The sequence below is a fragment of the Colletotrichum orchidophilum genome (genome assembly GCF_001831195.1).
Source record: "Colletotrichum orchidophilum strain IMI 309357 chromosome Unknown Scaffold_62.1, whole genome shotgun sequence".
Lineage (NCBI taxonomy): Eukaryota > Fungi > Ascomycota > Sordariomycetes > Glomerellales > Glomerellaceae > Colletotrichum > Colletotrichum orchidophilum.
Genome location: NW_019173018.1, coordinates 29,363 through 96,738, shown reverse-complemented (window position 1 = coordinate 96,738; position 67,376 = coordinate 29,363). Strand labels below are relative to the sequence as shown.

General features: G+C 52.8%; 19 protein-coding genes across 19 annotated transcripts in view; 7 read left to right on the top strand and 12 right to left on the bottom strand.

Moving 5' to 3' along the window:
- CORC01_07641 (CFEM domain-containing protein) overlaps window positions 1-451 on the top strand; it is a gene marked incomplete at both ends in the record, with an annotated part of 1,752 nt that extends 1,301 nt beyond the window's left edge. Inside the window, one exon of the mRNA XM_022619276.1 lies at window positions 1-451. This exon is cut by the window's left edge and continues 509 nt beyond it. Coding sequence (XP_022474188.1) covers window positions 1-451 — 451 coding nt within the window.
- A 1,793-nt stretch (window positions 452-2,244) lies between these two features.
- Window positions 2,245-3,383, bottom strand: CORC01_07640 (uncharacterized protein; the record flags this gene model as incomplete). The annotated part of the gene is made up of 4 exons (XM_022619275.1): window positions 2,245-2,336; window positions 2,819-2,905; window positions 2,958-3,192; window positions 3,369-3,383. The coding sequence occupies 4 exons, from the start codon at window positions 3,381-3,383 to the stop codon at window positions 2,245-2,247; spliced, it is 429 nt and encodes a 142-aa protein (XP_022474187.1).
- Window positions 3,384-5,067: 1,684 nt separating this feature from the next.
- On the top strand, window positions 5,068-5,802 carry CORC01_07639 (uncharacterized protein; the record flags this gene model as incomplete). The annotated part of the gene is made up of 1 exon (XM_022619274.1): window positions 5,068-5,802. The coding sequence occupies one exon, from the start codon at window positions 5,068-5,070 to the stop codon at window positions 5,800-5,802; it is 735 nt and encodes a 244-aa protein (XP_022474186.1).
- Window positions 5,803-9,600: 3,798 nt separating this feature from the next.
- Window positions 9,601-11,501, top strand: CORC01_07638 (carboxylesterase; the record flags this gene model as incomplete). Its single annotated transcript, XM_022619273.1, has 6 exons — window positions 9,601-9,750; window positions 9,814-9,921; window positions 10,008-10,224; window positions 10,288-10,360; window positions 10,426-11,158; window positions 11,226-11,501. The coding sequence occupies 6 exons, from the start codon at window positions 9,601-9,603 to the stop codon at window positions 11,499-11,501; spliced, it is 1,557 nt and encodes a 518-aa protein (XP_022474185.1).
- Window positions 11,502-12,402: 901 nt separating this feature from the next.
- Window positions 12,403-12,838, bottom strand: CORC01_07637 (uncharacterized protein; the record flags this gene model as incomplete). The annotated part of the gene is made up of 3 exons (XM_022619272.1): window positions 12,403-12,481; window positions 12,597-12,738; window positions 12,793-12,838. 3 exons carry the CDS (start codon window positions 12,836-12,838, stop codon window positions 12,403-12,405), a joined length of 267 nt encoding a protein of 88 aa, XP_022474184.1.
- Window positions 12,839-13,524: 686 nt separating this feature from the next.
- Window positions 13,525-16,976, top strand: CORC01_07636 (uncharacterized protein; the record flags this gene model as incomplete). The annotated part of the gene is made up of 7 exons (XM_022619271.1): window positions 13,525-13,767; window positions 13,827-13,906; window positions 13,959-14,480; window positions 14,540-14,820; window positions 14,897-15,398; window positions 16,541-16,688; window positions 16,746-16,976. The coding sequence occupies 7 exons, from the start codon at window positions 13,525-13,527 to the stop codon at window positions 16,974-16,976; spliced, it is 2,007 nt and encodes a 668-aa protein (XP_022474183.1).
- Window positions 16,977-20,951: 3,975 nt separating this feature from the next.
- On the bottom strand, window positions 20,952-22,693 carry CORC01_07635 (uncharacterized protein; the record flags this gene model as incomplete). Its single annotated transcript, XM_022619270.1, has 6 exons — window positions 20,952-21,231; window positions 21,290-21,796; window positions 21,872-21,896; window positions 21,959-22,029; window positions 22,098-22,215; window positions 22,306-22,693. 6 exons carry the CDS (start codon window positions 22,691-22,693, stop codon window positions 20,952-20,954), a joined length of 1,389 nt encoding a protein of 462 aa, XP_022474182.1.
- Window positions 22,694-28,516: 5,823 nt separating this feature from the next.
- CORC01_07634 (uncharacterized protein) lies at window positions 28,517-30,964 on the bottom strand (the record flags this gene model as incomplete). Its single annotated transcript, XM_022619269.1, has 1 exon — window positions 28,517-30,964. One exon carries the CDS (start codon window positions 30,962-30,964, stop codon window positions 28,517-28,519), a length of 2,448 nt encoding a protein of 815 aa, XP_022474181.1.
- A 2,445-nt stretch (window positions 30,965-33,409) lies between these two features.
- CORC01_07633 (glycosyl hydrolase family 61) lies at window positions 33,410-34,177 on the bottom strand (the record flags this gene model as incomplete). Its single annotated transcript, XM_022619268.1, has 1 exon — window positions 33,410-34,177. The coding sequence occupies one exon, from the start codon at window positions 34,175-34,177 to the stop codon at window positions 33,410-33,412; it is 768 nt and encodes a 255-aa protein (XP_022474180.1).
- A 2,974-nt stretch (window positions 34,178-37,151) lies between these two features.
- On the bottom strand, window positions 37,152-38,659 carry CORC01_07632 (deuterolysin metalloprotease; the record flags this gene model as incomplete). Its single annotated transcript, XM_022619267.1, has 6 exons — window positions 37,152-37,186; window positions 37,259-37,380; window positions 37,430-37,493; window positions 37,574-37,838; window positions 37,938-38,278; window positions 38,335-38,659. Coding segments are annotated over 6 exons (1,152 nt in total), but the record flags the coding sequence as incomplete, so codon positions are not given.
- A 3,199-nt stretch (window positions 38,660-41,858) lies between these two features.
- Window positions 41,859-43,757, bottom strand: CORC01_07631 (glycosyl hydrolase family 47; the record flags this gene model as incomplete). Its single annotated transcript, XM_022619266.1, has 2 exons — window positions 41,859-42,038; window positions 42,126-43,757. 2 exons carry the CDS (start codon window positions 43,755-43,757, stop codon window positions 41,859-41,861), a joined length of 1,812 nt encoding a protein of 603 aa, XP_022474178.1.
- A 1,189-nt stretch (window positions 43,758-44,946) lies between these two features.
- Window positions 44,947-48,303, bottom strand: CORC01_07630 (uncharacterized protein; the record flags this gene model as incomplete). Its single annotated transcript, XM_022619265.1, has 2 exons — window positions 44,947-47,697; window positions 48,046-48,303. 2 exons carry the CDS (start codon window positions 48,301-48,303, stop codon window positions 44,947-44,949), a joined length of 3,009 nt encoding a protein of 1,002 aa, XP_022474177.1.
- Window positions 48,304-48,658: 355 nt separating this feature from the next.
- On the bottom strand, window positions 48,659-50,501 carry CORC01_07629 (uncharacterized protein; the record flags this gene model as incomplete). The annotated part of the gene is made up of 2 exons (XM_022619264.1): window positions 48,659-49,928; window positions 49,984-50,501. The coding sequence occupies 2 exons, from the start codon at window positions 50,499-50,501 to the stop codon at window positions 48,659-48,661; spliced, it is 1,788 nt and encodes a 595-aa protein (XP_022474176.1).
- Window positions 50,502-50,976: 475 nt separating this feature from the next.
- Window positions 50,977-51,279, bottom strand: CORC01_07628 (uncharacterized protein; the record flags this gene model as incomplete). The annotated part of the gene is made up of 1 exon (XM_022619263.1): window positions 50,977-51,279. The coding sequence occupies one exon, from the start codon at window positions 51,277-51,279 to the stop codon at window positions 50,977-50,979; it is 303 nt and encodes a 100-aa protein (XP_022474175.1).
- A 970-nt stretch (window positions 51,280-52,249) lies between these two features.
- Window positions 52,250-53,268, bottom strand: CORC01_07627 (uncharacterized protein; the record flags this gene model as incomplete). The annotated part of the gene is made up of 2 exons (XM_022619262.1): window positions 52,250-52,833; window positions 52,917-53,268. 2 exons carry the CDS (start codon window positions 53,266-53,268, stop codon window positions 52,250-52,252), a joined length of 936 nt encoding a protein of 311 aa, XP_022474174.1.
- Window positions 53,269-53,664: 396 nt separating this feature from the next.
- On the top strand, window positions 53,665-55,011 carry CORC01_07626 (aminotransferase class I and II; the record flags this gene model as incomplete). Its single annotated transcript, XM_022619261.1, has 3 exons — window positions 53,665-53,964; window positions 54,018-54,828; window positions 54,896-55,011. The coding sequence occupies 3 exons, from the start codon at window positions 53,665-53,667 to the stop codon at window positions 55,009-55,011; spliced, it is 1,227 nt and encodes a 408-aa protein (XP_022474173.1).
- Window positions 55,012-55,749: 738 nt separating this feature from the next.
- On the top strand, window positions 55,750-60,198 carry CORC01_07625 (hydantoinase B/oxoprolinase; the record flags this gene model as incomplete). The annotated part of the gene is made up of 10 exons (XM_022619260.1): window positions 55,750-55,818; window positions 55,875-56,037; window positions 56,096-56,187; window positions 56,247-56,463; window positions 56,530-57,001; window positions 57,070-57,447; window positions 57,510-58,521; window positions 58,582-58,672; window positions 58,737-59,126; window positions 59,189-60,198. 10 exons carry the CDS (start codon window positions 55,750-55,752, stop codon window positions 60,196-60,198), a joined length of 3,894 nt encoding a protein of 1,297 aa, XP_022474172.1.
- A 1,273-nt stretch (window positions 60,199-61,471) lies between these two features.
- On the bottom strand, window positions 61,472-64,497 carry CORC01_07624 (myb-like DNA-binding domain-containing protein; the record flags this gene model as incomplete). The annotated part of the gene is made up of 4 exons (XM_022619259.1): window positions 61,472-63,159; window positions 63,214-63,796; window positions 63,853-64,307; window positions 64,425-64,497. The coding sequence occupies 4 exons, from the start codon at window positions 64,495-64,497 to the stop codon at window positions 61,472-61,474; spliced, it is 2,799 nt and encodes a 932-aa protein (XP_022474171.1).
- Window positions 64,498-66,577: 2,080 nt separating this feature from the next.
- On the top strand, window positions 66,578-66,928 carry CORC01_07623 (uncharacterized protein; the record flags this gene model as incomplete). Its single annotated transcript, XM_022619258.1, has 1 exon — window positions 66,578-66,928. The coding sequence occupies one exon, from the start codon at window positions 66,578-66,580 to the stop codon at window positions 66,926-66,928; it is 351 nt and encodes a 116-aa protein (XP_022474170.1).
- Between the last annotated feature and the right edge of the window lie 448 nt (window positions 66,929-67,376).

Sequence of the window (67,376 nt, the reverse complement as noted above, 5' to 3'; positions counted from 1 at the left end):
TGTCGTGTGCCTCCCTGCGCTCCGGGTTCTCTTGAAGCGCGGCTGGCCCAACATGTTCAGCACAATTGGCACCGCGGAGGTGAACTCGGTGCCGAAGAAGGCTTCAAACACATCGTCCCGTGGGGTATACGACGTGAAACCGACCGATTACGACGACAACATACTGAACGAGAGGCAAGAAGAGATTGCCGACAGGAAGTTTGCCGCCAGAGAGGCTAGAGCCGCGAAATTGGCGGAGAAGAGGAGGAAGTTCTTCTCGTTTAGGTCGACGACCGTGGAACCGAACGAGAGCGAGTTGGAGCTGGAGCTGGGCGATAAGATCCGGGGCGAAGTCCGGACGCAGATCCGGTACCAAAACGGCGAGTCGGCGACGAGGAGGAGATCGATGGAATCTGGGATTCACGTGCGGACGACGACGATTTTCCACGACGCGAATAGAAAACCGTTTTGAAACACCCGGCTGGCATGACGAAGCACACACACGAGCAGGACTGATGGGTCTTGTTTTCACATTTTTACTTCACAAACAGGCGCATTGCGACAACATCTCGGACTCATGACCCTGAGACAATTTGGAAACCCCGGCATTGGCGCTGGGGTATTGGTGGAGAGCCTTTAGGAGGTTGATTATACCATTGCATCGCGAGGCGTTGGGTGAACTAAAGGGCAACTGTCTACAAGAAAAAAGTTCTAGTCAAAAGTAATATTATTTCTAATCAGCATTGAACTGCTTACCAAGCTATGCCCATGTTGAGATTACGTCGAGCAATGGGAAATTTCTGATTGCTTAAGGTGTGGATAGTCAAGATGTCTGGCAGGTGTGAAGGAAAGGTTTATCGAGGAGAAGACCGACTCAGGTCCGGTGATTGGACGACGTTTCCATCCACAGTGCTCCAAGCGTTCAAAACTAAGCCTGGGAGGATATATCAAAGGCGCTTAATTGGACGTAGCGCGATCTCCTTGCCAAGAAAACCGTTCGTTCCCCCAGGATCTCCCAGAGTCTACCGCCTGGGGCACGCGGGGGACCTGTCTCATCGCTCAACGTCTCTCGCAAGACCCCGCGAGTGCGTTGCAAGGATCAATCCGGCTTAGAGTGGATAAGTAGCTCACATTTCATCCCATGAATGACCTGATTTCTCAACTTTCTGTGAAAGAAGGGGATTGACCGTAGGGTAAAAGGTTGATCCAGCACCGAGTGAGAATCACACGGCTCAGAGCGCTTGTGTGACCTGCAATCGGGGGGGGCTGACGTGGGCGAAGGGAGAGTAACGAACCGAGGGGGAGCTGAGGCTGGAGAACCATGCAGAGAAGAAGTTTGATTAATAGTGTCTAGCCATTGAACAAGCTTGTTTTCTGCGCCGCATCCGACGGGGTATGTGCGACGCCGGAGATACTTATCTTGGAGAGGGGGGTGTAGGAGCTCGGTTGGGAGGAACGTGGTAGCGTTTGGTTGGTTGGCTTATCAGCTATTGAAATCTCCCGGCATTTGATTCAGGCTTTTTCCAGATTCATGAAAGAGATGCAGTGGCTCGCAAGTTTGAACACCGCATGCTTCTTCAAGCGAAGCTACGGCTGTGCATGAAATCACTCTGGCCAACGGCGCAGGCTCCCCTGACCGTTCATGTTGAGAATTGGATGCGGGAACTAATGCTGCACTGGTTCACATAGACGGGCCGCATGTTTCAGGTCAAAAATTGAGGTATAACGGCGTCAAGGTATCGCGTGGCCGGGAGGGGTTGGGCACATGTGTCACCTCGGGGGCCGATGATTGGACGAACTGGACACGCGCTCTGCGTCCGGAGAGAAGTGAACGACTGCTTTCTTTATAATGTGCCTATTTCAAAATGTTTTCATTAAGTGAAAGAGTGGAGCGATGACATGTTGCTTCACTCTGCATTACGATAAGTGAAGAGGTCGACCGTTGTTGTGCGTGACCTTCAGTCGGCTTCGTGACCTAGAAGCAACGAAGAATGCCTCCTGTTACCGCTACAGGCATGTGAATATTCTTTGCTGAAGTTGATCCCAGTGTGATGCTACCACAAAGTCAGATATTCTCGTGGATCAGGGATCCGTGTCGCGAGATAGTGACTGAAGATGTCAAGGAAGCTCAGAGAGCGTGGGCCAATACTTTCCACACTATTTCCAGGCTTGTGAAGATTCCACTCCCAAAACATCGCTAGATTTTTGAGAATCACTCAGGGAAGAACGACATGTCAATTTCTTCGAAGCCTCACACTTTGATAGCTACTCGAGGAGGGCAACTTCAATGTGGGCACGGCTTCGGCATATTAAGCTCCCAAAGGTCCTGTTGCCAAAGTAGATAATCGTCTCAAATGCTATCAGCAGCGTGAAGTCCTGACCATTTTGAAATCAAACCGATACATGGAACCTTTCATGCTCGGTAAAATGTGGAAGGTAGCATGAAAATGAGCCGACTGATGGTTTCAATATCATGTCTCGTACATTCAAGAGTGTGATTGCTTCAGAGAAAAGTCTTTTTGAGCCATTTTTTGCGGTATTGAAGCACATGAGCATCGCTGCAATTCTTCTCGAAAGATTGAGGCAGCTTCCATTGTTGTTCGAGTCACTTGTTTCTCATACTAAGCCGCGACTCTTCTTGAATCTCCACTGATGCGCACAGCAGAGCTCATAGAGGACCCCCAAGAGGGATGTCGTCATCGATAGCTTCTATGCTTCTCGACAGACTTCACCAAAGATTTTTTGGTGTTCCATGAGGTTTCTATGTAGTATGTGAATGAATATCTTAGCTGTACCGAAAAGGTGGGTTGTGAATCATGATCGAAGTCGCCTTGCATACTGGGCTTGATATTCTCAACGGTGGGGTTCAGCTGGATGTTCTCTTCAATGACGTCGGGCGAGATATCATGACCCGCAGCTGCGGCGGCTTGAAGGAAATCCCTCATAGACGGGATGACACGTTCTATTCATCGTCCTACCCGTCAGCAGTAGCTCGCTGGCGTTCAGCCCCGTCAGAGCACAGATGGGATTGAACGAAGCGTTGAAGACGAACTTATACCACCAGTCGAATCCAACGTCTTGTGCGTAGAGACATATAGTCTTTCCGCCGGCGCTGTAGACTTCGACAAAGCGCTTGGCGGCTTGCTGTTGCTCCTCCGGGTCCAGGTTGGGGTGCGCGGAAGCGCTGATGTGGAGGAGATTGGGCTGCTTCTGCTACACGACAACCGGAGAATGTTTGTGGGTGTCAATGCGACTTATTACGGACAATACAATGTTTGAGGGCAAGCGTTTGAATAATGGGAGCTGGATTTTGGAGCTGTTTTGAATGAGTACGATGACGGTTTGGCCTAGGGATATGGCTGGGGTGATAATGTCTGGTAGACTCGGACCGGTATCTGGAACATTTTTTGGTGCAGCAAACGACGTAATCGACTCCTTTATCAGGGTCTTCTGAAGATGTAGAAGTAGGGATGGAGTTCAAAATACAGAAATCACGGCGGTGGTGAGTAACATGACGACAACACAACGGGCTTAACGTGACTGGTCCTCGGCAGGCCGCCAGTCTTCCTTATCTCCACGTTCGCAAGAGTCTATTGAAAAATCATTGCGACTCATAGCCTTGAAATTAGAACGGATGACGGTAGTGGCTTGGGATAACCCTCCGGCATGGAGGATAATAGCGGCGATTGTGCCGATGCCTCCACGTCCAACGAGGAGGGCGCGAGCTTTGTCAAAAACCATGTCGCGGGCTTACGTCTCGCATGATGGAACACAAATCAGTATGAAGGTAGTCTCAATTAATCGACGTAAGTTTATTTGAGCTCACCCAGAGATGCAGGCTCGATGAATTCATGTGAGCAGAAGGAAATTGAGATGCCTAGCTCTGGCTGTGCCTACGCTCAGCTTGGCTTTGAGCCGCGGCGCAACAGAAGCATTGGTTGTGTCATTGCGCTGTGTCAACCAGTAAAAGTAAAAATGGACGAATAAGTGTTCCGACATTGAAGCAACTGGGCAAGATCGCTCCCGGCGGCAACGGCGCATGAGAACGGCGCAAGATCCGGAACCGGACCGGCTTTTGTCTCACTGCTACCCCGCACCCCGCCATCGGGACCCACAATAAGACATGGACTGGTTTCCAGCCTCAATCAAAAGGGTAGAGTTTCCTCACAAATCAGTTCCCTCGCGGCCGCAATGTAGTAATAGCAATCTGGACCATGTCCCGCTCCCTTGCCCACTTTTGACAGATCAACCTGAGCACAATAGCCAACGTCAACCGCGCGGTACGACATCGCATCAGTGGGCGGCAAGGGCTGGCTTGGGTTGACTTTGTTACTCTGGTGCAATTACAGACGTTTGCCTCTCAATCTTTGCCCAAGGAATGCCTTTTCGAGCAGCAAAGCCGATCAGGTGGCCCACAGATAGGGGACACAAAGTTTGGTTAAGTTCCAGACACAAAAACGGAGTTCACGTCTGAGAGCAACCTTGAAACTTGTGAACGTGTTCAGTCCATTTGAGCGCCCACCGTGTTGACCATCCCACTAGACCAGATGTTTGACAGCTGTCAGGACAATGGCATCGCTTTCTTTTCTTTCGGGTCCGACTTGCTGGCTCACCCTTGACGTTGTATTGGTCATCGCTGCTATGTCAAAAGAAGAAAGTCCTCAGCCGTCCGTGGGGGGCCATGCGCATTTGCAGCTGACACAAGGCAAAGGCCAACGGCGCCGGACAGACGGTGGAGAAATGAAGACCGAACCACCTCTGACAAGGATCGCACAGACCATTTCTCGCAATTTTGTTGGTTCCTGGTGTTGGTTTCAATGTTTCTCTTTCCAACCAACTCGATGGCCAACCTCACAGGCCCCCTTTCCTAACACCTACTTCCCCCCGTGTCTCCCGCCCTCGCTCCATTTCCCACGACCGAAGCTTTTCGATCCTCTTTTTTAAGCTTCGTTGCAAACCTAGCGGGTGATCTAGATTCCAGGAAATCGAGAAGGAACAAAGCCTTGGTCCGTCGGAGCAACACTCATCGGAACTCTCGTACCACACCCAGTCGCCTACTTACCGGTACCCAATCAGAAATCCGAAACGATGGCACGCCAGGGCGAAGTATCGTCCTCCTCAGCCGCGGCGACAGGATCATCCGCCTCGGCTCCTTCGTCCGCGCCCTCCCCGCGCGACCGTATCACGACGCACATGAATCGCGACCACCAGCGCGAGCTCTCCCTCTACCTGCGTCACTACGCCGGCCTCAGCCGCTCCGCCGCGACCTCGCCGTGGCTCAAGGACTGCACCTTTGAGGGCATGACCATCGCGGCCGGCGGGCTCGGCGGCAAGGAGTTCATTGTCGAGTTCAAGCCGGCCCTAACGTCATGGGAGGACGTGCGGCCCGCCGTCGTCGAGATGGCGCGCACGTCGCAGCAGGCGCTGGGGTACAGCGACATCACCGTTGGGCACTTTGCGCCGCCGCAGGGCTTTGACGTGGTGGTGTTTGGGGCCGTTGCATTCTACTTTGTCTGTTGGCTCACGCTCGGGTTCGTGCTGCCCGGCACGCCGATCTGGTCCTTCCTCCAGACTGCTTTCCCCGGTGGACCCAGATTCTATCGATGGTTGGTCAAGGCCATCTTCCTGCCCGTGTTGGGAATCCACTTGAGCGAGTGCTACTGGTTCCACCGCACGAGGCTCCAGAGGCACGGTATCGAGTTCGGGACGAGCCTGTGGTGGACGTGGATTGGAAGTCTGTTCTTTGAGGGCCTGCCTGGCTTCTGGAGGTTCGATGGCATTGTCGCTGCCAAGAGACAGGAGAAGGAGAGCAAGACCCACTAAGTCTTGTTTGAGGAGAAGCAACCGGCAAAGGCTCTTCGGGAAGAGTATGAATCCTGTGTTCGGGACCGACTTGGTGCGTCATACTGTTATCAACTTGCAAGACAACGAGGAGGGGAACTGTGCTGAAAGAGAATGAACGCGAGGAGTGTTTCAAGGTTCAAATCTTCTTCCCTCAACATGACGGTCATGGTAGGGTAAGCTGTATGGAGATGGCCAGGCTGAGTGGCGTCATGGCCTTGAGGTGTTGCTGCTGCAGTCCTCAAACAGCAAGAATAAGGATGTGAGGCTAGTGTGGGCGATGTGAGACTGCTTGGGGGCAGACCAGAGTCAGCTGCCTCTATGGACTAGTGTCATGTTGATGGACGAGATAGGCCATCAGAGAAACGCCTGCTTATTATGAAGTAAGGACACATCAGAGAAGCACCCATTTCAAGATACAATTCATTCATTGTGATATCGTCCCGTTTGCAGGAACGTCAAGGTGATGAGAGTGAGCGGGAGGTGAGCGAGTTAGCCTGCGGGCCTGAACCCCCAAGACATCGACGCTGAAAACGAGATTCGTTGTGATCGATCCAATGACACTGACGTATTGAATTGGTCAGGTCCCGCGAGAAAGATATGTACCTTATGCGTAGTACCTGAATTCATGATGCATGCTGCAATTCCGTGATCGGGTGTAATGAAGTTGATAAGCCGAGGTGGGAAGGACCGCAACCGCGAGTGAACTGTTTGCTCCCACACCATCTCACCCTCGCCTCGGTACCTTAAAATGGCAGACCCACTCCGGCCGGCGCCAAGACACCTTGGCCTTCCAGGTTTCCTACCTTCTCCCGCGATTCCATCGTGGATCTGCCTTTCGTGACTACCTTATACGTCACCATTGCCGATATCCTGCCACTTCATCACCACCATCCTCAACCATGCCACCTGTCTACTATGCAAACACAATGCCGATCACCGCTAGCCGATACTACATCGCTTGTACCCTTAAGTGCTCAATTTTGGGTCTCCGGAGAAATGGCAGACGCCTCATTGAACACCTCAGAAATGCCATAACTTTCCGTCGAAGCGTCCGATGCTAGATCCGGCGGGCATTTCCGAATGTAAACTGCGCCATCTCTGGGCGATGAAAAGATTCCCATAGCCAACATCTTGCTTTCCTACGCGGACGTTTGTTGCGAGTTCTGACGGCGGTTGTAGCAAATTAGTCTGCAAGATTAGCGACTTTCACCGGTGCCATGGATCCGAACCGTCACCTTATTTGTTCCAAGCAACAAAGCTTCCCGAGATCTGTATTCGCACCCTAGCAGCAAACATCACCCATATATCGGCCAATCGCAATCCATCGTCAGCTATCTTGGCACTGCTCAATGTCTTCTCCACGATCGCCTGCAGACCGCGGACCGGGACCGGGGCCTACGAGATCGACACGGTCGACGTTCCGTGAGCAGGGGTGCAACAGATGAGCTATTGCCAACCGCTTTTGTTGCCAACGCCATCATCGCCGGGAACCTGTGCGCAAATAAGTTCTCGCCATCTCATTCATGGTCGGCAGTTAAGCAACTAGGCCTAGGCCATGTTCGGCAAAACATCTCGAGATAGCATGGGAGGGCCGAACATGGCATCGCGTTGAAAGAGAGACAACCTAGATAGTCCGAAGTTAATTTGCGTTCGGAGTCCCGACCAATTACACCATCATCAACATCCTCGGCGATTTAGAATACGGTTCCTAGAGAAGTAAGAGGCATGTCCCTAAGCGCATGAACCCGAAAAGCAAACAGGATTAGGGGTTGCGATGGCACAAGACCGTTCTCAAAGTCAGGCTTCGCAGCTGGCCAAGTGTTGCCACTCGGTGCGATACGCCTCGCAAACATCATGTTAACTTCATTTTACACGTGTACGGGCAAGGTCTTCTTGTCTCGGATACACCAAGGTACGGGGACTTCCCGCGCCGCGTATGGCATCCGAGCTTTGCAATCCACTGCAGAGATGCCCGATCTCAAGAACCACCCTGGCCGCAACGATAATGAGGCGAAACCCGCATTAGCTTTAGAAGCCATCATAATTTGCAGGCGGAACCTGAGAATTTGCCTTGGGCCGTTCCCTACCGCTACCGGGGCGCGCTAACGCTGTAACGTCGAGACTGCTGCTCCTACCACCGGACGATCTAGGCGTCATCAGACCTAACAAACCCACCTATCTGGATCATCTCGACTACCGTACCCTCACAGACTCTCCTACTACTATGGATCGAGGGTGTCACAAAGGCTTACGCCGCACCTGCGCTGTTTTTTTTCGCACTCATCAGGGTTTGGAGACGAATGCGTGGCCATCGTGTGGGACGTGCGGCAATCTTTCCTAACGGCACTCTCAGTCTGGTCTCCAAGTAGAACCAGTTTTTACTGGCTCTTAGCCGTCTTATTTGTCTTGTACAGTCTTGTACAGCCTCTCGTCTGTTCTCAAGTCGAACTCAATTCAAGGCTGTAATGCGATATCATAACCCCAACGACCCCAAGACCATGTCTGGATTTGAAGCAACATCGCTATTCGCTCGATTACGGCACTCACGCTTTGTCCACGACCGCTTTCGCTTCTCGTGCGCGGGACGCTCCGTGGCTCCTTTATCTGGCTTTTGCTACGCCTTTACTCGCTGCATTGACGTCGGTAAAGTCTAATGGCATTGAAGCTGGCCTAGATTTGCCAACTACAACAACCCGACCGGCGTCGGCATGTTTGTCTGGCTGTATACGCCTAGCTCGGCAGCAGTTCGAGGCACTAGTCTCAAATGAAACCATCTCCCGCTTGCTGCAGTATTGCTCCATCGGCAAACCTACTCTTCGCGACGGAATCTCTCTTGGGAATGGTATGCAAGTTGATCATACGGGCTACGAGAGGATGTCCAATCGACTCTAGCATCGATCAACCATTGCTGACAACTCACCGACTCATGGGAGGGCCCTAAAAGGACGCATGGCAAGTCACGGCAAGTCATGGCACTGCCGCGCCGACCTAGCGACCCCGCTCAAAACTAGCTTTCGATTACGTTGCGCTTATCAGGTTCACCGTAGCCAAGGACCTTCCATGCAGTTGTCTCACTGTCCCGCAGCCTGCAGTCGGGCGACTGGGTTTTTAGATGGATTCCAAGATGCATACGCGGCAGTCAAAGTGCATTTGATAGCTGGGAAAGACGAAAATTTCTCCATTGTGGGCTTCAACGTGGGATTTAGGAGTTGCTAAGAATATTGAGAGGGGCAGGCAAGGCTCCCTAATTCGGGTAGTGTTGCGAAGTTATCCACAACCCGACTAACCCCGGCCGCCTAGCCGACTCAATACTGAGGCTCTATCGAAGGAATCCCACGAACTGGCCTGTCATCCGCACCTCTGCCCGCCGACGTCGTCCGTACGGACAGGGTTCCCTGCAGCACACAGGTGAGTGGGCGGCGCGAGTCCCGCCCGTCTTTCAGGGCGTCCACCTGCAAGCGGGCTAGTTATCCGGGGTACCCTTCTTGATTATGGGCCGATGGAGGAAGACATCGAGCATTCTTGGGAGCGGCCCAAGGCGATCGGGGAGCTGGGAATCGTCCGCTCGGCAAGCATGGTCCACAATAGCTTCAGCAAACTTCCTTGACATAAGGACGAGGTCAAGGTTCTCTCCTATTGAGAGCCCGGCAGGGCGGTCCCTTTAATAGCGCCTATCCGCAGCCATTGACCCAACTTTTCGGACTCGTCACGCCCACCTTACCTCACCTCAGGTCTCCAGTCTATCGTTAGTTGAGCTCTCTCAACCTCAACATCACCATGAGAGCCCAAAGCATCGTCAATAATGTCCTGAAGGCCGTGGTCACCACCTCCATTCTTGCTGCTGCCAACCCGGTCTTCCCTCGCTGGACTATCGGGCAATCAGTGACAACTTCGAGCGGTCCTGTCGCCGGACACGCTGCCTCTGGCGTCGAACAGGCAAGTCCAGGTACTTCACACTTAGGGTAGTTTACTAACAAGAAGACCTTCAAGGTATCCGAATATCTGGGTATTCCGTACGCTAAGCCGCCGGTTGGGTCCTTGCGCTTTCAGCCTCCTGTCAAGTTCACCGGCGCTTCTCCTATCAATGGCTCCGACTTTGTAAGTGTCCCCGAAACCATTGAAGCCATGCTGGAAAGGCTCTTTTTTGATGTCTTCCACAACCATATACTGAGACATTCCAATAGGGATACCAGTGCATGCAGCCGGGGAACGCCCCAACCAGCCTGGAAGTTGTCATGAAGCTTGGAATTCCCGCATCAGCCGCCGAGGTGACCAAAGCGCTTGGGGACACGGGCTCTCAGAGCGAAGACTGCTTGACCTTGAATGTATGGACCAAGCCACAGGCCGGCGATTCAAAAAAGGCTGTGCTGGTCTGGGTACATGGGGGTGCTTTCACCACCGGTAAGAATGCTTCCGTCTGAACAAAGTTGGAAAGCATATGCGGCGTACTGACCCGGGTAATAGGAAGTTCCCGTATCCCAGCGTACAATGGAAAGTTCATCGCAGACCAGAATGACGTGGTGGTGGTGTCCATGAAGTGAGTAGCCAACGGAACTTCGGGGACTTGATAAAAATCAACGCTAACGCGGATCAACCATGTAGCTACCGCCTCAACCTTTTCGGCTTTCCTGGCAACCCGATCTCCGCCCCCAATCTTGGATTCCTCGACATCCGCCTGGCCATGGAATGGGTCCGCGACAATGTGGAGAAATTTGGCGGCGACGTTAACAGAATCACCATTTTTGGTCAATCTGCCGGGGGCTCCTTGGTCGACTACTATTCTTACGCATACGCGTCCGACCCCATCGCCAGCGGTTTCATCCCCATGAGTGGCACAGCTACTGGATTCGGTATCTTCACCAACCAGACTGTGAATGAGAAGTGGTTCAACGTCACGTCAGAAGTCGGCTGCGGCAACAACTTGACAGATCCCAAGGTAGTCACTGACTGCATGCTTAACAAAACCGCTACGGATCTTCTCTCTGGCCTTTCTTCCCGGGATGCCGGTATCGCCTCCGTGTCAGGGCTCTCGTTCGCTCCCGTGGTAGACGATCGCCTCATCTTCGCCGACTACAGTATTCGTGACTCGGCCAAGGCAGGATACCTCATCGGCAACACCGAAAACGAGGCCGGTCTGTTCAAGATCGGTGCCCCTGATTTCAACGAGACGTACTGGTTTGGATACAACCTTGTCGCCTTCAGCTGTCCCGCCGCCAGAAGAGCCGCGCGGGCCGTTTCTGCAGGCCATCCGACATGGCGATACCGTTATTTCGGCAACTTCCCCAATCTTGCCCTTACGACGACGCCGCCCAGTGGAGCATGGCACGCATCCGAGGTTCGTAACGCTTTCTTTTCCCATCAAAAAAAATCTTGGCTTGAGACAGATGACTGACATCGCTTAGCTCCCTGTACTCTTTGACACTGTACCCCAGGCCGCAAGTAAGAGCACAGCGCAGGAAACTGCCGTTGGCACGTACATGCGTGGTGCGTGGGCGGCCTTCGCAAAGGACCCAACGTCTGGTCTCCTGAACTACAACCGCAAAGGCTCGTGGCCGAACTACAGGGCCGACGGCAACACTCTCAACCGTATCTCTTTCCAGAACCAAACGGGCGCTGACTTGGCTCTGGGCAATGCGTATGACGAATACTGTGCCAAAGTAGGAATCCCCATTGCTTGAGGCCTCGGCATATGGCGCTCAAGAAGAGGCGAGGAAAAGAAAGAAAAACACCATAACGAAGCGTCTGTGGCATCGTAACATTTAAGAAATAGTGTTTTAATATACCCGAAAGCTTTTTCTTCTCTCCCTGATCACATCTAGTGGCCCGATCTGAATCTAGCTGCGCGTCTCGTAAAATTTTTGCCGGCAGGCCACACCGGTAGCGGAGCGAGTCCCCTGCGCTCTTCAAGCGCTTCCATTGAATAGATTTGTTAGAAAATGGATTGCCATATAGTTTAGTCTAGTTTCAGATTCCTCCAGCGATCTACCAGGGGCCGATAACCAGTCGCCAGGAACGAGAATACAATTTGGATGTGCAGGGCAAGGTGTGACGAATCAGTGAAACCCTGCCCGCCGAAATGGAAGCAGGTGGTACCTGTAGAGACCAGGTAGAGGCGGGGGTTAGGGGCAGCTAACGCTGAAGGAGTACGTACTTGCCCTGATTCCTGAGGACAAGACGCCCGAAAAGAATGACCGCGCACGCTCCAAACTCTAATCGGACTTCTTGTACGACTCCGTCCCAAGCATCGTCTCTTTCCCTCGCCATCTCATCTGTCCTCCATCGCTCCTACAACCATCATCCCGGGTTTCCAACGCCCATGATTCCAATTAAATAGAATACAAAAACCATTGAATCGAGGCATTTCAAATCAACGAAAAAGAATGATCCGAATAAGAGAATAAGAGACCGAAGCGCCGGATAGCCTTCTCGTCATCGGCAGAATCGGCAACGAACCTGTGGTCCTCGCTACAGGTTCCTCTGCTCAGCCTGCCTGAGTTGCTGCAAGAATGTGACCACCGGCAGCGTCTAGTCATGCGGGCGCTCTCTAGCTGTCAAGTCGCTGCCGCTAGCCACCGCCGTTCACGTCTCCATCACGCTCGGATCCCTGCCGACGAGGTACTGTACCAACCTGACGCCGTCCGTCTGCTCCATTGACGGTCTGCAATGCAGTCAGCCCCTTCGTCCGCAATCCGTATCGCCCCGATGATCGCTGGCTTCTACATTGACGCTATCCACCCCCTCATGGACCTGACGTGGCATGATCTGGACCATACCTTTCACCGGAAATGTTCATCGACGGACGATCCGGTTGAGGGGACGCGGAGACAGTCGCATTGGTCTGTGACGTCCGACTGATGGCGTCTTGATTGGCCTTGCCCGATCGAGCACCATCCGAGGTGGTTCTGGTCTCAAGAACTGGTCACAATTGGGTCAATTGGGGCCATCGCCAGGGTAATGGCAAGCACTTACGACGTCTTCTGTACACCCCGTTGGTTCCTGCTCTTCTCGTGCGCATTGTGTTAATTGGGTTGGATGAGCACTAAAGTCACAGCAATTCCCACGACTAAGGAGCAATACCCTCGACAATACGGATATCTCATCGATAAATATCGTCCAACTTGGGCTTCGAGTGGAGCCCTTCATCGCGCGCAATTGAGTGGTCTCGAGCGCCTGGGAACCATCAGCGAGATTGCGTGCAGACGCACATGCGCGACACTGCGTACTCCGCCGTTTGGAATGGTATGACGGACAGCTTCCGGATTCCGCCCCAGATGATCAGATCTTGCGTCTCTCGTGGTTTTCTGGGGCATCCAATGGGCTTATCAAGCCACCAGCGTCCGCTCTGCAGTCGCCATTGGACTCTCCAGCGTGAGGCGGCATCTCTCGAGGCATGTGCCCCCTCCTTGACTGCTCTCAAAGACGTTGTACGCAAATGCGCGCACGATTACGAGCGTAGGAATTTGGGAGTGGGGGGCGCGTAAGCAGCGGATTCCGAGGGAGATATAACGACACCGAGTTGCCTCGAAGCCTTGATCTGTTCCCGCTTCAGCATCATCGAACAGCGCCAATTCGCAACTCAGAACTCCAACCATCACTTTCCAATTTGCCTTTTTGTCCCAGGCAGCACAGTTCCAACTTTGAGAAAAGAGCAGGATGTTCCGACCCCATTGTTAGCGTGCACTCTCTTACCCGTACGAGGAAATGCTCGCCGTCCTCTACACTAGACAGTCCTACCTGAATCCTACTCCTCAATACCCCCGCAGATCATCGAAGAAGTCCTTCGATTTCTCCAACGTGATTTCCCGGTTCAAGGCTTCGCACAGTCACCTTTCGGGCAACTGTTCACCGGACATGCCTAAGAAAGACGAGACCCCTCCCCCCAAACCACGCAAGAAGTCCTCCAGCACTCGAGCCAACTCAGACCTTGTAGTGAGACAAGTATCAGTGAGTATATCCTTCTCTATTCGTCTAGTTCGATCAGCAGTTGCTAATATAACTATTAGGGAACACACAGCAACGGACCCTCGTCATCCCCAACTGTGGACAGTGGGGGAGGAAGTGAGGCCCAGAGCGCCTCTCAGAGGTAGTCCATCTAATACGTTGGAAATTTCGGCATGTTGACGTGTGACGGATAGATCATCGCCTTCGCCAATCTCTTCGTCTCGCAAATCCAATCTAGCAGATCGGCCTGCCCGCACCACCGATTCAGGAACCGGTCGAAATCGGACGAGTCCCGTGCCAGCCGCATACATCGACAATTATCTGGCATACCGCAAGAAAGCATTCATCAAGGTCTTTATGGAGAAGGTCTGCGAATGGCTTGACGACAACGTCTGTCCCGGCGAGGAGGCGTACGAGCACGACGGGGACAGCCAGCCTGGCTCAAAGTCTTCTGGATCTGGAGGCATCAAGATACGTGCTGTAGAAGGGCGCCCTGTCGCTGGTCAGAAGCGGCAACTTAAGGGGCGCGACCAAGATGATGAAGGCTCGGAGAACGACGAGAGCAATGACCAGAATCGCAATAAGAAGCGCACAAAGACGGACGAAGACGACAACCGTCAAAAGTTTGCGTGTCCCTTCTATAAACACGATCCTGTCAGGTACAAGAGCCATCGAACGTGCGTCGGACCTGGTTGGCACGAGATTCATCGGATGAAGTGAGTTCGATCATATGATCCTAGGCCAGCTTTCGGTCTCATTGCTAACGCAACCAAAGGGAGCACATCTACCGCAAACATAAATTGTTTGCCTGCACTAGGTGTTTCGAAGCCTTCAAGAGTGACAAGCTACTTCTAGACCACCAAAGAGCAGATGTTGCTTGCCCTGTGCGAGACAAGAAAACGCACAAGCCAGACCCGGGCGCAGGTATAGACCAGGAGACGGAGAAACACCTCAGAGCGCGCACCGTCAGCAAGAAGGACGATGTCGGCAAGTGGTACGAAGTATATTACATCCTATTCCCAGGAATGCAAGACGTGGATAACGCTCCTAGTCCTTGTAAGTGTAAACCTCCTACTTAGAATAAAAACCCGAGATGTAAAGAAAAGCTCAAGTTGTTGACCTTGGGTATCAGGGTACGACGATACGGCAGGCGACTCCGACTCTCAAGGTCTGAAGCGACAGTATGTTAAGTTCTTGCGACGTGAGATGCCCAACATGATCCAGCGCGAGCTCGAGAGCGAGCTCAACCGCCACTTCGAGGGCTTTGAGGACGGTATCATGGATCGCCTCGTGACCTGGATCCGGACCTCCTCGGCCAAGTGTGCCAACATCTTTGAGAACATACCCTCGCCCTCGCAAGCGGCGGCCCTGGGTGATCCAGAGAACGTGCGATCCAGGTCCCGGGCGGCCTCGCCAGCGGACCCCGAAACGGACTTGACCGTTGGCGTCGGTGCCGGTGTGGAGCCTTGGGGTTATGGATATCCCGATTTCGACTGGCGAGGCAGCCCCAGCTTTGACCAGTACAACAACCCCTTCAGCTTCCTGTCGTCGGACGACCAATGCTTGACGGACTTTGACTCTGCTTACGTTACTGGCAGCATCGAGGACTCGTCTGGAGCTCGGCAGAATTACATGTAAGCACAGACACTCCGATTTATATGTACTGGACGCGAGTTGCTCCTGGTACCGATACGTTTTCACTACATTATTATCAAGGTTATGGGAAACTGTGGCCCATTTCATGTCACAACCAACTTCGAAACCATCGAATGTCGTTCTTTACCCACCGCTCTTTCTCCGCTATCCCTAGCGATTAGGCCTCTTTCCCTCTTTCTTTTTGTCTGTATCCTACTGTTACAATCACTTTTATTGTATCGAAATTGTGTAGGAAGAGGTTGTACACTTACGGTGAATCGGAAGCTTGGGTTTCTCATAGAACCCACAAGCACTTTTTGGTTGTGGTTTCAAGATATTACATCTAGCATACTGTTCCACCATACCAATTCCGCTCCTTCAATCGCAGCTGTTCTCAATCTTCTTTACCTTCAAGTGACTTGCCCCTTCAGTCTGACTTAGATGAGTCAATGGCAATGTGCTTACCTGTGAGATGGGTTTGCTTGCTCTCGTAAGCTTCTGCGCCGACTGTAGTCATTGTGTAATGTAGTGATACAATGCAAACCATGAGGTAGAAGCAACAGCTGTAATTCTAATTTTCCATGATTTAGCGCAAAGGCCTGCTCGATAGTTCGTAAAGTAGTAAACACAGGCCCCGTGGCTGCGTGACAATTCACTTTCTCGTCTCGATATGTACAACAAATACCAGTCTGTGATAGCTCATCATGTTCCGAGAAAGTCGTCAGAGTTGCCAACGACGGGAAATCGGTCTGCCTTATAATTGAAGTGGACTTTTCACGTTGCTTCGTATAGGTAGTAGGGCGCGAGAATCGTCAAGACACTCACGAGAAAGGACGGCCTGACCTCGGCCCATTTCCATGAGCTATTCGCGGCGTGCCTAGCCACCATATCGGGCTGAGCGCAGTGGAAAATCTTGGATGAACATGGTTCCGGCAAATAGGGGAAGTCTTCCTTCCAAGGGGCAGGATGGTTCAGCAGAAGCGCAACACGCGCGCCCGCGATTCCATTTGCCTTTACGCCCATCTGTAGAGCAACAAACGTCAGGTTCGGGCACAGTTTGTTGACGGCTATCAAGGCGTTGTCGATGATTGCAGAGTTGATTTTGACCAGGTCTTCGATGCTGGAACGATTTTAACTTCAGACACTTCACCTGCGGCGGCGTCGTCAGGATCGGCCAGGCTGTGATTGTAAAAGATGGGATATCCTCGTGGAGGTACCGATATTTCGGAGACTTTTCGAACCTGGCCATCTCTACCAAGCCGCCGAGCGGAGCCTATCTCGGCGCTGAAGTAAGTTTCCCCTCTCCCTTGAGAGACTCATTGCCAGCGATTGACACACCTCTTCAGCTTCAGCCTCTTTTTGGTACGTTCCCCCAGACACCTCCTGGCACTTCAGATGAGTTGGCAATTGTCGAGTTTCTTCGGGGGGCGTGGACAACTTTGGCCAAGTACACCTCCTCTGGTTCACTTTCCTATACTGGCGGGTGGCCGGTCTATGATCCCGCTCAGCTGATCGTTACACAAACTGCACGCGATAACCAGAGGGGATCAAACCTGGATTCTTTCAATATCAAGTAGAACACTTAACGCCGACAGCCTGCCTTAGCAGAAACAAGTACATTGCTGAAGCATGATATCTGTGTAGGCCAATAACATGCTGATGTATAGACATGAAGTAGGTGAAGACCAGCCGATAATAGCCAACCATTATTGCGGGAAGGAACTGAATACGAATAGACCGCACCGTCCGATTCCAAATACGATCAAACGTTTTCCGTGCAAGTAAGAGAACGAGACTAAAAGAACCATGCATATTCCTATTAGGTATCGACGTATCAAGCTCCAGTTCATTTGAAGTTAGCATGCAACGTCCGTTGAACATCAGGCCTACGGGAGTTGTGTGGGACTGGAGGCAGATGATAGTAGTCGACTATACTTTCGCCTATACAAAGTGTAAGACATGGTTGGCTAATTTAAAATAGACAATTTATAATAAGGTAGTTGATGATTCCACCAAGTTGATTTGTGACTAGCCCGTATTACAATTTCGTGTACGTATCTGATATATGACTGCTGCAGCACTCGCGTCGAACAGTTTGCAAGCGCGCGTAGCTGATGTTGTCATTGAGGCTAACATGACCAACTGTACATAGACTGCTCGCAATTAAGAAGTCTTACAGGCACGGCATCCAAGCTAGAATACTCAACTAAGAACGACGGGCCGTCGTCGCAGGCAGAATGGCGTAAAGTGACTCGGGCCTATTCCATGTCTGTCTGAGCTCAAAAGAAGCCGACGGACTCGCCGAAATGTCTTCATTCCGACCTTTGTCGCCCAAATACGCATAACGATACTGAGCCAACAAAAAAGTTTTTGACTCATTCCGAATTAGGTTGGCCTAAAGAGTTTGCCAATCAACCATGCGCCAAGATGTCAGTGGATTACCAAGCTGAAGTCTCCGCGTTGAGGTCAGAGCACAACTTTAAATCCAAGAGCTATTCGTTAACGATACCCCAAGTTATATATACAAAACGCGCATTCCGACTGGATGTTCAATTTAGCTGTGCCATTGCCGACGGTAGTTCCGGCGAGCGAGGGCAGAAGAAAGATCGACAAATATCTGCCCAGGGGACATGGTCATGAAAATACCGGCGCCCTATTAATTCATCAGGGGCTGACGTGCTTACTTACCATGGAGTCGGGCGAGGTAGCCCACCTTTTGAGTTTGGGGTACTTAATCTCGATAGTGGGACTCTTTGCTGGGGTTGTCCCGATGATAAGGATCTTCTGCGTTAGCTTCCCCTTCTAGCTCTCGTCGGTTGTCTCGGTATAATGCACCTGTATAATACCAAAGAAACGCTTTGACGAGTTGTTGAGTCATGTGTTTGTTGGCGCGTGTGGGTTTAAATGCCGCTGACATTCCAAAGAAGCTGATTGAGAGTCTGTAAATTGCCAAGAAAGGAACGGCTGAAGTTTCTTCGAACGGCCTTGGCGTCTAGTTGCCATTGTTGCACTGAATCGGCACTCGGATATTCTGCCCTGCAATAATTTCTCCAACTCCCCGGAATGGCGTGATACCCATTAAAAAGTCCCATATTTCGACCGCATTCCCCCGCCGCTCAACGACTGCGACTGGGAAGTACGATTTGCTGGGCGGGCGAGTTCAAGTACCGCCGTTAGCCGTACTCTGTTGCAACAGTGGGCCTTTTTGAGTGTAGATGGCAACTGTGATATGGGAACTCCGAAGTTCGAGTTCTGTTTCTCAGTTTTCACGTACTTACCTAGTCAACTAAGCTATCTTTAGCCCCGGGCTTTTGAGATCAAGGTAAAGAATATTCAAGAACGCGGCCAGGAATATCCCTGAGTAAGAACGAGAACTTGAGTTGGAAAGACTTTATCCAATAAGAAGAGAGCAAAGGGGAATTTCGATCGCTGTCATATGGACAGCTGGCCACACTAGCAGACATAACGAAGATGCCAACGGGCTAGTAAACCTGCTACCATCCATACACGGCCACGGCGGCGAAGAGATCGGTACATGTGGTTGGCAGTATACAGCTCTGAAGAAGAGCAACACACCAAGTTGCAATGGCAGCATTAACTAGGTCTAAGGATGTTCTGCCGAAGTTGAGCGCTTTGACTCATTGGTAAAGGAAGAGCTCGAAAGCTGAGGCAATCGGTCAAGCCGTAGAACGACCACAATCCTGCCGGTTGCCCCGAAAAAAATCCATCATACGCACCCTCTGGTTTCTTCACACCGATTGTGATTGCCCAAGTTCTTGACCGTTTCCAGCGCGCAATATGCTCTTGTAATTCTCCACGGACAGACCGTGCACCGCCACACTTCTTTACATCGCAGGGTCTTGAAACCGGCCTGGATGCTGCCCATCGGGAAGGTGGGAAACCGACCGTATTATGTGTTTTGTCCAACTTTAGTCGTCCCATCTCCATCCCAGGGAAAGAAAAAAAAAACACCATCAGACGTCGTTCGTCCAAGACATGTTGACACTTGCCCGCGTGGTGGGAGCGTGGGCGGCGTGGGCAGGGATTACCCGCACCTGTCGCAGATTCAAGCCAAGCCCTGCCGCACACTCCGTCTTCGACAACCACCCTTGCTCGCGAAGAGCAACATAAGGCGTATCACATATTGAACGCCGCGCGCACGCGATGTTCCAACAATCTTTTGCAGACGATCAAACTTGGGAGGCCACGGGGTTGGTCCTTCGGGGTCGTGATACGCGGCATCTTATGACAATCTTCGGAGGGGGGAGGGGGGAAAGGGGGGTGGGGGGCTTGACCACTTGATAATCGCCGCGCGTTATTACTCGAGTTTCCTCGTCTCGAATCTACTCATCTCGAACTGCGTGCTCAGCCACGAGTTTTGAACCGGTCAGCGTGGAGAAATGTTTCGTGTGATTCGTATCGGTCGCACGGTACCGTGGAACCTGGGCCACTTATCAATCACAGCACGCTACACAACACCGGTCCCCAGAGCTCTGGGGGTTGCTTAGAGCGGAAGTGCATGCCATTCAACTGCCGTAGATGCGTCGAGAGACTTTCGTGACTGTGAGCGTAGCAACGCAACTCAGAGATGAGCATGGCCCTCAAATCAAGGGGATATTTCTTCGTCGCAATTGACGTTGTGGCTAGGTAGGTGACGAGACTGAAAGTCAGTCATTACAGACGAACATGTTCTCAATAGACTTTTTGCCCCTGTTCCTTATGGTCGCACGTATCAGCCTCAGAGTTTCGGTGTGGTTGCAATAGGCGGATGTGGCCGACTGATAATTGAAGACACCCGCAACCCTAACTCTTTTGAGCAACTGGAATTTGATGTCATGGCCATTTTCGTCACAGACCAACAGGTCGCGACCCTGAAAACCGCAAAGTCGGCAACTAGGGTGCAGCATGTCACGTTTTTTGACCAATTTTGTCACAGGCAGCTAGCTGGGTTCCAGGTTCACCGTTTCCAGAGATCGCCTCCAGACCGTTGTTTCAATGTTATGCTCAGCCTCGGCTTAGGAGAAAGAGGCGGTGGGCGGTTTGTTAAGCTGGAGCAAAAAAGGGCAAATGATGAGAACAGAATCACACTGAACGGGGCAGCCGAAAGGGGGACGTGAATTTCCAGCAAAATTATGGAACGTGTTCCTTGTTGTTGTTGATGATGATGATCATCTATATGCTTGATTGGGATAACTTGCTGCCCAATAGTCAATGGTATGTATACACACACAATTTCCGCCGCCATATCCAAAATAACGCGAGTAATATACAAGGGCTTATTTTCGCCGGATTGGCGTTCCCCCACATCCCAGGTATCCCCTCCCATCCTTGAACTCCAGTTTTTTCCCCCCTTCAGGATGTTCCCTGAAGACAGCTTCATATCCCCCCCCAGTGACGTGCGTGGTTGTCGTGAGTGGAGAGACCGCGCCAGTCTCGACGATCGTCGGTTTACACATGAGTGAGTGCGTGAGAGAGAGAGTAGTGGTGTCGTGTTGCGCAACAAAAGAGGTGCAGTGACTGGGCTGTCGGAAAGCCGAGTCGAGTCGAGGGATTCAGTTCGGATCCCGGACCCCGGACCCCGGACCCCGAATGAAGCCGCCACAGGGGCGGAACATCCGGTACAGCGGCAGCGGGTTTGCTGGCGCGGAGAAGCGGAAGTGGTAAAGGTGGTTTGGGCGTGATGAAGAGACCACTTTTGTTGCGCGCTTCATTCTCTCCATGTTTCTCATGGTACTCGAAGCCGTTTCTCTACTGAGGTGAAGGATGTCCAATTGCATCTGCCGGATGGAGATGAGTCTTCGTTCTGCTGCTGCTGCTGCTGCTCCCCTCGTGCTCCTTTATTTGTAAAATAATCTTGACATCGTTTCTTCTTTCCGCTACTCATCATCACTAAGGATACCTGCGAGGCGGTGGTGGCGACAACCCTTGCTGAACATGGCCCTGCTCGATATCCAGATGGGAGATGGCGTGCGGGTCGTGCTCGAAATCCAAGCTCTTGCCAGACTGAGAGCCGCCGAGATCCGCACTCTCGTTTCCTGATAGCGGCCACATGTCGGGCAGCGGCGCCGTGGGCGGGCGAGGCTTGAAGTCGGTCTCGGAGGGCATCGTTGTCGAGTCGGACGAGCGGGCGGGGCTCGACTTCCAGTACAATGCGTCGTCGACGGGCTCCTCGGGGATCTCGCGGAGCGCGATCCTCTCGTTCCCTTGCTTGTCGTTCTGGCCCACGCCCGTCGACATGCGCTTGCCGCTGCTGAGCTTGCTTCCAAAGGTCGTGCTCTGGCCGCCGGCGGTCGAACCCAGTCTCTTGGAGGTCAGGGACGTGTGGATTTCCCTGAGGATTGGGCGCAGGATGGGGATGCACTGCACAATGATGGTGCCGGTAATTTCCGACGAGTACCTGTGGGTGTAATCTTAGCGGACGCGTCCTCGAGTGGAGAGGGCACGGATTTCGGCTCCTCAAAATACTACTCACCAGACTTGGGACAGGCCATTGCGCCCTGGAAACAGATCTTGTTAGTGATTTGTAACATTTCCTCCAGGTTGGATTGCATTGGCTTACAGATGTACCACTGGTCACGGCCGTTGCCCTCATCTTTCCAGCTGACTCTGATGGCGGCAACAATGGCGACGCTGATAAGGGTCAGTTCCTTGCTGGATCTACATATGAAAACCATGCTCATCGTTCAATAGGTACTCACATCATTCCTAAACTCATCGTGATGCATAGGCCAATTTTCTCAGCACGTCTCATTTCCAGCGATCGGGTGATCAGCCAGGGGAAGCACGCAAAGATGAAGTCCATAATGATGTTATACACTGCATACTCGAGTCAGTCACAGAATGTGAATGTGAGAAGGAATGCAGACATTTGAGACTGCCTCCCTCATAGGTTCATAGGCAACTCACCATTTCCACCCTCCTTGAAGTCGTTGCGGAAGTTCTTTTCGAGGCAAATGTTGAGGCGGTAGTCGGCGTCGTAGCTCTTGCTGCCGCAAACTTTTGCCCACTGAAGGACAACCTTGGCGATCATGTACACGTTCATCGTGACGATACAGAAATAAAGGATCCATCGCTGCCACTGGTTGCTCATTCGGATGAGCGTCACGCCAAAAGCCGACTTGGTCCATGCTTGTCCGATGAGGGTGCCGCAAGATGAGATGTTGATGAGGATATGCATGTGGTCGTCCCATTGTTGTGACGAATCCTTGAGTACGTAGCCGTTTGCGAATTGGTAAACGATCAAAGTATTGTTGGCCAGTAAAAGAAACTGTATTCCGGTGGTCAGCTTTATCATCAACTGACCTGACAGTTAAACAGATCCGAAAAGAGACCAGATGCTCAAGTGGTAGTACACGTAAAGTCGTCCCGAGTCGTGCAAAGTCGTGCACGCACTGCTTGGTGGTGGGTGTTGGGAAGGGGCTGCAACTCACCCAGGATGCCACTAGAATATAATCGTCGTACCACAGTCCGTGTCGTCTGGTGATCTTACACCAAAGGCGCAGTGCGAGGAAAATGGTCGCGCCCCCAAATAAACACCATAGTCCCGCGTTCAATTCGACAAATGGGTTAATAAAAGTATGTACGGGTCCGTCATTTTTGTCTCGTGTCTGGAATTCCATCGTCACATTCTGGGCCGGGCTGTAAAGCCTCAAATCTCTGGATTGTCGTCTGAAGAGGTTTCGCAGGGAACGGTGTTCGGACGTCGGGGAGTTGGTTGGCGGGTGGGCAGGCGGGCGACGTGCGGAGGCGATGTCACACACGGCGCGGGACACAAACCGAGAGAGAGAGGGCGAGAGGCGAGGATGAAGTAAGAAATAAAGAGACGGACCAAATGAAGGCAAGAGCGACCAGGCGCGGGAACGGGATAATCAAAAAGGTAAAAAAATAAAAATAACAAATGAGTGTGTGTGACTGACTGACTGACTTCAATGGATGGGCTAATGAGGAAAAAAAAATTAGAGTCAGCTTGCAGGAAATGAGAGATGAGGAGAAAGTGGGAGGGCGGCGCAGGATCAGGGACGGGCAATATCCAGGCACAAGCAAAGGCTGCAGGCTGGCTGGAGATGGACATCATACATGTATCCGTACACACCACGGGGAACATAAACACACCACACAGGCAAACAATCATCCACGGTCCACCAACGGGGACGGGATGATGGGAAGGCAAATGGTGCGTCCAGCCAGGCTTTGCCCAATTTGTCCTTGCACCAACATGCGAGATTCTAGACTTGGCAGACCCCGCAAAGGCGGCGACTCCTGGAATTATATGAACAGCCGGGGTTGCAGACGTTAGTGCGCAGCTTCTGCTCCACCAACACGCACGCGAACCATGGGCTGGTTGGCCGTCTGTGTGAGATGTTTGCTGGTCTTATGTATACGGCTGTGCGGGATCACGGCCAAAATAGACTGAAAGATACATTTGCACAGTCGGGTGGTTTCTATCAGGGGGGTTCCCTCGAGTCTTCCTGCCGTCTGCTCGATGGGCTGAACCACACACACCTCGCAGCCCGCATCCTGTGTTCCATTCGGATGGTGAGGAGCCAGACGGGCAGGAGGTGAGCGTCGCCATCCCGCGGATCTGCGCGCGCGAGAGACAGAGAGAGAGAGAGAACGAAATCATAGACGGATAGAGGCAGTGGTGCAACTCAGTGAAACCGGGCTGCTACAGGGACAGAGGAGGTTCGACAGAGTTCGATCGGTCGTTCTCAGGTAGGTATCCATGACTAGCATCGCCTACGACATCACCGAGTCAAGATCTCGTCCATATCGGGAGGAGGAGCAGGAGCTGATGGGCTGTGCAAGGGGTGATTTAGAGTGTAGAGTGTTGAAAGTGTTTCTGCAATGTCGAGGCCAGGCGATCGAGCACCTGGAGTTGATCTGCCTCCGGTGCACCCTCCTACTGGCTCCCTCCTCGCTCCCTTCTAGAATCTATACGGTTAGGGTTGGACCGCACTGATGGGTGGGAATTGTTTGACTTGTGGTTTCAAGCGGCTTAGCCTGGGTTGTCACCAAGATTGGAGTCTTGGTCCGCACAGCGATGGTAGGGCCCCCCCCCCCGCTCTACTATGTACACTACGTAGTGCACTATTCACGATCAGGGATGCCCCGAGGAGGGCTGTCGACCCACGGGCGACGATTTAGATGAGACAAGTATCCCTGTCCCGGTTGGCGTTCCCTCCCAGTCTCCACCTCCACTGACCTCTTGAATCCCGGCAGATCGTTTCCTTCGTGTGGTGGTCCACCGTGGGCGCGGCCCCCGTCACGGCCGCAAAAAAGGCCAACGAGGATTGGGCCTCTCCGGTTCTCTCTCTTCTCGGAATCGCTCGTGACGGAAGCGGATACGGCCTTAACCTTCGGCGAGAAAGTCCCAGCCAGTGGGATATCACTGTCGGGTACTCCCAAACGCACGTAAGTGCATCCCCGAACCCGGCAAGAGCATGGCAAGATAGCAGCAGCAGCACGGGCGTGGATAGGCGTGGGCGCGCGATTTCGGGGACAGGGGGCACTGTGGCGTGATTCGCCCACGTTGGGTTGCACTTTGGGGGGGCTCAAGTGAGAGTATCCGTAAGACCTCCTCCTATTCGTATACCGTCTGGTGGTACAATTTTCCCACATCCCGGCTCTGCACTTCCGTGCGGCCACGTGGAGTGACTGGTGAGAAAGTGCGGTTGAGAGGTTGAGACTTGAGACTTGAGAGAGAGCGAGCCAAAGGTCAAATGTGACACCGTGATTCACTCCTCCAAGTTTTCCAGAGGGCTCCAGTCGTTCCAGAAATGGAACTATGGAGTCTGGCCGTTCTCGTTCAGGCTGACGGGTAGCGACGTTGCAGGCGAGTCCCGTGTAGCACCCGAGCTGTCATTGTCGCACGGCTTTGTTCACTTCGTGTGTCTCGAGTCCTACCGCGGACGCGCGGTTGTCATCGTCCCGTCAGGTACCTTAGTGTGCATTAGGGGGTACCACGTAGTCTCCCGTCCCATCTTTTGACACTTTGGATGTCACCTCTGCGCCTAGGTACTCCTATCCCTCCTCATAAGGGCCAAACACGCTGTATTGCATTTCAATATATCACACATTTACAGCGTCTACTAGGTAACTACTGCTGGTGCACACTTTTAGAGATAAACGTCGAAATCACTTTGGATATCACTAAACTCAGAACCAGGGGTGTTCCAGAATCCGCGCCAATGCAATGGGACACCAATCAGAGAATTCCCCTTCACTGCGAAGGCCCAGTCGTATCCGTAGGTACCTTAGATAGGATGATCTATACTCGATCCGAGGGCCATATCCGCTTTGTGCCGCTGGTGACGCCTCCCGTCCCCCCCCGCCCCCCCCCCCCCCCCCCCCCCCCCCACCCCACACCCCCGCCCACACACCCCCCCCCCCCCCCCCCCCCCCCCCCCGCCCGGGGCCTCCCCCCCGCGGTCCCCCGGGGGCCCCGCCCCCCCCCCCCCCCGCCCACCCGGCGACGAGAAGCAATCCCGATGTGATTTCCAGACTGGACATGCCTCTGCGTCCGAGTTTCCCTCTGTTGGTCGCTTGTGCGACAACATTTCCGGCTTCCTGATTTGGCCGAAAGCCCAACACCTGGGCCTTGGCGGGGACTCGGACAATTTACGGCGGTAGTGAGAGCAGTGACATGTGTCGACGGTGGATTTGTGGGAACGCAAGTCTCAGGAAAAGAGGAGAAGGACGTCGGGGTTTTTCTCTGTTTGTACGGATACTTTTTTATTTTATTTTCCTTTTGTGTTTCTGACGTCCTTTCCTTCTCCACACGCCCTTGGCACTCTGTCGTGGCTTTTTTTTCTCTCCGATGACGCCTGGTAGTGAGTTAGAGCTGCGGCACCAACACGCCGCAGCGGGGGGTCTTGCTGGGCTGTGACTGTGAGCCCGCGCGGCAGTGCTACCTATTTCCCTACTTCAACATGTTCAAATATGACCACATACCATCCAAAGCGGGCCTCCCTCCTCGGGTGCGGGATGCTCGGCCGTTCCATGGGGGAGCTTGGCGGCTGACGGCTGGCGGCTCGCTGCTGATTTGAATGAATCGCCAAAGCTTTAACGTTGCAAAAGTTACGGAGCACGAGGAACCTTCTGTTGCAACACCAATGGGGTCGTGCTTTCAACAACAAACGTGCGCCCAGAAATCAGGTGGATGGTAGGTAGCACGATAGTCACAGTACAGACTCCAGAACAGCAGCCAACGAAAGGCAAAAAAAAAAAAAATTAAAACAGATTGAGGAGGTTTCATCGTCGGGGAGATCGCGAGGCCGGCCGAAACTAACACAATTCACGTGTGAAAGCCCAAGGGTTCAAAGTAAAAAAAGGCCCAGGCCTAAGCGGAATACGTGTGGATCCTCTTTGCTACCTATCTAGGCACACTTGTGTCTTCGCGAGATTTTCCAGGAGGACGGGTTGGTTCGGCGGAGATGATGCATGTCGCGCGGAACTTCGGGAGTTGCCCCCAACCCCGAAGGTGACCAACTTTGGCGCCGCGCGAGAGAAGGACTCTCAAAAGAGGGAGTCGGGCGCTCCTTTTTTTTTTTTCTCCCGCAAATTACGTAGCATTAGCAATGCGATGCCGCTTAGCTACCTACCGCTGACTTTTGGTTGAGGCAGAACATTTCCTCTGGTAGCGAGCCGCAAACACGTCTACGAATTTGGCTGGAAATAAGACGTCGCAAATGCCGGAGATGGCTTCCCCAAAAGAAATGCCGTCACCCGACAAGTGCAGCCCGGCTGTCGACAAAGTTCCAGGCAGGCACACAAAATGCTGGGAAACCGGCTTCTTGGCTCCAACCGGCAGGCTAGTTCCCCTTCCCCTACTTGGATTTGGAGAAGGGGGGAAACCCAAAAGAGCTTATGCTCTCTAGTGTGCACCCTTAGTTTCCCGAGAGGAATAAACCAACGGGTCTCACGTCCGCTCGTGGAAAAGCTCGCCGCGCTAGACAGCCACTTGGTGCTTTCAAATCTAGTGGCTTCTAATCTTCATCGCTGACAACGGGCTTCACCGATTCGACTAGGGTTTCGAAAATATGACAAGCTTTCGGGGCTCCCTTTTCACGCGCTTTTGGGATAGCCCGGATAGATCACATGGCTTTTGAGCGAGAGCGTTGACGAGCGTTGGTCTAGAATCTCGTGGCACAAAGGGACCTAGCGTTAACATCTCTCCAACCAGCAAGCCATCCCGGGCGGGAAGGGCCATGTCGTGGTGGCTTGCCTTGCAATGCGCGTAGGCGAGCTGAGGAATTAGCGTAAGAGTAATTTTGTCATCGGGTAAGATTAATTTTGATTAGAATAACAGTTGCCGAGAATGGAGTCTGGAGTCTTTTCTTTTTTTCCTCTCCATCCGACAACCAACACGCTCGCATTTTGCTACAGGCCACTGCTGACATATGCTGAGTTTCAAAGAGGCGGGTGAGTGATAATGTCTTGATCATGTGCTCTTTCCAAACATCGTCTGGAGGAATCAGACCGCGGAGACAACAAAAGAAAATCTGTATGTCACACTGGCGAACACACAACCACTTTCCGAAGAGCCACGCCGTGAAATTAAACGACAACCGGCGGTTCTTGAAGTTCCGCCAATAGAATCGAGGCCAGTGATATTTCCTGTGATATCGCGCCGGGGTCTGATAGTTGAGGGTGGTGTGGCGGAGCGCAGCAGGCCTCGCGAAGCGGGGTTACACATTAGGACGACGTGTTATTGGGAGGTTGGGTGGGATCTGATCAGCCGAACATCACATCCACGATCTTCAAATCGGTTCGCAGTTGTCCAAGTTGCCCATGCCAAGTTGATCACGCCATCAGATATTCATATTCCTAGCCGGAACAACTGAATCGATTGATACTCGAACTGGATGGCCACAATCTGGCCATGGTTTCAATGGTACAGAGAAAAGTGGCAGTGGAAACGCAGGCACGTTAGATTGAATGCAGAGACAAGAGCAATATAACCGGTAGAGTGAGTCTATTAGTGAAAGCTAAGAGGTATCGTAAAAGGAAATCAAGTAACTCAAAACAAAGATCAAAAAGTCACACATAATAAGGCCAACTCGGCCCTAAACGCTAGCTGAAATCTATCAAGTCATGTTAAGAAAATACCACGTCCAACTCAGTAGTACCGCTCCTTACGACTCACATCCAACTTTCTGGTATGCGTCGTCCCTTTGAAAGCCAGCTGTATGTTGCGTTTATCGTCAGACTCCGCTCTCACCACCTTCTCCCATACTTTGTCAGAGGTGACACCGGCCCCAGCATCCGTCAGATCCTCATCGGTTGGAGGCGGTGTCTTGAGTGCCAGTATGATCAAGTCCTGCAGGTCTGACCACGGTATCACGCTCAGAACCCGCATTCGCTCTCCACCTGATTTGACCTTCAAAAGCTCCAGCACGTATCCGATTCCCACTATTGCGGCGTAGACAGCGATGGTGCCGAGGTAAATATACATCATCACCTGGGCAAAGTCCAACGTTCGGCGGCTTTGACCAGATCCGTATCCGTAGCGTTCCGCGGTAAAATTGATTGGCAAAGCTGTGTCAAGCACTGCCTTGAAGTCCGCAAAGGTTTGGTTTCGTTGGCTCTTGATGTCCCTCCACTCATCCTGGAGATGGGTATTGTTAAAAGGAGTGATCTTGTGAATACCGCCTTGGTACCCATGTTGTTCGTTCAAGTCTAGATAATACAGCTCAGTCTCAGTACTGTTCAGCTTGACTCGGGTCCTCTGTTCCAGATTATTCCTTGCTAGGCCCTCGACAAGGTAAACTCCAAAGACTTTGGCAAGGAATGTTTCTGCCGCTGTGTTATTGGTACCATCGACTGGGGCCAAGACGTCCACATATTTCCCGTTCTGGTTCTCCTTTGAGGAAAAGCTTCCAACGATTTGTCCGATACCCGAGGCACGGGCTGTAGTTGACGTATTCCAGTGCGGGTTGAGATATTTAAACCACTCCCTGTAGAATCTTATGACACGGACATCTTTGTGGGTACCGTTGCGGTACATCTCTCTCATGCTTTTGTCGTCGCTCAATGATGAATGGAGCGTGTCACTGACGCTTGGGTCGATCGAGAAGTTGGATGGCGCCCAGCTTGCAAGCAAGCTACAAATGTAGACCAAGTTTTTTGCTTTCCCAAGCGTGGCGTCGGGGATTATTCCGTTCATGTACACAACAGTTGAGTTTTGTTTGTCCAGAAAGAACGTGCTTGACGCCGAAACTTTGTCTAGTTCTGGGTTGTCTAGCCAGTCCTTCTCATTGAACTGCCTAGGATTTTCTTGGGACTGGAGACATTCTGTATCGTTGAAGCAATTGAGAAACTCGGATGGAAAGTGGACAGACCCTGGAGTGTTCAGCAAGTAGCCTTTATCGTGTATCGTACATCTAGACTGCACAAATGGTTGATACAGCCCTGGTCCTTCTCCCGAAGGGGAGTTGACATTGGCGCCTCCTCCGGCTGTAAGCCGATAGCGAGGCTCGCTGGAGAGGCCACCAACGTCGGAGTTTTCAATGAATTGATTGAAAAGGCCGATACTCGTCATGAGAAAATGCGACGGGGTGGTGGCGAGCGTAGTCGAGGCAGTGTTCGGTTTCTCGTTGGCCTGCGTGAATACCAAATGACGCCTGATCTCCGATGATGTAGAATGAAATGTGAGATTGTTGGTTAGGTCCGTCGCGGCGTAGTCCCGTACCCAGCTGGAGATTTCGGGAAACCCACCAGCTGTACAGTAATCTTGATATACCCCTGCAGCTCCTTCACATTCCTTGAAATTGCTGAAAGGAGACTTGAACCATATGCTGCCCCGAGTCCACCAGTACAGCAAAGGTGGCTCTATTTTACTGAATGCTGAACTTGTGTCGAAGTCATACCAGCCCAGACTAGGTAGGAGTAAGACGGCAGATGCCGGTCCAACGATGGTCGAAAGTATGGTGGCGAATACCAGGAACCCGGGAAGGAGCATCTCCCATGGCTTCGAAGTATTGAGACCTTGGCGGCGGAATGCAGCAGTTCTCAGATAGTTGAGATCGCCGACTCGGTACCCTCCTGTGAGAAACCCTAACCGGACACCGCTTGTGATGAGACGCCTTCTATAAATTGCGAGAGCAATAGAAGATAACGATGCCACGATGAGAAGCTCATGCAACTTGGCTACGAATTGAAGCACGTTGCTGATGATGTCGGTGTCCAACCGATAGCCGCTCACGATTGGGCCTATCTCGGGATACCAGTAGAATTTGATGGAACCAATGAGTAGGACCGCTGTTGTCACCAGTATGGCAGGCAGGTGGACGAACCATCCGTTGAAATAGCGTGACCATTCGGTTCGGATGATGGGCTTGGAGATCTTGGATCCTTCCACGTCTGACAATTCGGGCCTCAACTGCTGTTTGTCGTTGTGGGGAACTGGCTTGAGCCCCGCTTTGTATTGATCTCGCGGATCTGTTGTGACTTTTGAATATGCCCAGTCATTCGTCCGTCCGTCGCTCGAGCCATGACTTTCTTCATCGATGCTCTTGGTTCGACCGGATAGCAATGGCCTGTCCCACGATGACTCTTCGTCTGTCATCCGCGACAAGGTAGAGAGTGGTCGAGGTGACATTTCATATTGGTCGAGTGGGGGAGTGATGATAAAATCAGGAGACGGTTGGCTGTCAAGTGGAAATGCTTGACTCCATGGCCTTTGCGACATGTTTCGATGTCGCCGCTGCTCGGCATCACCCTGGGTTGAGCCCATCGCAAGAAGAATAAGATAGGTAGCTTTGAGATACAGATTATAATACACTGGCTGGCGCAAGACTAAGGCGAGAGAAGAGAAAAGAGAGATGGATCCACTGAGATCAGGATATGGTTCGAGGCTGTTGTACATAAATACGCAAGAAGTCGACATATCTTACCACCTGCACCGACGGACCCGTGGACTTGAAGTGGCACCCCCTTCAGACCATGCCGGTCGAAAGTGGATGCAGTATGCAGACGCAGCCTGGTTCATGCAAGCCACCAATTATTAAAATAGAGCAAAGAGAAATTTCGGTGCCTTCTAGAGCCTCCACGATAGCAATGATGGTTACGTCGCTACCAGCTGCACTTTGGAGCATGTGGAGATGCGAAGGAGTGGTAGGTACTTATGAGGCTCTTATATCACCTCAAGCGCATAGTTGTAAATGAGATTGGTAGTCGAATTTGAGTCTGCAGCGGATGGGTTTATCACGCGCAAGGTTTCATAATTGTGTCCAAATATCGGGGCAGAAGTCTCTCCCATGGTCCCACCGAATTGGAAACTGTTTTCGATGTGTTGCTGAGTGATACGAGCCAGCTGAAAATTCTTCCAATATACGCCGTAGCATGAAAAACAGTCATACGTGATCGCCATATCAATGAACTCGATCAGGCTGTAGACATAAAGTGTCTGCCTAAGGAGGATGTCGAGGGCATCACCAATCACAGCGATGCGGCTCAGCCCCAACGCAAGGGTTGTCTTCGTGGGCAGTGTAGTTGGAGGCACACAACAAATGTTTTGGGGGGGGCATGCTGACAGAATAGCCCCCAATGTGGCTCCCTCGTATGCAGTCAGCATTACCCATACATCACCACCTACTGAATGGATGACCAGCCTGACGGAACCTCTATTGCTAGTTGGGCCCTGTTAATTGAACAATGTAAAGGACTCAAGGTTCTGATAAGGCTCGGGGGGGCGCAGCCCATGCGGCAGGAATAGAAGCATAAAACACAGGCTCCGGTAGAAACGCTTCATTTCACCGCAAAATTGGATTGGCCTGGCTGAATATGGAAGGAGATCTCATGGGAGCCAGATTCAGAGCCTCCTACCACCTCAATCAACGAAGCTGAGTGTTTTCCTGTTCGAGTACGCTGTATTCGAAGGGACGGTCTCAAGTCAGTTCAATACATTACATACACACACGCTTTCAACGCTAAATTGAGAGAAGATTAAAGCCGTGTTGCCACAATTCCTTGGTATTTGTTTTGCCCCAACTGCGTGGGGTGGACTGTGGTCGGAACAATGAATCAACATAGAACTACTTGAGAGTTCATTGAGTTCGTCGTCCTGATCTTGGTAGAATCAAACAATTACCATAAATGAAGGCGAAATTTTTACGTCAAATGTGCTCCTTTACATATATACGATTCAGGAAGTCGAACATTCAAGCTTTCGCTTACTGCCGGTCCGAAACTCTCGCACCGACTCGCGTGGCGCAAGTAGCTCAAGGCGCCCTGTGCAGTCATCCTCCTTATGGCAATTGGCAAATGCGCTATTCAGCGGATCCCGGACAGAGTTCATGACTTGCAGGTGCTTCAGAAGCCGGATTGGATCGACATGCCAAGCCTTTTGGCGGCACTTACTCACAATAACAAGATCTTTACGGAGTACGTATATTCGATGGTAGATGATAAGAATCCAACGTGGCAGTTTGGAAAAACTGGGATTAGGCCGTTTGGTTGATCATGGAAGGCGAGGCTTGCATACCAAGCTGTAATTTCCTAATTTCATGAAAATTGAGGGGACGCATGCTGCCATTTACCAGGGCGGGTCACAGGGGCCATGATGAAAATCACACGAAATTTCTCTGCGTGTCGTGCCAAGCCGTCAAAATCACAAGAGCCGAATCATCATGGATGTTGGAATCGCCGGATCGTTTCACAGAGAGTGTCAGAATTTTATCTGGTGCCTAAGAGCATACATATTCATGCGTCCAAAGACGGATATATAGACTGACGATGCTTTGTTCGACGGGTTGCCTCCAGCCGAAGCTCATTTCCTTTGTCAAAGTGCCGAGGAATTATCGTCGAGGCTAACTGATGTACAGTGAATAAGAAACAAAATCGTCCGAATAAACGTGCAAGTGCAGGTTGTTGGCGGACTATGAAGCACTGTCTCCATGATGCTTGACTTCCCCTTGATCAACCGCAACTCGACAGGCCTGCCGTCTGTCTTTGCGATCACTTTTTACACTCGAGCCTCTTAAACCATAACTTCCGCACAATATGAAATCATTTAGTCAACGATGAAGAGGTCGCGGGCGTGGTTGCGGCGCTTCTTGGAGCTGTACAGAGCAGGTCCAGGGATAGGGTAGCTGGTAGGGCCGCTGTAGATGTCGAAGAGGACGCCCTTGGACTTGGAGTTGTACAGGCTGGTGCCAGCAGTACCCTCGGGGTTGGCGGAACCGCCGCCAGTGACCTCGAGGTTGATGCACTGGGGGTAGAACTGGGCACCGTTCTCCTGACCCGCGCTATGGAGGGCGATGATTTCGTGGCGGAGAACGTAGTTGCCAGCGGTGATATCCTTGGGGATGGTGATTTCCCACTTGAGGCCGTTGCTGATGAGCTCGTCGGCGGCCCAGCTGCTACCGGTTAGACCCTTTTCGGCAATCTTAAAGAACTTGAGGTCGGTCTTGGTGGCGCTGGAGCAGTCGCCGTCGCACTTGGCGAGATAGTCGATGAGGGGGCCCTTGTGAGACTCAGGCCAGGTGTTCCACTTGACAGTGATCTTGTTCCCGGCGACGACCTTGACGTTGGTCTTTCCGGGAGTAGCGGACTTGTGGCAGATGATGTCGGCCTGGCCGGCGGCGTCGGGGGCGACGAAGCCAAGATCCTGCTGTTGGGCAGCCCAGCCGGGAACACTGGGGGCCGGGTTTTGGTAAGGAGCAGACGTAGGGTTGTAGTTGTCGATGGTCTTGCCGCCGGCGGTGATGGTCTCAACGTAGCCGTGAGCAGAGACGGCGGTGGCGCTAATAAGGGCGGTGAGAAGAGCCTTGGTGTACATCTTGAGTTGTTTTGTAGGTGACTTGACAAAAACGGGTGGATAAAGTGGTGAAAGAATGAATGAATAGCTCACAGAGCAAAGAATGAATTGGGTCAAAGAAGGGTAAGAGCTGGAGAGCAATGCGGGTGAAGTGAAAGACGACGTGGGAAGCTTGATTGGGAGGAAGGGATAGATGCCGGATTGAAGGCGTTTCTTATACTACTATCCAACACCTATCTGCCCAGACAAAAGTTCAGACGCTGGGTATCTCAAGTCGTGCAGCAATGGCCCGATGTCCCGCCAAGGGGGAGCGAAGGGGTGGATATACAAGCCCACAGCTCCATGTCACAGCTTGATTTGAGGATAACCCATCTACAATCCCGGCAAACATACCAAACCAGGTCCGAGAAAGATAGCAGAAGAGTCACAGGTTGTTCATAATCTCAGTATCCTCTTGCAAAGAGCATCTTTTCCAACTCTCAGCTTGTAACGCAAACCGTCAATGTCACGATCATGGAGCTCAGCGAGAAGCGAGAGGCCCGGTTGTTAGTCGATAAACGCTCAATCCCCCGACTCCCAATCTTCGGTGTCTTCCATTTCGCCCAAACAAGTCTTGCTCCTGTAAAAGGAAAGCTGAGGTCTTGGCAATAACGAATAACGGAGGAATCCCCCCGTACGCGTAGGCCCGGGCCATTGACGTTGGCTGAAAAAAACATGAGACGGACCACAAGGGCGGAGCGCCGGGACTGGCCACATGGATCACTCAACAATCTATTTCGCACGGGGGCGGTGGGTAACAAAAGTCTCGGCGGGATCGGCAGTCACATCGGGGACGGGGCTCGTGGTTGAGCGAGTCCTCGGAACAGGAACGCGGACGGCCGCATTGGTTGAAGCGAGACAGCTCACGGGCCTGCCTGTGAGCCTGGGCCATTCTGGCAGATCTGGGCGGCAGCCGGGGTCACCTACCGGGAGTCCACATGAGCAGTCCCCCGACGCTTAAAATTGAACGTCGGCCAACACCTGGAGCTCGCGGTGGTCCCGACCGGCGGCAGTCGAAACTTAAGGAGGCGCCGCATCTATATTTCCAAATCTAAGAATAATTCATTTATTGGCGTCGCATGGTGTCGTGGCACTGGACTGCACTCTCGGCCGCTTGTTTGTAGCAGCTGGTTTGTTTTTCAAAACATGCACCATACACTTTACTGCAAACTTGTCGGGTCTCAGTTCATATCCCATCGGATCATCAGGTAGATATAGCTCAAAACCTGAAAATGAAGTAAAAGAAGGACCAAAGTGAGAGAAAATCTGGGGCCTCTCGACGTGATCCATAGTCGCTGATGTATGACGCATGAGACGGGGTCGTGGCTTAATGCCGTTTATGGTCATCTCCTCGCGGAGTGTTGCTCTGTTTAGGTCCCTCTTGATGGGACAGGTCGAGCGACTGATACATACAACAAGATCTGTGGAAGAATTTTATTCCTCGCATACCCAGTCATCCCACCGCGGCTCCTTGCCGGCTCCTTGCAACGGTCTGGCGTTCATAGGCCTCATCATCAATTTGCAGACAACTCGAACCGAGAGCTGACGGGTCATGAAACACGGCAAAGACAGGCCTCTCCCTGCTCATCAAAGTCGGTCCAGCCGATCGACGGGAGAGCTCAACTTTAATTAATCTTAATTCTTGGCGCTGCTCCTTATAGGTCTGAGCTCTACTTTTTCTGCACGAGGATCCTGGATGAAATCCACGTTGCGCAATCAATTCGGATGCAAGCGAGTAAATGGCCACAATCCAGATGAAAAGGGATGAAACAAAAGTAGCCCAAAAAATAAAAGTAGTCTCACTGCGTGATGACGTGACGACAGACTTCATTTCAACCCTTATCCTTAAAATTTTGATCATGGAGATTTATGAAGTAAAATTTGAACCTTTGCCGGCTTGATTCTTGGGTCCATTGATCGTGGGTCCAGCTGACTGAACCCTTCAAAGTCGACCACTAAGTATGTACCACTAAGTATGTACAAAACGAGAATCCTTCGTACTATTTAGCACTGAACAGCAATTTCCCCTAGCTTCGTGGCTCTTTTCCGTATTCTATTGAGGGGCATTGTTGGTTTACGTAATCACAGGGTGATTTGTTCGATCGAACCGTGGTGACGAAGGGTCAATTACTCTTGTATTGATCTCTGCGTGAAGTAGAAAAGAGAGGTTCCAACCGTTGGTTAGATCGCCGGTCAAACGCTGATATAGAGACCCTCAGATGGCCCCTGCGCTGGCGCTGACTCGAGGTCGAATTGGGCTTCCAATCCGACAGGCATTGAAGACTGAATGAGAGCCCAAGAAAGCTCCGTCAAGCCCTTACACAATACCTCAGGCCATAGATTTGTTTTCACGGTTTTCACTTTATTCATCTAAATGTGGCAGCGATTCCATTCGAATCCCCAGAGCCAAGGTAATACTTGTCAAGACTTAGAACCTGACCCACTTGGGGCTTCCTTATAACAGCTGGGTTAAGGTTCGAAGTGCGAGTCACTCATAAAGCGCTAAGCGGTTGGCTTGTTACTGAGCCTGAGATTCTGCGCCGAACAACCGCTACACGTAATGATCGGCTCTAAAAGCTGAATGTTTAGTCCGTTCACAGCTTTTTAGGAGACTATCTTTCCAATGCATGATCATTTTCAACAATTCATGCATGAAATACGTTTCCCTGGAACCAAGCATTGAAAGTTTGAGAGTGTTCGACTTGAACTTATGGAATACGGATCACAGAAGCAAATCAAAGACGTATGCGGATTCCACCGTTTCATAATCATTGAAATATCACTCAAGCCACCGTAGTAAAGACCGATAAGAGCGTCCTCAGTCCTTAGACAAAATAACAGGGTTCAGGTCAGTTCTCAACATCGATCAGAAGAAATCTCAACTTGCACCCTCATGGATTCCTCGACTGAGAACATAATTTGAGGAGCCTTTTCATCACCCAAAGGAGCGATTTGCTTAGCAGCTAGCGTAGATAGACTGGGCGAAGAGGGCTACATAGCGGTGTCAGCATTCCATGAAGAAGAGACTTAAGAAGCCAGCAGGGGCAAAATATGCAAGCTTACTGTAAGTGTCAGCGTGGTTGAGGTTCTGAGAAGCTGTCAAGCTGCGGACAAAGTTGTATCCGTATCCATTGTAGTCAGAGGTGCCTCTGATCTGGGTCAGGTGCGTCATCTCGTGAACGATACTACATTGGTCAGCATTACTCTGAAGTCACTAAAGACGTCAAATCTTACGTGGTCTGTTGGTCCTGTGCATGGCAAGTTCTAGAGGCCGCAGACATGGTGAAGAAAGTGGGGCCTGTTACAGGTAGGATTTTGTTAGATCTTTGTGGACTGCTGAGGGTGACTGGACTGGTCTGAATAGAGCTGGAAACTGACAGTTGACCATGTAAGACTGAGATGGAAGGGTATATGCGATGACATTGCTGGAGCAGGCGCCGTAGACGTCGCTGCAATACTGGCGAGAGACCCCGGAGGTAGTGCTGCCGCACTCTGAGACAATTCTGCCGAAGACAGCAGCAACGGTGTTGCGGGTAGCAGTAGTAGAGGATTTGAAGTACTCAGTCATGCGGGCAGCCGGACCAGAGGCAGCAGCTGAGGACGCGGCAACGGCAAGGGACCGGCAGCGGGTGATGGCGTTGACCTATTTTGGGCAGGTTAGTCGGAATCGAAGCCGGCTCCGAAGTGGGTCCCGGACCGGGACTGATCCGTCCCCGGGTTCGAGTGGATCCGAGCGACTTACGGTGGCAGTGCGGCGAGTGCCGGTGCAGTCGGACTGCACGGCCGTACGCTTCTCGATGAAGGCAGCGCGAACAGAGGCAGCTGCATCGCCGTTGATCTCGGTCTTTATGCTGTTGCTGCTGAAGGGAACAGCGCCGGCAATGTCGGTGGAATCGGTATCGGCGTAGAGGAAGGAGCCCTGGGCGACGATCTCGACGGCGCCGCCGGTGCTCAGATCGTGGAGCTCGGCAGCGTCGAACTCAACCTCAACGGTCTCGCCGGCAGCGACAATTTGGAAAGCCTCCTCGGTTAGACCGGAGGTGGCAATCTGCAGGCGAATGCCGTCAAAGTCGATCTTGTTGCCTGTAATGTCTCGAGTCAGCATGAGTTCGCCCTCAGACCCTTAAATAAATACTGACCAGCAGCGAAAACCTCAACCTTCTCAACGGGAGCATTGTCAAGGAAGGTGCCAGTCTTGAAGAGCTTGATGGCAGATTCACCAGTGTTAGTAAGGGCAGCCTTCACACCAGAGTTGCCAATAGCCTCGAGCTTGACACCGAGCGGAGACGTGTCGCGCTTGGCCATATCAACGTTGACGGCGCTGACCAAGGTGGCCAGCATGGAGACACCTATGGTGAACTTCATTGTGAATGCGAGAACCGAGGAGGCAGGATCTGGGGTCGTCGATGGGGATGAGGGTCGTGGATGGTGAGACAAGAAAAATTCCGAAACTTGAAGGTTGAACCGATTCTCTTTATAATCTTTTCTTCTTCATCTTTCGACTCTTTTGATTTCTTCCTGCAGTTCAGTCTTCGTCGATAAACCTGTATCGAAGTTCCATGATGTTTGAGCTAAGGGGAAAAAGGAAGAGAGAACGTCGCCCAGACTGCTTAGACGGGCTTGGGACTTAAACATGGAAGGTACAACGGGCAAGCCCAACCGATGCCAAGATCGCTAATATCAACACGGACGATAGCTAAGACTTTCTGCAACCGTCCATCAGATAGAGATTATGCGGCCTGGACCTCTTTCAAGTCTAGGCAGCCCTGCAGATCACAGCCCCACATTGGAAGGGGATATCACAATGCTTTTCGGTACCGAAGCCGCCTTCCTGATGGAACTTGTGCTTCTCCTGGGCTCCATATTGATGTTGAGGACTCTCAAACCCCACCAAGATGAAAGTCATCTACCCCAAGTTGATGTTCGAAGACCAAATCACCTTGGAATCATACCAGACTTAATCTAAAATTGAGGAAAAGAGGAGTCCTTAAGTTCTACTCCCTCGTCCCAACCTAGGGTAGTTTGTCGGCATAGGTCGGAACCCCGGACGGGTCATGCCGCCGTTGTTCGTTCCTCGTCATGACCAGCCCGTTAAGTCAGGGGCTCTTGACGTTCGGCAGTCCAGCAAAAGTGACGAGCGGCCAATAGGATTCAACCAAGGCTGTAGCCGAAGCTGGTGATCAATGATGCCCAGAGTCAACGAAAAGCCAATAAGACATTACCGAACATTGGATGCCAAGGTGTTGCCAAGTGCCCAAGCCGGAGACTAGCTCGAGGGAGGAAGGAGGGAAATAAGAATGAAACGCCTGCCTCTTTGCCCGTTGCCAGTGCATTCTTGGACTTAACAAGCTCCAACCAAGGGAGGAGCCTCGACTGGCTGACATATATGGATAAAAAAGTGTTCCGACCAATGACGTTGGGAAAGAAGAATGCAACTGGATGACCTGTCGGTCTTTAGATAGGAGAATAATATGGTGGAGCACGCTACTTTTCGATTTATGGCCACAGAGTTACATTTACCTCACGAGACTGTGGGCTGTCTGCCCAAAAAGGGAGCTGCAAATCCTTAATCGGTAAGCTCGGTACCTTAAAGCCATTAAGGTAGCTTTGCCGAGAAAGCAACGATGCCTATGCCGACTGGCTGCGACCTGGAAGCGTCGAGAGGCTCGCATAGTCTTGAACCTAATCCCGGGTTTCCATCCATGGCCGCATGCTCTCTACGCGTGCTCACTGCTTGGCCAATGCAAACTCATGAGAAAAAGCGCCAAAGCTCTTCCAAGTCCCGTACACGAAAGAGGAAATGAATGTTTTGGCACCTGTAAACCTCAAAACTCAGAAATACCTTCCGTGTTTGGCCCGGCTGTTAAGGTGCGAGGGGCCCGGTAGGCAAGTGGAAGTCAAGAGGCTAGTTTCTAGGCGCGATACGTGGACACTGCAGCTCATTTCTTATTGTCTCTTGGCTTCTTCTTGGCGATATGCCTCCACATCCGCCCTCGGCTCATACATTTCTCCCGTGAGCAAATCGCTTACCCAGCACGCCAAGCTCAACAATTTTGAGAAGCCCTGGGGTCTTTTTGTGTCGTTCAGCTCATGCCGCGCATGACCGCCTACTCTATGACGTCGAGGCTTATTCTCGTGCGTCGGAGACAACGAACGAAAGAAGCAGGTCTCGAGGGATTTTGAAAACAAGCTGTCTACTACCATTTATTGAGCTGAATACTCTGATAAGAAGGCGCGGCGATGCGTTAGTATCGACTGCTTTTCTTTGGTAGACTCTGGCAATGATGCCGGTTGGAGATTATGTTCATGATATTGATTTTGATATTCACTGAGTTAACGGCCTTCTCTTTCAGAGTTTCAGTGATGCTTTGTCTAAGCCCAACGAGAATCGATGTTTATAAATGCTAGGAGAAGGGTCTTACGGATATGGCGCTGAGATAGAACCGTCCTAGCCCTCAAGTTGGTAACTAAGCAGGAAAAAGTTTTGTGAGCTCCAGCTCGACATGCCCAGACTTTACTTAAATGCTTTACACATCAAGTTTATTGAGAAACCATAAAGTTGGTATGGCGTGGGGCTGCAGCCGACTGTTCTGAAAACGTCTTGTTGCTTTCTACAAACTTCTTCGTCTTAACTTTAGACTTCTTAAAGTGAGCAATGAGAACGAGCAGTGAGAATGAGCACGTGAGGTAATAGCTACACCGAATGCACGATGATAGCTTCTAGAAACAATCTAAGCTTCAATTTAGAATACGCAGAATCACTCCTGAGTCAAAATTGCTATGGGTGGCAACAATGATTAACTGGAGACACTACTGTTCTTATGTACTATACATTCAATATGGTTGCCATTTACTATCACTAATTGCATCGAGCAATCAATATGAACTTGTCTCTAGTATGATTGTGTCATCAATGTTGATATGAAGGAAAATTTGCCATCTAATGCTGGCATTAAATCACACTGGCAAGTTATATTTCCGACTTCAACGAGACATTCAACGGCACCTGGAAGGGCAAATTCCTCGCCGCGTACCCTGCCAACGACTCGGCCACCGCCTTGGCTGCCGAGAACGCGCAGTAGACCGATCGTTCGAAAGTGGGAATGTCCTTCTGGTTGCAGCTGTGGTATGCCGACGCTACATCATCAGCGTACAACTGCATAGGGATCACGCCACCTCTGGTCAAGATCGAGGCGCGTTCCACATGGGAGAGATCAACTACGTCTATAATGACCTTAATGGAACTGACTCGCCATGGACCAGCGAGGACTACAAGATTGCTGAGATCATAAAAGGTTACTGGGTCAACTTTATCAAGACTGGGGATCCGAACGGAGACACCGAGACGGTTTTAACAAGTGGGCACCTTCAAGCAGCACCAGTGCGACTGCGATGGAGCTCGGCGATGTATTCCAAGCCCCCCATTGCCAAGGATAACCGGATCAATCTGTTTGCTCAATCATTCGATACCTTCATGTTGGTCGCCTACTGGAATATTGTGAGACGTACCTAGACCGTAGACGGTATCACAGTTAGGGTTGTTGTATCATTTGCCTTAAGAGAACTCATGATCATCGCATACATATATCTACTGTATCATTTAGTGCCTACTTACTGTACACCATTTTCTCCCACAAGCGGATCTCTAAATGTATAACCCCACTCAATGAATGCCTGTATGTAACCCATCGCGTCGTAATTCTTCTTCGTTCTGACTGATTGCTGGTTTTGGAATTTTGAATGGATGCGCCTCTGTGTTGAAAACATAATCATCCAAACTAATAAGATCCGGCGGTGAGAAAATAAGATAGAAGTACTTGAGTGTCTCAGCAAGCCAGAAACTCTACATGAGGAGAAAGTCAGCCAATGGAATTACTCAAACGTGAGAACAGAATCGGAGAACTGCCGGAAGATGTGTGCACATGCTTACCTCCATCCCATCCAATTTGCTCGTCTGGTCAGGCGCAACATTCACGTCAGCTATTGCTGAATAGGCATAATCCGTCTTTGTCGCCTTCAAAATCGACTCAAACATACGCCAGGCAATATCTTGAAGATCTTGTCGGCCCGTCATCCTGTACAACAAGAATATGCTCTCGATAGCTTCAGGCCGTAAAAGGTATCGCGAGTCGCCCGCATTCCGGAAGCCCTTTTTCAGTCTTGAGTCGCCCTCGCTCTTCCACTGTGACTCGTCCCAGAGGCACTCGTCATCTTTCTGGGTATCCCCGGTTTTCCGGGCCTCGCAAGGGATGAGATTGAATGACTCGGGCATCACGCCGGACGGAAACGCGTCGTACGCCCAAGCACACCCTCGCGCGACCTTCTCGCCAAGAGCAACGTGGTTGTCGACGGAGAAGAGCTTGCCTCCGAGACCGAGCATACCGCCTGCGAAGCATGATAGGTGTTGGCCGTCAGAGACGTGCTCGATCCGTTCAGAGTGGACAAAGGCGTCGCCGGCGAATAAGATGTCGGCCCGTTCTGGCACCATCGGCCGGAAGAATATATGCTGCTCTGCAATTGCCATAGCGCCGATGTACATCTTCTCGTACGATGGATCTCGACCGCCCAGCAACGCAAACATTTTTGGTAGGTATTCGTACAAGGAATCTGCAAGAGCTCCCAGCGTGAAGCTATTGTCGGTATCGACTCGTTCCTCTCTAAAGTTAATTGTTTTCGGCCACATCCCTGGTAGCTTTGACTTGAATTGCGTGGCCTCTAGAAACCTCGTGACGCGATCAATTGCATCAAAATACTTTGGACTACCCGTGAGCTGGGATAGACGGGTAAATTCCATAGCCAATGACGCTGGACAGGCTGAGGGGTCATATCTGCCAGCTAGTTGGGTTCCCAGCCTCGCGTCGTCAAAGTTGACCCAAATACCTGGGAGGCGATTTGGCGTGTCAAACCCCATGTAAAGCATATCCCCTAATTCTTTCGCTTTCTCGAGAAGTGCTGGTTCACCACTCAGATCGTATGCGCTGAGTAGACCGCCCAAATGCCGGATCGTGGTTTCGAACAGGTTTATCCTGATGGCTGTTGTGTTGGCCCAGTCTAGCTTTGCAGCTACGTTAGCTGCGGCGCGGAACTCATCTTTGAGCTCCATGATCCAGAGGGTGTCGAGAGAATCCACCAAAGTCGCTGCCCATCCTCCAAACGTGTCCTTTGCTCCAGCACTAACGGGTGCTAGCTCGTCCCGACCCCAGGCATACTTCTTATAGCTTTTCCAGCTTCGGATGAATGCATCGCGGACGGCCTTCTGTCGCTTTGGCGCCTCGGGATGCGAATTTCCCACTCCGAACTCGTGCTGGATCAGAGGGAGGCTAAGTGGTTTGCCTGTTGGCAAAGGCTTGAACGAAGTGACGGGGTTGTGTTGCTCGACCATCGCCCAGTCGAACGAGCTCTTGCGGAATACCAGCGGCTCATGACTGCTGGAGAACAATAGGCTCGGTTTCGACTGGTACGGGGGAAAAAGAAAAACAACTGTGACAAAGGCTGCGGCAAAGAGGACGGCCAAGCGAAGGGGGCGCCGTGGCGCAAATAGGCCTCTTGAGTGCATGCGCATCTCAATGGTGTCAACAACAGATGCGCATCGTGCGCTCTTTCCGGGTCTGAAGAGTTGTGGCCCGACAATGGTGAATTGGCTGTAGTGAACAACCAATCTGCCATACAGACGCACAATCTGGCCTCAATTTCATAGAAGGCTGGGGTAGGCACGAGCTTGATATAGCTCGGTATTTTCGGCCTGTTTCAAAGGCTATTTCTGATGGAAGGTTACGCGGATCGCCGTTGTGGATACTCAGAGATTGGACAGTGAGAGCTTCTTCAGCTTCATGCCGAATAGCGTTTGTTGCAGGAAGGTGGTATTACCATGCTCCAGCGAAGCATGGCGGCACGAACTTGACGGCTATCATTTCAAAGTGCTTCGATCGACAATGTCTGTTAGACAACACGGTTTCGACTAAGTTGCGGATCAAACTCAAAGTCGATGCCACCTCCTTGTCTCCGTCAAGTCCTCTCCTACTGGTTACCAACTGTCATGAAATATGGCCTGGTATCAGCACAGACGAAGTCATCTGCCACGTGCTTTCTCACGTGGTCTTCATTATCACGCAGCATAAAGACTTGACCTTTTCCTTCGTCGGCGTACGCATCACGTCAACTACCTACTTCCCGCTTCATATGTCCGTTGCTGTGTGCTCTAACTTGTGACACCAAGGCACGGGACGGAGCCGAAACCAATGGGGCGAAGACTGTCGTTTGGCTGAAAAGTTCAGATGTTCCAGCAAATTGCATTTCTCACTCTTTCATTTGTCACCTAACTCCCGCTTTCGTTGAGCTGATCATCCCTATTGAAGGCCGGACGAACCCGGGACATACAAGACCCTTCTCGGTTAAGTTTAATCACAATCAACTTGAAGTTGTTATTGAAAACCTTATCTCTCCCACACAACCACACCAAGCTTTCTACAAGCAACAGTCGTTATTGCACTACGACCATTATGATGTCAGGATCAATGGCAAGAAAAGTCTGCAGGCCTCTGGTGCATGCAATACGGGTCGCGTTAAGAATTGCCGATTCCTGGCAGAACTCCGTTGCCAACAACATAAAATATGCTTTGACAGGCTTCACTGCTGTATATGATGTATCTTCAGTTAAGGTGCGATACATGTGACTCGCAATCTGGCGTTGTTCATGGCGTGGCTTGACTGTCTTCAAAAAGCATTTCCAAGTACTTCCCAAAGAACGTTGTCTAGGTTTCTAGGCTCGTTCTATCAACCAACAGTGCCAAGTTCTGAATAGCTGCCAGGCCATACAATGCGGTGACATTGCTAGAAACCCAAACAGCCTCATCTACGGGCTCGAGAGCATGGGTTTTGCTCACCGGTGTGCTTTTCCAGACTGTGCTCGGACCGTAATCCCGGAATCCATCCCCGTTCCCGAATTCCTCCAACGCACGTTCAGCTAAATCAGGTCTGTTGAGCTCTCTCGCTGCATAGGCAGTCAAGCGAGAGTGCCCTTGTCGAAGTTGCAGTCTTCCCCAGCCAGTTGCCCCATACCGGGTCTCCTGTTCCTCCAAAGTAGCGTTGAAGAATGTGCAATAATCTAGCCATGCTGTCCTGAATCCAGTCGCATTTGCTTTCTCGGGAAACTGCTGCAGGATGTCGGCAGCCACCTCAAATAGCCCGAACATGGCTGATAGGTGAGAAACTTTGACGATCCCATTATTCTCAGGGTCTGAGGCGGGTGGCGAGATGGCCCCGGTTGACGGATTGTAAGTCGCATTCCCCGTCACGAACCCGTTTGCCAGAGCGCCAATCCCTTCAATCGACCTGAACAGCTTAGTCTTGGCTTCAGTCCATTGTGCTCCCCGACGCTCGTATTCGATAAGCCATGAGGCTGCCAGCGCTGCCCAGTCTGTGCCTAGGCTGATCTCAACTGCATGTGAATCTGGTACGTAGGTTTCTCTGTCCTTGCGGACTTTTCGGTAGGGGTCGAGGACCAGGAACTTTTGATCGGTATCGAGGGTCTCTTCGAGAAGTTCTCCAACACGTTCGTCACCGCCAGACAGGTAGAAGAAGAAGCGGCGATAGAGAGCGTTCGATATGCGGGCTTGTTTGCAGCTATCACTCCAGTGCTGCACGCCGTGTCGTGTGCCGAGACCCTTGTATCGCCCCAGGTGATAGACATCCACCTCCCCGGTATGGCGAGTCAAAGCTTCCGCCATGTTGAATACATCAGCTCGACCGGTTCGCAGAAAGTACAGCCAAAGCCATAAATCCGGCGATAGCTCTGAGTTGTCCCAGGCGTACCCGCCAACATCGTATCGCCAGGTGTGGCGGTCCTCGTCATATGAGTGCATGATGTCGCCGTGGTCCCAGAAGCCGTACCAACGCCTTTGCTGCACTTGCTTCTGGTAAAATTGGAATAGGAACTCGAGGCGTTCGTCTACGGTTGAAAGACCCTTGGCGGAGACTTTGGACATTGGAGACCAGTATGTGCCGAAAGCTTGACTAAGGTGGATAGCTTCTTGAGTAGGCAACAGCTTTGGAGGGTCTCGAATCAACCTCGAAATTGATGAGAAGTCATTGCCAGCTGGCGTTGAGTCCGTCACGGAAACCACGATCTCATTTGTTCGCGCCACCCCATAAGCCGACCCGAGTCCTGGCTCCCAATCCTCATACGTGATCTTCAGGGCGTCCAGCTGATCGTCAAAACCTTGTTGACCTAAGCCGTCATGATAAGGGCGAAGGTCCATTGGCCCGGCTTTAGGGTCGTAGAGCCAAAGTGTCACCTCTGTGTCGTCTTGAGCGGCTCCAAGGCCTCGAATGTCGATTCCGGTCGGGTAACGTTCCCAAAAGTGTCTCGACCCGATGACCAGCCCTCCTCGGTTCGCGCCACCGACATAAATAACTCCCCCTGATTTGGTACCGCTCGCGGTCTTTATCCATGGGTGGTCCTCTCTCAGTCGTTTCTCGAGCGTAAACCCATCTGGCGAGAGTTGATGCAAGCTAAAGTCACTCCAGGCGGGGACCCAGCGCAGAGAGGCTCGGGGCAGTTCTTGGTTCCAAGTTTCGGATGACGGCAGAGGCTTTCCCTGCACTTGAGCTGACCTGACGTCTATTCCAGGGTCTTTCCAAAGTCCTGTAATCACTTGAGAAGCCTCAGCAAGAACTCCCCCTGACGCTCCAGCAAACCGTACGTGGCGGTCATAAGCCTGTTCTTCTTGGAGAGGCATCTTGAAGCGAATCCCGATCCCTCGAACAAAGTCACTAACCCCGCCGTCGTATGTGATGGTATGGAGTATTCGGATGTGGCTTGACCCGGCATAGAGGTAGAATCTGACTATGAATGGAATCCATGGTTGGTGGGTCTTGGTAGCTGGCCCTGATTCTCGGGGTACTTCGACATGGACTCCGCGAACGGCTATGACAGCGCGGACGGGACCAATCTGCTCGACTTCCACCGAACTGATCTGTCCAGAAAAGTTATGATGCTGCACGAGTGAGTCCGGTTTATCGGGGTCATAGATGCGATCTTGGGAAAGCAAAACCAGCCGGCCTTCGATACCAACCGAGTTGCCCTTGGCATTGACAATCTCCTTGATGATCTCATTGCCTGTTTTCCTAAACGAGATAGATATCTCACCAGTTTCGACTGAGATGATACTGGAACCTTCCGCAACCTTAAGGGCATCTGTAATTTGGATATTGGTGTCTGAAGAGTCAATCGGAGTAATGCGGTAGCTCTCTTCTGCCGTCGCTGACGCAGGAATCGCATGACTTGTCCACTTCACAGACCCATCAGGCCAGAATGCTGTTGGCCATGACTGCAGTGGGATCTCGTCTTTGCTGTCTGCAGTGCAGGTAAACGTGGTATTCGAAGGGTGGCAGGCTCCTTGCCGCCAAGGCACGCCAAATGTGACCCCTGGGTTCAAGGGCGGCCGTTGCCCGAGCCACTGGACTTTTGTTGCCCGCGCTGACTCCATTGATGAAGCGGGGGGCTTTCAGTCCTGTGAGTAACCTTGAAGTCTTGGGCGCAGAGAATATCGTGACCTAACACGTGATGGGACGGAGGAAAAGCATGTAGACGGGATTAACAGGGCTGAGGAACGGCGCCACGATGCTACCATCACCTCGGGCTTGCCAAGCCTTACGAGCGTATTTTATGCTGTGATGACTACCTTTAATGGTCTTGTGCACTGAAGAGACTTAGAGTTGATGTTGTCATCCGGAGGATTCTGACGTGTAGCGGGGGGACATGGGCAGAAGCCGAACCCATGCCGAGCAGTGTAGCGGGACCGGAATGAATAGATAGCATGACGTCTGCGTCGCTGAAGCAGTGCACCTACCTCCAACACGTCTTCTCCGAAACCCTCCGCCTCCACTCCGTAGTACCCTTCAACTCCCGCCGCGCTCTCCGCGACGTGAACCCTCCCCTCGGGCGGTGGCCCACTCGGCGACGCTTCCGTCTTCGTGCCCGCGGGCACCGGGTCAATTTCAGCACGCACACCGTCCACCAGCGCAGGGACCTCCGGGGCGACGACGCGGACGAGTTCGTGCCAGAGCGGTGGGAACAGAAGCGAAGGGCTGCGGGCGCGGCATGGCATTTCGCGCCGTTCAATGGCGGGCCGAGGATCAGTATTGGGCAGCAGCTCGCTCTCAGGGAGGCCGTATTGTGTCAATTAAGCGTTGCCAAAGTGTAAGTGGTAGTAGGGGGGAGAGTTATTTGTCTAAAGGTTTTTCCATTCTTGGAGCGATGCAGTGTAACTCAACGGGGGCTGGAATAAAGGAGGAAAATGAATCCGCGACGCCCAGGGTCCAGAGAGAGGAAGAAAACCTATTTCCATGCCAAAAGTGCCGACGAATGACCGTGAGAAGGGCATCAAAAGGGTATCACAAACGAAAGCCAGAAGAGAGTCCGTATCCACCATCCCACCCATAAAACCTGTCCATCGATTCCAATCAAACGTCCTCCCTGGGCTTCACCGGCGACGCCCCCATGACACTATTGGCATCATCATCATCAACAGGCTTGGCCTGGAAAGTCGACGCGCTCTTATCCACAGCAATACCAGACTGGCCGCTCGTGACCTCCCGTCCGTCGCGCAGCTCCCAGCTCCCCTGACGCTCATGACGCACCCCGCGTCCAGAGACAGCTAGGTCCGGGTCGCTGGCCATCTTCTCCGCGGCCCTGAACCCACCGAGCCCGGCGATCCGCCCGCCCTCCTTGCCGCTCTTGCTTCCTCCTATTCCTCCTCCCGCACGATGAATGCGGAAACCACCGAGAACGGCCGCCGAGACAACTACCAGGCCCAAAACGGCGAGGACAATGATCGCGCCAATGATGCCTGCGACAACGGGCTTTTGCGCCGCCGAGCGGATGGCCTCGCCGACGGTCGGAGTCGTCCTCGTAATCTCCCAGTCGCAAAATGACTGGATCGAGCCGCAGATGCTGCACCACGTCGCGGTGTCGATGCCGAACTTGAGCATCTCCTGCTTGAAGTAGCTATAAGTCACGCGGGAGTCTTCGGCGTCGGAGAGGCCGAAGAGGGGGTACTCCTGGAAGGGCGTATCAGGTTCGGCGTTCTCCCGGTAGAGGAAGCGGATGTAGAGGTTCTCCTCGGTGGGGTAGGTGTCGGGCTGGTTGGGCTGGTCGCCGACGAGCTCGAAGACCATGGCGGCTCCGTTCTCGGGAATGTTCCAAAAGGGGCTTGAGAGCGTCTGGTTCTGGTTCTGGAGATTGGCGAGAGAGAAGAAGGAGAGGAATGGCTCTTGGGAGCTGAACATGAGCGTCATCTTGTTTGAGTAGCCGCCAAAGTCGCCATTGGCCTCGAGGGCGTCGACGACCTTTCTCGCGAATGTCCTGCCGGCGATGGTTCGGATCATATCGCCCTTTACGAGGCCTGATACTGCTTGATTTGACGTCATGTTGAGTTGCTGCAGTCGGGCATACATTTCGAGGAACTCAATTCGTTGTGCGTACTCGTCCTGCATGGCGTCGTAGACAGCCTGCTCGTGCGAGTATCGGTAGCGGACGTAGTCGTATATGTCGTACGCGTTCCAAAAGTCCACGTGTGAGAGTGAGATGGTGCCATCGTTCAGCGGTGGCGTGCTGAAGAGGGACGTGTATCCGGAACTGGACGCCTGATCGAGAGCTTGCATATACGGGTCCAGCTGCATGATATATGTCGTCGAGATCTTCCACTGCGGGCAATCAGTGTTGCCCCGGATGCTAGCGATTCCAAGTCAGTCCCGGGAAGTGTACCGTCCACGGTGCCTATACTTACTCAATTGACCTATCATCAGCCAACCCCAACGTCTCGATAATCGGGTATTGGTAGCCATCTAGAGGATACTGCGTAGAGTTCCCGGTAAGCGTCGAGTAGGAGATGTTTGTTCCTCCAGTGTCGGCCGCAAAGGCCTGCGTGATTGGCGGGTAGAGGCCTTGCATGAAGGCAACGGCACCGGCGGCGATGTGGGCATCGGGGAGCGAGAGGATCGAGAGCTGGTCATGGTCAACGACGTTCCGCGCAATGCCCTTGATGGCGGCGCGCGACGTGATGCGCCCCTCGGAGACGTTTGTCGGCGTCCCGCTGGCCAGGTAACGACTTCTGAAGGCGCTGCCCTGGGCGTACATCTCCTGAGCACCCATGGGAGTCAGAGCATCTTGGAGCTCGCTGCGCAGGGGCGTGCGCTCACCATGCATCACCATTGCGACGGACGCCCATACTGAGGGATTCGAGGACTGGGCCGAAGTCGTTGCGATCAAGGTCCCAATAAAGACGATCAGAGATAGGGTAGACATGGCGGCGAAGCCTGGGTCGAGTGGGAAAGGCTTGCGATGTTGTGCGATTGAACTTGCGGCAAAGGCTTACACAGTCAACGGAAAGCTCGGGATACATATATCAATCTAGCACGAGACGGACAACTGCTCGGCGGAAGGATGAAGGATGAAGGGGAGAGCTCGGCTTAAAAGAACACAGCGACCACCACTCTGGACGCAGAGGAGCTTGGGAAGACCAGAGCATGCAAGGCTCGCATGCAGCAAGGCGGCGGGAAGCTAGGTCGGACAGCTGGGCATACACCCATTTCCACCTCAGATAGGACGTGACTGGCAGATTCTCACCGCATCTCGTCTCGATACGCCGTGTCTTTCTTTTCACCCAGACGCTTGCCTTGGAGGGGTAATGTAGGCAGTACATGACGTGCTCGAGGGCCGGCATAAGAAAACGAGTCATGGTACAAACCGGACGTGGCAGACAGCTGCATTTCTTTCTTGGCTACCGTTGCGACTCCAACAGGGGCTGGTTGACGATGGATCGAGGTGACGGCTGGCGCCGACGCGGGATGGCGTGGGAAGTGCAGTAAGGATCTACAGTGTTTGCAGCTAGCGGAGTGGAGATGGCGGCACATGGCTGACTGTCATGCAAGCCAGGCCAGGTAAGTTGGTCAGGCAAAGATGGAGGTAGTCGAGGCAGCCGAGCTGATGAGGTGAGAGAAAGAGGTGGGTGGTCAGAGAGGGAGAGGGAGAGAGACAGAGAGAGAGAGCGAACCCAAGAGGCCAAGGTGCGGGGTGACTGCATGGCGCGATTGAGCTCCGAGCTTCGTTATCAGCTACCCTCGATAGCTCCGGCCAATGATGAAGCAAGCCACTCCTGCATTTGGCGCTTCAGTGAGAGTGAGAACAAGAGTGTGAGAGAGCGATGAGATGCTGCAATCGGCTGCGTCGGCCGGAAGAAGCTGGTTGCAGCGGCCGTTTTAACGTGCGGTAGCGACGATCAGGCGGGGGAATTAGCTGGATTGAGACTTGTCTGACACGGCATTTGATTGCCCTGCTTGCCATTGCTTGCCATTGCTCTTTTGCGGCCACATCAGAGATCCTCCATGACTACCCATGCTTTGCCGTCCAAAGTTGCCAAGGCAGCTGGAGCTGTCGGCAGAAAAGCAGGACCCATAGACTCGGGTCTCGATGCCGCGGACAACTGCATACCTTGGTCGTGATAGTCCACGTCAGTGAGCCGGTTTGCTTAGAGCCTCGAAGGTAAAGAGGGAAGGGAAAAGTCTCGGGTGGCTGGGAGCAGACGAAGGAGTGTTGTTTAGCTTCGAGCGTCGGTTCGTGCTATCAGTCCCCTGGTCGAGTCTGTCCAATGGGCTTACACCAAAGTGTTCACATGCCTCGTCGACAAGGGACGGATAAGGAACTCTTTGGAGTCGTCCAGTAACCTTAAAGTCTCCTAGTCTAGCCCGTCTAGCCGGGCGTCGCGAGCTAAAAAGTTGAATCTTAGACATTGAGCAAAGAACGGATCGAGTTGAGATCTGCGGTGAAGCAAGTGGCTTCGGGGAAGCAAACGGGGGGAGATGGATGGAACTGTGAACGGAGGAGAAAAAGGAAGGGGGCCGGAACACGACCGTCGCCAGCTGGTGCTCACAGACATATCTTATCGCATCATGATACCTAGTTGCAGTACCTTATCGTTATCTAAGGTAATCCCATCAGTCTAGGTACCTTACCTTACCTACGTTACCTACCTGAGGTAGGTATTAGTGAGGCACCTATAGCGAGCTCTCTAAATCAACCAGGTCCTTGAGCACCGTATCCTTTTCACCCTCAAACTTGGCGCTCGCAACGAGGCCGAGCGGCCGCCTGCTTCTTCCCCCGCCGTACCCAAAATACCTATCCAGCGCAGCCTTCAACCCGGCGACCCCCAGCTGCACCAGCACCCAGTCCGCCCGGCTCAGCTTCGTCTGCAACTCCGTCGCCTCCGCGAGCTTGCCCGCGTCGTACAGCCCCAGCAGCTTGACGTGCACCTTGGGCACAAAGTTGGCCGCCGCCGCGATGACGCCGTTCGAGCCCGCCACCAAGCCGTGCAAGAAAAAGTCCGACTTGCCCGCAAACGCGGCAAACGGCTGAGGGATACGCTCGTCGTGCGCCACCCGGTGCAGCTTGCCCAGGTTGCCGCAGGTCAGCTTGCAGCCCACGACCTTGGGGTTCGATGCCGCCAGCGCGGCGATGAGGTCCGAGTCGAGGTCGATGCCCGACGTTACGGCGGGGAAGTTGTACAGGAGGATCGGGATCGGCGATGCCGTTGCTACGTCGTCAAAGAATTTTTGGATCACGGGCTTCTGCATTGCGCCGGCTATTGCTCACAAAAATGAAATGATTCAGCACTCTGGTTGTCACGACGACTCATCGTCTGCTTGGGGCTTTGAGAAAACTCACTCCAGTAACTGGGCGACAGGACGAGGGCGTAGTCCGCTCCCGACTCCTTGGCCTCAGTGCAGAGCAGGATCGTCTCCCGCGTGCTCTGCGCGCCGCAGCCGGCGATGATGACGGCCCCGGGCTTTCCGTGTTGTTTGAGCACCTCGGCCGCTGTTGCGATGACCTGCTGTCTCTCCGAGTGGAGCAGATGTGGTGCCTCTCCATTGGACCCCTGGATGACCAGGCCGGCCACGCCCGACTTTGCCAGCCGCGTAAGGTGAGTCTTCAAGGCTTCGATATCCAGCGTCTCGTCTTCGTGGAAAAAAGCCACGACGGGGGCATAGATGCCGCGAGGGGGGGCACGAGGAGCCATCTTTGTCTACAGAGCAAAAAGAAATGATTTTGACAGTATCAATGCGAAATCTACAAGTCCTACACAAGAGGGATTACTAGCTACTTTTATTTGACCCGTCCATCCCACATCGTTACTCCGCCGAAATGACAGACTTCGGACTTGGCCTGTCAGGTTCGGGGCATTTGGTAATCTCAAACGGAGCCCTACACCAAGGTGGACTGCGACCCCGCGGGCCCCTCATCCGAGCTCGACTCAGGCCGGTGCCGGTGCCGGACCTTTGGCCGGGTTCCAACTCCGAGTCGACTAGGGCCCCGAGATTCATGGTCTACTCATACCCGCGTCGCGACTCTCGACGCTCGACAAGAGATTGTAGCTTCAGTTCATCGCATTTCACAGTATCAAACGATAGTCACAATGGGTTCAAATAAGCAGCAAATCTCAGCCTTTGAACAAGCAGAATTCATCCCGCCCGACGCCATATTCGACGTTACCAGGCGCTACGTCGCTGACTCGGACCCAAACAAGGTCAACCTCGGCCAGGGCACCTATCGCGACGAGAATGGTCAGCCGTGGATACTGCCGTCTGTTAGACTGGCCGAATCATCTCTCGGAGAGCCCGGTCACGAGTATCTTCCTATCGCGGGATTCAAGCCCTTCCGCGATGAAGCCGTCAAGCTTGTCTTCAGCCCCACCAAGGCGTTCGCAGAGAACCGTGTAAGTGCTCACGACAAGCTCTCCAACAAATCATCATCTAACCATTTCTATAGGTCGCATCATGCCAATCGCTTTCCGGAACAGGCGCCCTCCTCCTCGCGGGACTCGCCCTGAAGAAAGCCGCTACTGGCATAAAGACGATTTACATCACCGACCCAACATGGTCCAACCACGAACTCCTCTTCGCCTCCCTCGGTTTCGAGGTCAAGCAGCTGCCTTACTACAAAGACCGTGCCTTTGACTTTGACGGCTATATCGCTACCTTGAAGGCCGCCGACCTCTCTACCTCGGCCGTCATCCTGCACGCCTGCGCCCACAATCCCACGGGCTGCGACCCCTCGCGGGAGCAGTGGAAGGAGATCGCCTCCGTCATCACCGAGAGGAGCATCTTCCCCGTCTTTGACTCGGCCTACCTCGGCTTCAACTCGGGCTCGGTCGACGACGATGCCTGGGCGATCCGACACTTTGTCGACGAGCTCGGCCTCGAGGCTGCCGTCTGCATGTCCTTTGCCAAGAACATGGGCCTGTACGGCGAGCGCGTCGGCGCCGTCACGTTCGTCGCCGACACGGCAGAGAGAACCAAGACCGTCAGCTCCATTCTGGAGAACGTGCAGCGGGCGACGGTCTCGAACCCGCCCGCGTACGGCGCGCGCATCGCGGCGGCCGTGCTGGGGACGCCTTTCATCAAGGAGCAGTGGGCCAAGGACCTTGTCACCATGTCGGGGCGCATCCGTGCCATGAGGAAGAAGGTATATGATGAGTTGGTCCGGCTGCAGACGCCGGGTGATTGGTCGCACATTGTGAAGCAGAGCGGCATGTTTGGGTACACGGGCATCACCAAGACACAAGTTCAGCACCTTGAAGGTTTGTTATTCCCTCCTCCTTCTAGACAACACTCTGGTTTACATGGTACTAATAATTCTGTTCACAGAGAAATACCACGTTTACATGGCCGACACATCCCGAATTTCCATCGCGGGGCTGAATGAGAAGAATGTCGAGTACTTTGCAAAGGCTCTTGATAACACGGTCCGGAGTGTGGAATGATTGTATTAAAGCCAAGCCCATAGTGCCAATAGCATAGCTCTTGATGATTTCATTACACTGTCAAAGAGCATACTCACCCAAATATCCGAAATCGCTGCGTGCGTGATTGAATGTAAAAGCACCAGTGTCCCAGACCAATTAGACCAAGGATGATGCTAACCCTGACACCATTGTCCACAAAGCGGAGTTCCGCCCTTCGGCTGCCCCTCCCGAAGCTGATAAACCGAGCCACCGGCCCTGCCGCCGTCAATAACCGTTTCTCTCTCCGCAGAGACACTGAGGGGTTGAATTGCATCGCTTATCGGATCCTCGTGCAGATCCCGAACGAGCTCTCCCTCCGTCACTCCGCCTCCACCTCGTCTGTTTTGTCCGACTATCGACTTTTGAGATGGCCCAAGTGGAACATCCACAGCCAACGCAGAGTGGAAATGTCCAGAGACAACAGGCACACACACCCTGTCTCTCTCCGAAACCCCTGCCGAGGGAGCTCCGGCGATGAAATGTGGGGGAGGCGTCGGATGATTGCCGTTTTGGGCTTATCGAGAGTCTGCCCGCAACCTCCATGGGACTTTGTATAATCATCGCGAAATCCAGCTTCATTGAACCCTTTTCTGAATCCGATATTGATCATTAGTATCTTTGTTTCCTCCACTGAGCCTTTCACCTCTCTAAGAGTAAGGATTGTACACTTTAGATATTCCTCAGTGACACTATCACAACCTAAGAGTACTAATCATCATGGGTTCACTTCCGGGCCCCGTGGGGGGGATCAGAATTTCCATTGACCGTGGTGGCACCTTCACCGATGTAAGTCTTGGTTTTTGAAAAGCACGGTATACTGTGAACGAGAACTAATGGCTCAGTGTGTTGCCTCCGTCCCCGGTCAAGATGATATCCTCGTCAAGTTACTTTCAGTCGACCCCAGCAACTACCCTGATGCCCCTGTTGAGGCGATTAGAAGAGTGCTGGAGAAGGCAACAGGGAAGGAATATCCCAAGGGGAAAAAGATCTCTTTACGAGGTGTCGGTGCGTAGAATATGAAACTTTCACTGGGCGTTTGCCGCCCGCTGACTATGGTACACAGAGTCCATCAAAATGGGAACTACAGTGGCCACAAATGCCCTCCTCGAGAGGAAGGGAGAGCGTACAGTCTTTGCGGTGACCAAGGGTCTCAAAGTAAGGATGCAAGAACTAAAGCCAATATTCGGGGATTCACATGTTTACACTTGCTTCAGGATCTCCTTCACATCGGCAACCAGTCAAGACCGAAACTCTTCGACCTTGCCATCCGCAAGCCCGATGTACTATACTCAAAAGTCATCGAAATCCCAGAACGCGTGACGCTGGATGCATGGTCAGAGAACAAGAAGCCCGAGGTCATCGACACCTCATCAGACCCCGCGCTCGTCACCGGCGTCACCGGGGAAGCAGTACGGATACTCGAGCCTCTAGGTAAGCTCATCCTCGGGAAAATCCTTCGCAGTGAAGCGAGAACGAGCTGACACAATCAACTACCAGACCTTGAGGCCTCGAGAAAGGCCCTCCAAGAAGCCTTTGACGAAGGCTACCGCTCCATAGCCGTCTGCCTCATGCACAGCTACACCTTCCGCGACCACGAGGCAGCCATATCCCAGCTCGCCGCCGACATTGGCTTCACCCACATCTCCCCGAGCGCCGAGCTCTCCCCCGTCGTCAAGATCGTACCCCGCGGCAACTCCTCGACGGCCGACGCCTACCTCACCCCCGAGATCAAACGCTACATTGCCGGCTTTGAGTCCGGCTTTGAGGACCTCGCCAACAGCGGGTGCCGCTGCGAGTTCATGCAGAGCGACGGCGGTTTGGTCGAGTTCTCCGGTCTGTCCGGCCTGAGGGCAATCCTCTCTGGCCCAGCCGGTGGCGTCGTCGGCTATGCTAGGACGTGCTACGACGACGCTGACAAGACTCCCGTCATCGGCTTTGATATGGGTGGTACGAGTACCGATGTCTCGAGGTATGGATGAACGAGAATCTCATTCCTCGGGAGACAGTTGTGAAGATGACTCTGACAAAACACCCTAGATACGCCGGTGAGCTGGAGCAGGTCTTCGAGACCACGACAGCTGGCGTCATGGTCCAGACTCCGCAGCTGGATATCAACACCGTGGCGGCGGGCGGCGGCAGCATCCTCAGCTGGCAAAGTGGTATGTTCAAGGTCGGGCCTGAAAGTGCCTCCGCACACCCCGGCCCGGCCTGCTACCGGAAGGGCGGCCCTCTGACCGTCACCGACGCCAACGTCGTCCTCGGCCGCGTGAGGCCCGAGTTCTTCCCCAAGATCTTTGGCCCCAACGAAGACTTGCCTCTGGATGTTGACGCCAGCAGGCGCCTCTTTGAGGAGCTTACGGCGAGCATCAACAAGGACGAGAGTACCAACTTGACCGTGGAAGAAGTCGCAGCTGGGTAAGTGAAAGCAGGAGCACTCCCCCCATGAGTGATATCTTTAGGCTTACACAGCATATCAGCTTCCTCGACGTCGCCAACGAATCAATGTGCCGCCCCATCCGCACCCTCACCGAGGCAAAAGGCTACGACGCAGGCCTTCACAACCTCGCCTCCTTCGGCGGCGCCGGCGGCCAGCACGCCTGCGACATCGCAAAGACGCTCGGCATCTCCCGCGTCCTCGTGCACAAGTACTCCTCCGTCCTCTCCGCTTACGGCATGGCCCTCGCCGACGTCGTCAGCGAGGATCGCAGCCCCTGCGCCCTCATCTACACCGAGTCCAACCTCCCCATCTTCGCCTCCGAGCTCGACAAGCTCGTCGGCAAGGCCGGCGATGTCCTTCTTATGCAGCGCATCCCCAAGGAGCGCATCGTTTCCGAGCGGTACCTCAACATGCGCTTCCAGGGCAGCGACACCCCGCTCATGATACAGGAGACAGCGACCGCGCCCGGTGGTGGGTACCTGGAGGCCTTTAGGGACGCCCACCAAAAGCAATTTGGTTTCCTTCCCGTCGGTCGCGACGTCATCATCGACGACTACCGCGTCCGCGCCATCGGCAAGACGACGGTCCAGCTCCCGGTCCCCTGGCCCAAGGAGCTCGCCTCCGCCGAGGCCACGGCCGCGCCGCCGGCAAAGACGACGAAGCAGGTCTACTTCAAGGGCCTGGGCTGGTCCGAGACACCCGTGTACGGCCTCGCGGGCCTGACGCCGCACACTAAGATCGCCGGCCCGGCGCTCATCATGGACGATAAGCAGACTATTGTAGTCATCCCCGACGCGGCGGCGACGATACTATCCGAGACGGTGGTCATCGACGTGGCCGTGGGGACCAAGGAGACCATCTCCACGACCACCATTGACCCCATCCAGCTGTCTATTTTTGGCCACCGTTTCATGGGCGTCGCGGAGCAGGCTGGCCGCGCGCTGCAGAAGACGAGCGTGAGCACCAACATCAAGGAGAGGCTGGATTTCTCGTGCACCGTCTTTTCGCCCGACGGCGGGCTCGTGGCCAATGCCCCTCACGTACCTGCCATGGTAAGTCTCGCAGAGGGAAAAACCTAGATCGTGGTGAAGATGAAGACTAACACGGTATAGATTGGAAGTATGGCCTTTGCTGTGAAGTGGCAAATCGACCACTGGGGCGACAACCTCAAGCCAGGAGACGTCATCCTCTCCAACGCACCGGGTAAGGGGGAAAACTCCCCAGCGCACACAGCCTTGAATACCATTTCACTAATAAAGCTCAACAGTCTGCGGTGGCACCCATCTCCCCGACCTCACAGTCATCACCCCCGTTTTCAACGCCGAGGGCACCAAGATTATCTTCTGGACCGCGTCTCGAGGCCACCATGCCGACGTTGGCGGCATCCTCCCGGGTTCCATGCCCCCCAACTCCAAGGAGCTGTGGGAAGAAGGCGCAGTCATCAAAGCATTCAAGGTCGTCGAGGGTGGCGTCTTCAAGGAGAAGGAACTCACCGACCTCCTCATGGCGCCGGCGCACTTCCCGGGCTGCTCCGGCACCAGGTGTCTTCGCGACAATATCTCCGATATCAAGGCGCAGGCCGCGGCGAACCATCGAGGAAGCCAGCTGATTCACTCCCTAATCGAGGACTACGGTCTCGATGTTGTCCAGTTCTACAGTAAGTCTCACACAGTCTTCGGCCACACAAAAGAACGTGTCCTGTACTAACGCCCCAAACAGTGGAAGAAATCCAGGGCGCAGCCGAGCGCGCCGTCCGCGATATGCTAAAGACCATCCACAAACGCACGGCAGGCAAGCCCCTCGAGGCCATCGACTACATGGACGACGGCACCCCGATCCAGCTCAAGGTAACAATCGACCCCTCCACCGGCGGCGCCGTCTTCGACTTCAATGGCACCGGCCCAGAAGCCTACGGCAACTGGAACGCCCCCATCGCAATCTGCAACTCATCCATCATCTTCGCCCTGCGCTGCATGGTGGACGCCGAGATCCCGCTCAACCAGGGCGCCATCCGCCCCATCGACGTCCAGGTCCCCGAGGCCTCCCTCCTGAAGCCCACCGAGTACGCCGCCGTGTGCGCCGGCAACGTCCTCACCTCGCAGCGCGTCGTCGACGTAATCTTCAAGGCGTTTGGCGCCGCCGCCGCCAGCCAGGGGTGCATGAACAACCTCACCTTTGGCACGGACGACCCGGAGACCGGGTTCGGGTACTACGAGACCATCTGCGGCGGCGCCGGCGGTGGGCCGACGTGGGACGGCGTCAGCGGCGTGCACACCAACATGACAAACACCCGCATCACGGACCCGGAGTCGCTCGAGAGGCGGTACCCCGTCATCCTCCGCCAATTTTGCCTGCGGGAGGGCAGCGGCGGAAAGGGAGCCCACACGGGAGGTGACGGCATCATCCGGGACATTGAGTTTGGCATCCCGATCAAGGTCAGCATCCTCAGCGAGCGGAGGGCGTTTGCGCCGTACGGCATGGCCGGCGGCGAGGACGGACAGAGGGGCCGCAACGTGTGGGTCAAGAAGAGCGGTCGCGTCGTCAACCTCGGCGGCAAGAACACGGCACACATGGAGGCGGGCGATCGCATCGTCATCATGTCACCTGGCGGCGGCGGCTACGGACGGCCCGAGGATAGGGTCGAGAGGGATGAGAAGCCGGCGGCTGCGTTTGTGGGCGTTGCGAACGGGACGGTTGATATGATTCAGAGCATGGGGGAGTCTGCATAGAGTATGTTGGGCGGCGTCTGGTTCCTCTTTTTTATGTACTTTTCGGGGGATATTTTTCTTTGTTGGTACATTTACGAAATAATTCTGTCATACTTTTTTGCATTATTGAGATGGCTGACTATGACGACCATGCTTCAATACTTCACAGTTTATTAGAAGACCGCTACTATGACCGCAACGCTCTTGAAGCTCAGGGTCAGGTTTCTTGAAAGAGTTTGCTCCCAGTCCTAGTAATGCTCAATACTGAGCAATTCCCTATTTCGTAATTTGGCTCCTCAACACGTCACCATTGAAATTACATACATTGTAATCGTCTCTGGATGAACCTCACTCACCTACGGATACCTTTTGGTTCCAAGGAACCGCCTCGAGTCGAGCTTGCAGCCCAGCAGATTTCCGACCTACGGGACATTCCGGATGAATCGCTCTAGTACGTAGAAACATTCGATGAGTATTCGTAACAGCCGGGTCGATAACGGTAGCAAATTCGGCACCGAACGTTTGATGGTCTTGGAAATCTGGTCTATGAGCAGAAAGGGTACTGTCTGACTTTAGTCCATACATCCTTCGTGTCTCATGTACCTTCAACTCTTTCTTTCTTACACCATCCACCTGCTTTCGGCGAAAGAAGTGGGAAGACTGAGTTGTATAGCCCCATCATTCTTCCTTCACGTGGTCAAGTCACTCGAGGTGGCGAGCATAAAACCTTGTAGTTAACCTTGCTCTGAATTCGTTCCATCTCGCTATGGAGTCAATTCTCTGTTCCCTTACTTAAAAGAAGGCGAAAATTCGCCAGTCGCCCTATCCTCTCTATCAATCGTGGTATCATGAGCAAACAAAAAATCGCTTTTTGGTGCCTCCCATTTTCTTTTCTTCTTCCCCTGGTGTCCGGTCCCCTGCCTCCCCTTTTCTACTCCAGAAACTACTTACTATATAGACAGTAAGCATGCCTTCCCATATGTAACATATAATTCTTCGTAATGAGAATGTCGACTTTTGAAAGCCTCATCCTACGCTAGGATGCACACTCTGGCGACTCCTTTTGACGACGGTCTTGACCTGGAAGGTACAGGACGGTGGTGTTTTGTGTAAGGCTTCGGACCGAGGGTATTCTCTGCGTATCCCAAGGACAAAGCCCAATTCTCCAAGCCTGAATCCTGTCTTACTGTGAGTCCTGTGTGCCATCGTGATTCTTCCTGACGTAATAATTCTGTAGGTAATCATTGATGACAGCGGGCTGATGAAGATACGAAGCCATAATCCTGTCGTCACTCTATGACACGCTAGTGCTGGCGCTTTCGCTGTATGCTTCAAGCTCTCTGAGGCTTTGCATAAGAGCTGCTTCCTTGAGATCTTCATTCTCCTGGCTGTAGACCGCTGCAGATGATTCAGTTGTGTAATTGGGCGCAGTCTCAGCAGCTTGGGAGACCTGCGGCTGAACATGCTGCTGATGAGGTTGATGCTGCGGCTGTTGAGAATGGTGCTGCGGCTGCGGCGTTCCCGGATGAGAGTGATGCTGGATGTGAGAATGCGTCGGCGTCTGTGGTTGAGTTTGTGGCAGGCCGTGGGGCGTTTGGGATAGCTGGGCAGCAGTTGCGGCATACGGTGAGGAGGCAGGCAGAACTCGAGCATGTATCTGCGTAGCTTGGGCCGGTGTTGCGGGTGGCCCCGATGCAGCAGCATGTGTTGGTGTCGTAGCGTGGCTGGCCACATGATGCGAGATCTGGGCTGCAGACTGTAAGGGCGTGCTTGGCGCAGTCGCTGGTGTCACACTTGTCCTGTTTTGCTGCAGGTGTGGTGCGTGTTGTGGATGTTGTGAATGTTGTGGCAGCTGAGGATGCTGGGCGTGTTGGGCGTGTTGAGGGTGGTGAGGATGTTGAGGATGCTGCAGTCCGCCCGCGAGTGTCATTATACCCTGTACCCGAGCTTGCTCCTCCTCCGAATTCATCCTAGCTCGCTCCTCAGCCTCCTTGCGGGCTGCTTGTGTGGGTGCCCGTGTCTTGAGCTCGCCTGTAACAGCTTGCAGATAATACGGCATCTCCGAATTTGTCTTTAGGAAGAAGAGCTTCAAGTTGCGGGCCTTGTCCTTCAACTGAACTTGAGTTCGGTCTTTGAGTATGTTGGAAAGAGTGCCATCTGCGCCAAACAGAGAAAGGATCTGGCTCCAATGAGGCCCCTGGACCATGTCAAGACCAGTCATAAGTGCCTTTTCCTCCTCTTGAGTCCATGGGCGTCTTGTCGAAGTGGTGCCTTCCCGTCTTTGCTGGTTGTTGGTTTTGCTCAATGCAGCCTGGCGAGCTCTATCGTAGAGCACGGCACTGGGTAAACTCTGACTAGGAGGTAGCTTTTCGTTGCTCTCATGAGTCGCAGGTTGTGGTGGCTGTTCTACTGGTGGAGGGTAGCCGTAGTATGGCGATTGCTGTTGGGTTTGTTGCAGATGCGAGAGATATGTCGTCTGCGTCACCGGGGCGGCTCCCGTCGGTGTGGGCACGGTTGGCTGGTAGGGCGCTGGAGACAGGTTGTTGAGTGTGGTTCGAACGTACTCCTGTGTGCTCTGTGCTACAAGTGCGAGAATGTCATTCGTTGAGTCTTGACTTTCAGTCGTGGTACCGTTTGTGGCCGGCACCGGGGGAGCAGCTTCGGGCGCAGTCGCGGGGGGTTCGGGAGGAGGAACACTGCTCTCAGTCGTCGGAACTGGCGGTTGTTCGGTGGGCAATCCATCAACCGGTTCACTGGGGAGATACTGCGCAACTAGTCCGTCTGTAGCCTCCAGTAATGATGAGATTCCCAGGTCGTCGAGATCAGGTGGCATCGATGCGTCTAGGTCTCCGTTCGTGATAAGCTGAGGAAGATCGATGCCGTGTCTTGACGCCAGTCCGGAGAGCGACTGCAACTTTTGCCGAAGGTACACGTTCAGTTGGTGAAAGAGGTCTTCCTCCGGATAGCCGATTTTCAGTAGAACTACACTCAATACATTAGTTGTGACCCCAACAGCCTTTGCAATTGGCAACGTACCGGTATCTGGGAGGCCTGATGCATAAGTAATCAAAGACGTTTTGCGCTCCTCCACAGATGTCACCAGAGCTCTCTCTTCAGCGGTCAGCTCAGATCCCTCATGTCTCGCTCGTAGTCTATCTTCCAAGCTAGACGAGAACGCCTCAGCAATCGACTGGTCAACAGGCCCTGACTGATTTGCTGATGTCACGGACTCGATGACTAGCTGTGTCTTGACTGCGAGGAAGAGCTCGGAGATGTCGTGCGAAATGCCCTCGGCACTAGGCGGGAAGACGGTGAAAAATTTGTCCTCTAGAGCCAAGAGCTCGTTTGAGCTGAGTTGATGCTCGCTGTCGAATGTGAAAAGTTCGCAACAGAAGCTGGCGAGATTGGCGACTTGGATATCGGTTAAGTTATCCGGTGCAGTCAAGTCCAGCATCGCGGGGTCCAAGATAAGGTCAGTCGTGGAGTAGATCGATCGAGTTTGTCGGAGGAGGGACTTTAGTGTGCTAAAGGACTTGCAGAGATCTGATTCTCTGTCTTGCAACTGCTGGTACACGTCATGGTAGACATGCTGCGACATGATAACGAGGAGCTGCATGGCCTAGGAATTGGAAAATAGTTAGCGGCGCCTCCAGATCTGACGAGACCGCCACGTACAAAGTTTGACAAACAGGAGGTGGTAATGCGCCTCATCAAAGCCGAAGGCTCAGAGAGAACGATGGCGTGTGTGTCAGTTGACGGGGCAGAGTCTTGCGACACAGACGCCAAGTGATCTGCCGTCATATCTACGTCCGCGACGCTGTCCAAACCGTCTACTTTGCCCATTTCGTTGTTCATCTCGTTGCTGATGTCCATCATCACACCCTGAATCATGGCGTCCATGTCAAATCCGAGATCGAGAGACGCATGTTCGTCGTGGTTCTCCTCGTGGTGTTGCTCTAGTGGTTGCTCTGGGTTCTGCTCGTGGGGCTGATCCTCGTCAACCTTTAGTCTTTTGGACTCGGCATCGGGGCCATCTGCGCTCGAATCGCGGGGTCGCTTCAGTGGAAACTGGGGGGTCTCGCCCAGATCGGTCGTGACAGTCGGGGACTCCTGCTTCATTTCTGGTCCTACTACGGCAAGTCAGCATCGTTTGCGACGCTTGCGAAGCCGTCCTCGGGGTGCGTGCAAGTCGTCCGAATTCAGTGAAGATCTTTGCCAGGTGGGCTGGCGGGAAGTCAAGCGCATACCTGTCGGCGAGTGCGCCTCAGGCTTGGCGGCCTGAGCCGACTCGGCAATAGCTTCAATGCCCTCCATGAGCATCGAGAAGCACGGAGACAGCTTATTGAGGTCGGTCTAGTCGCCGTGCAGCTCAATGGCGGGGGCTAGTCGTGATCTTGACGGTTCTTGGACTGAGGCGGAAAAACTTTTTGGGAGAAAATCCGACCGCCGATGCCCTTATAATCTGCCCCAAAGAAGATGTCACTCCCGATACACAGGAAGGAGCGATTTCTCAAAAAAATCGACCGCTGCTTCCCAGCAAAGAATGGCTCGTGATTGGCCAGTCCGACTAAAATGCAACATGGTCCATGCGTTTTGCCCCGCTCAGCCACTTAATCGCAACGATTTTTTTTTTTCCTTCCCCTGCCCCTCGGAGCCGCGTCCACCTGCACGCCGAGCCCAGATTGCCATCCCAACCCCTCATTTTTTCCGTTCTGGAGAAGCTCAAAACCTTCCACGTTGACTGCCGTCAAATCTTTTTCTGCCTAAGGACGATTGATCCAATCACTTAAGCTTCCTCCCGCACACCTATCTCTATTGCTTTGACTGCTACATATGCTCTTGTGTGCAAATACAGGTACTCAATTTTGTGAGGCTCTAAGTACCCAACTACGGCTAACAGCATCTCTGCCATCCCGCGTGACGTCATTCCCCAGATTCACTCCGTAACTCTGGGGACTCTGTAGATCCCAGTCCCTCAATCTTGGAGATTGATTACCGGGGGATCAACATGAGATGTCACTGGCCCATTCTGCCAGTCGCGACCGCCAGAACAGAGCTCCTTCTCAAAAGGTACAAGGCCTTGCAGTGAGTTGGCGCTCCTGAAGTTTGGGTGTTCATCAACGGTAAGAAAGAATTGTTGTGTTCAGTCCCAAGATAATGCGTGTAAGTCCATGGCGGCTCGTCCACTACCAAGTCGGGCCTGGTCATGGATAGCCACCTACTAGAAATCTAGAAAGCATAAGGAATGAATCGATCGATACCTTAGGATGCTGTCATATTCACTCTTTCAACTTCGCCATTGCATCATCTCGTGGCCAGAGTCCAGCAGGCCGTTCTTTCCACCTGGGCGCAATTCAAGGCTCAGATGCGCCGGTGCCTTCCACTTCTGCAGCTTCTGCAGCTTCTACATCCCAACTCGGGAGTAGAATGAACTAAATACAAAGTCCCATTCTTCCTCGTTGTCACTGATACACCAAACCTTTCCTCCTCTTCTTTCACAGGTACCTACCTACCTACCTAACTTGGCATCAGAAAGTACTCCGATATGTTGGCCAGAGATAATGGTTCGTACATCGACGAGGAAGATTTAGACAGCCGCAAGGAGACTTTCTAGCAAGAATCGAATGTTATCAGAACCATCCGGACACCAACCATGATCGCATCGACGCCTTACTGGATGCTCTTGTTCTCCCTACGATTTCTTACCTTGACAATATCAATGATAAGCTTGAGATTTTCAACCCTCGGTGCCACTACTCTGATTTGAAAGGTATCGAGGACCTCTTAGGTTATCTTGGAGACGACAAGTTTATTGCCAAACTGGCCTGGGCAATACTCTCGTATATGCCGACACGGACGAATTGCGAACTCCAGATGGCTATCGGTGAAGGCTTTTTTAAGCTGGATAATTGTCTTCAGTCCATCGATGTGTTCTTTCCTACATCATCAAGAAGTGTGAGCTGCGCATGATTTTTATCAGAAGTTATTTCACTGATTCCGGTAACTAAGTGTTTCCCAAGCCCGGCGAGGTTCCAATTCATGGCCAGTTGGTCCAAGGTCCCACCCATCATCACCAAATCAATGCTTCCCCAAAGAGTGGCATCAAGCAAATCCTGGTAAGACCTCCTGTGGTCCCTAAAATTATTTAGACTGGTGCTGATTCGTGCAGTCTACTTGTTTGCTTCGAGATAAAGGCACTTGTGTCATCACAAAATCTGCCGACCCCAACGCCATCCCGATTCTTTCTTTTCCCACCGACACTGCAGCAGTTACAATGAAAGACAGAATTGCAAATGTCGAAGAGGGTTTTTGGGGCCCGTGGACACAATAGTCTTTCGACGCTGTCCGCTGGGGTGGTCTCTGTGGCGAACCCGGTCTCTCTCAACGACACTCTCTGGAAATGGTGGTCAAAGGGCAGAATCGCCCTGGAGCCTGCTTCCAAAACCGACTTCTCAATTCGATCTCGGCTCAGATGTCTAGAAAGCCCATTTTCAATGAAGTGAATGATGGTGCAGGTAGCATATCCCTCAACACCGACCCTCGTATAATCTCCAGGGAAACACGCAGCCAGTCTGGCAAACCACTTCGCATGGTCCACTTGGAGACGCACGAGTACGTTGAGGACGGCGACGACTTCGACATTCCAGCAGAGAAGAGAGAAGACCTACTAGACCTTCAATTACTAAGGTTCCGGTACATGCTTTCAATAGCAATGTCACAGAGCGATGAGGGGATGGACGAGGACGAGTAAAGGCGAGGGTTGTTCTGGGGCTTTGGTCCCAGTCGCAAATATGCGGGGAAGAATCAGATGATATTGGAGATGGAAGCAGCTTTTATAAACAATGCCGCCGAGGTTCGCAATGGGGAGACTCGCCTAGACAGACTACAAGACAGGGAAATTCTTATTACTTAACTTGGCCACGACGCTTACTTGAACTGACGGAGACACCTGAGTTTGAAGAAGACTATTGGCGTCAAATGAGTACTACAGTTCCATCAACTCAAGTAATTCGTCACACATTCATAGTCCGGAGTCTAACAGCCCCATCAGCCTGAGTGCTGGATGCGTATAGAAGCGTGTTTCTCTTCGTCCTTGAGACTTAAGCGTCTGCCAAAAGACCTCGGCTGGCAGGCTATGATCCACGTCAATTTTCAAGATGAGGCTCACTCACCATTGGCTACAGAAACACAAGGACCTC